Below are 72,089 nucleotides of genomic sequence, written 5' to 3'. Positions count from 1 at the left end.
TGGTTCACGTGGAGAAGAGCTGCCATATTGACATAAACATACATTATATCTGTATTGCTGCATTAAAAATGTCATAGAATCTCTAGGATATTCTGAGTTGGAAGGGACCCACAAGGATCATCATCCTTCACAGGACACCCCAGCAACCCCCCAGGGAGTGTCTGAGAGCTTCCTGAGCTCTGTCAGGCTGCTGTGCCCACTGCCCTGGGGAGCCTGTTCAGTGCCCAGCCACCCTCTGGTGAGGAACCTTTTCCTGATCTCCCAGCTAAACCTTCCCTGACTCAGCTCCAGCCATTCCCTTTAGTCCTGTCACTGGTCACCAGAGTGAGGAGATCTGGTGCTGCCCCTTGTGAGGATGTTGTAGATCCCAATGAGGTCTCTCCTCATTTTCCTCTGCTCTGGGCTTAACAAGCCACCTCACCTCAGCCATTCCTCACATGGCTTCCCTGCCAAATCCTTCACCATCTTCCTGTGCCTCCTTTGGATACTTTCTAATGGTTTTTTTCTTTCTTTTGTTGTGATGCCCAAAACTACACACAGGACTGGAAAGCCACATCAGGTGGAATAAAACACATTTGCTGATAACCCAGGGCATTGTTGCAAGGTGTGGTTGGAATATGCACATTAGGCCCGTGTAGGCTCTGAAGTGGCCTTTTCCAGCAGTCACCTGTAGTGTGGTGAGGCTTTGGGAGCCTAAGCAGCTTTCTTTAGTCCTTTGTAGGTTGTGTTCTTTGCTCTAGAAACTGGTCAAGGCAAATTTCCTAACCTCTGCAGGCAAGCAGTGTTACCACTTACAACCATTGGATTGTGATGGTGAACTTAAAACCTCTCTTGAAATCAATTAGGTAAAAAAAAAGTGCAATTGTGCCTCTGAGTTTTCAGAGCTACCTTTTACAGACCTCTCAGTGCCACCCCATATGAAATAGTGGGTGATGATAACCTTTTTAAAATGCACCTTCTATTAAATGGTCTGTCACTGACTAAGAGTTCCCTGCATTCCCTGCATGGAGACTGCTGAGACTGACATTAAATAATCACCCAATCAATAAAACATAAATCTAAAAACAGAAGCTGAAGAACTTTAGGTTCTGCAGTTCAAAGATGTACCATATGATGGGGTGTATCTTTGTAGGCCAAATCTATATGTAGATTAATTTTCCCTGATACATTGCAAGAACAGGTGATATTATAGTTGTCTCTACAGCATGAGCAGCAAATTCAGCTGAAATCTGGTTTGGCTTCTTTCATAACAACATACACTGGGAGACAGGGGACTTGATTGCATCTGAATTTTAGATGTTGAGCATAATAGATAAGTGCTTTACTAAAGCAGATTCAGAATTAACTGGTCTCATCAAATTTGCCTTATTACTGTTAAATTAAAACCTGTGCATCTTTTTTTGCTTGTGTTTTGTTTTTCTTTTTTTTTTTTTGTTCAATGAATGCCTTTAGGTACTGTTGCTGAGCATATTGAAAGAATCTACAGACGAGCTGGCAGCAGAAAGCTCTGGTTTGTATACAAATATCGTGTTCCTTCTGGCTTACACCAGTTTTGTTTTCCTAATGTGTTTATAGAAAGTAAGGCTGGATTCTCACACACTTAAAGGGGGGAAAATGGCAACTTTCCTGACAGTTGTATTGGTGCATGGCAGCTGAAAGTCTGGTTTAATAGGCTTTAAAAAATTAAGAAGCAATTTCTTACTGTTATCTTTTCAAATACAAAAGCAAAAGGCTGTTTTTGCACTGAGTGCTATTGCCAGTACACAGGCCTCATTAAATTGAAATAATGTGAGAAGAATGTTAATATTCCTATTTCTTACAGGCCATGATATAATACTGTCAGTAGCTTTATGTAGGAAGGCTGGTGTTCAGATATAAATCATTTAAGCTGATGCACTAACTCAGATTCATTGCCCTGAAGTAATTTGCTTTAAGCCTGACTTTGACACAATAACTTGAAAGGGTTTCAGCAAGTAGGTTGATATTTACATGTTGTTTATTAATTATTTTGCCCTGAAGCTCAGTAGAAGTTTAATTTCCTTTTACCAAAGTCAAGCCTGTCCTGAACTCTGTTCTCTCACTCTGTAACTATTCGTGACAGGTCAGTAAATATATGTTTTTCATTTTTGTCTCTACATACAGTTAAATGAGCCTTTGCCAATAATGAGGTAGAACCAAAATACCTTGATGGCATTTTTTGTAATTAATAAAAATAAAACTGTTTTTCATTTCTTTTCCATGATTGCCATGTGACACACATATAGGTTGGTGTTGCGCTACAGTGCTGCATTTGCACAGAAATTTTCTTCTTCTATAACCCCACATATTACTACTTTACTGGTACATGGGAAACAGGTAAAGTGCCCAGAGATCTGGAGTGCAGCTCTGTGAGATTTTTTTTTTTTTTGCTTATTTGCATTTTGATAGTATCAGCTTATGCATTTTTGAAATGCTTTGCTCTTGATCTTAAGGAGTGTGTAGCAGTTTTCACAGGAATCAACATCAACTGTTTGAGTTTTTTACTAACACCATAGAATATTACAGCTTATTCCTCATCTCTGTGAACAAATGATTCTTAGTAGCCTCAAAGTCTGGGCTAGAAAAGCTCAATTACAGGTCTGTTAGGTTTGTGTTTTGTCAGGAAATTATTATTATATGTATTCATATCTTTAACCATCTACTGCATATATGGAAAAATGAGGTTCTTAGAAGTTATAGCTTGTTTTTAACCTGGCAGGTGACACAAGTCTCTTCATGCTGCACATGCAAAATACTACCTCAGCATGGAACACTCAGCAAGGCTTTGGTGTTATGTGTTATACTTTCTCTTGCAAAATCTTTCTGCCTCTTCCTTAAATAGATTTCAAAATTACCAAAGTTCTCTTGCAAATGGTGAAAATGCCGTAAAAGAGGAGCAGGCATTTCTTACCTGCCTTTGTTTAAGATGGTGTTGAGAAGAGAACTAGAAGCTTTTTATGGAACTGGTAGTTTAATGAGTTCTAACTAAATATATTTTTGATCCATTAACCTATATCTGAACTAAAAAATTAAAACCTACAGAAGACTGCATAAAATCTGATCCAAATTCCACTTTGTAAATAATGTATGTATTCACTGAGTTAATTTTGAGCTCTCTGCTGTGGCAGACTTCAGATTGCTATCTGAATTCATTAAACTAGCATGTGATATGTAGTGGGATTGCTCTGTTTTCTGCCCTCAGGTCTGTTGTGCGCTTCGCAGCAAGTCTTTTAGGTAAACTAGTGGACAGCCTTGCACCATCTATTACTAATGTTTTAGTTCAGGGCAAGCAGGTAAGTCTTTGCTCCTCAGAACTGCATTAAGGAATGATAACAGAAACTAAACAAATGGCTTGTTCATTTTGAAGGCCTCTGATGCTTCTTCTAAAAGTATGCAATGGCTTAAAAAAAACCTTACCAAAGAAGAGAAATCCAGAGAAAATAAAGACATGTTTAATAATTGTATTTGGAACTGAATAATAATTTTAGTTACTGGAAAAATAAGACTGAAAAGACAGTTTAGCATTTAGGGAAGGCAGGAAGTGGCATGATTTATGTAACTCTTTGGGTCTCCAGCGAGACCTTGGAAACTTCTCAGTGCCTAAAGGGGCTCCAGTAGAGCTGGAGGGGAACTTTTGACAAGGATGTGTAGAGATAGGAAAGAGGGAATTGCTTTAAAATGAAATAGGGCAGGTTTAGATTAGATCTTAGGAAGAAGCTCTTCCCTGTGAGAGTGAAACCTGGCACAGGTTGCCCAGAGGAGCTGTGGCTGCCCCATCCCTGGGAGTGTTCAGGTTGGACAGGATTTGTAGCAGTAATATTGGAATGAGATGATCTTTAAGGTCCCTTCCCACCCAAACCTTCCTGTGATTTTATCTATATGCCCTCTTACTTGACAAAAGTAGATGGAGTGAAGTATTAAGGCATCTTTTAAAAGGAAGACTTCTTTAATGAAAATGTAACCACTGTCTGATTGAGCATGAGACAACATGTGGGTGGCAGCTGAGCAAAAGGTCTTTTTCAGAGTTTTCTGTTTCAAAGAAAGTTTAATCATCAGTGTTTTTTCCTTTCCTAAGGAGAGCATCACTTTTCTTCCCCAGCACAATAATTTTGATTAAATTTATGAATAGCTGCTTCTAAAGAATAAAAATTGTATATTTCTGTATTTTAGTAGTAAAGATATGTATGTGTATGTGCAGTGTTGTTGTCTTACTCCAGACTGAGGTCTGGGTTTGTGCTTCTGGCACTACTCAGCTATTGAGATTCCACCTGCATGCAGCATAATTTTAACAGCAGTGTTTTAACCTAACTTCTCTTCCTTGATCACATTGTAGCAATGATCTTTATCATAGCAGAAAAACTGTTGTTGCTGTCTTACTGACAGTAGATTAAAAACAAAACAGAATTTTAATTATTTTTTTTTGTGGTTAAACAATTCAGTACTGCCTATATGTTTTCTTAAAATTAAGGCTGTAACTTTTAGCATGCTAGTAGAAATAAGAAAACAAAACTGTAAGTTTAATTCTGAACTTTAATTTAGTTCCACAGCTGAAATGTATGAAATTATATAACTGTCTAAACCTAATGTACAATCCTGTATAAGACCACCAAAGCAGTGGTCTTGTTTTTTTATTTTAGTTTGGAAAAATATATTCCATATTCACTATGGTCATTAGTGAAGTTTATTACTTCAATAACATGCAATTAACAGTATTAACAAGCATCAGCCATTGACATAAAATTACCCTTGTATTGTGAAATTTTTAACAAGCAGAGTTGATGCTTTCTGAAGAGTTCAGTTTCTGAATTGCTTTGCAGTGCTTTTCTTCCTGTCCCTGTCCTCTGAATTGTTTTCCCTGTACTGCAGGTGACACTGGGACCTTTTGGCCAAGAGGAAGCAGTTATTTCTAACCCCTTATCACCAGCAGTGATTAAGAACATGATCTATGAAAAATGCCAATTACAAGATGAAAGAGAAGCCGTGGTGCAGCAGGAACTTGTCATCCATATTGGCTGGATCATCTCCAATTCCCCAGAACTGTTCAGTGGAATGCTGAAGATACGAATTGGGTCAGTAAAGTACCTGTTCTTTATTATCTCAGGGATTGCAGGGACTACAGACTTCAGAGAACCACCAGCTTGAATCAAGGTTAAAACATCATTTACCTCCCACCTTTTCTCTTTATGTCTTTGACAAGGTGACCTACAAATAGGCTGTGCTGGAGTGTTGTCACATTCCATGGTATCTGCATTTACTTTGCTACCCTCAGAAGTTAATTAATTTTTCATATTTAGGAAGAGACATGCATTTGAATAAGCACTTCTGTGAAGAGGCCAGGTGCTAGTGACTGAGATTTACAGAATCAGAACTTAAGTGTTTCATCTTCCATATTTTTTTCCATAGAGAAAAATACAGTGTTTCAGCATTGGAGGTAGATACCAGCAGCCTTTTTTCTAGCATACAAGATTCATATTTCTTTAGCAGTACATTCCAGTCATCATAAAACCAAAAATTGCCTGTGTTGCATTTAACTGGAAGTATCCTTTTGTACTTAAATGCTTTTCTGTCCCCTCTACAGATCCATGTTACTCTTCTTTCCTCCCCTTCCTTATTCTCTGTAGCTAATCCTTTTTGCAGTTTTTTTTTCTTTCTCCCAAGGTTAATGCTAGAGATTCAATTTCCTTTATTTCAGTGTTATCACCCACTCCAGTGAGCAAAATTAACCTTCTCACAGAAATGCCGTTCCAGTTTGATAATGATTTGATTTAGTGTCTTGTTATTGATTTGTTTTCAGGGTTTCATGTTGAAATAGATCAAGTTTCTGACAGCCCTATTACTGTAAAAACTCCCAGACAACTGACTTGAATTCACCTCTTATCAGAGAATAGCTCAGCAGAAGGTCCACTCTTGACTTTGGTGTGGCTTGTAGGCCACTGCAAAGAGAAAATACCAGCGAGGGACTCACACACAGACACATTTGAGTCATGAGTGGGGAAAGAATTCCTGAGCCACTTGTGTTGTTAATTGTAGTAACAAGAGAAAGACATTCATCACCTGCTAAATTAAATGAAAGCAGCATGTTCTGCATAATGTAATGGGCCCTAATACTCCCTGGTATCTTGCACCTCGGGTGCATGGTCCTGGAAACCTCAGATGTAAAGCAGCACTGAATCAACTGGCCAGGCATCTCCAAATTCTGTGTAGTTACTGAGAACTCCCTAGAAAAGAATGTGACTTGACTTAAATAAGCAAAAACATTCTGCACCTTGTTAGCTAAATAGTTAAATGCCCATGGATGTGGCTACAGAGATGATAGCCTAAATCTCTCACTGCATTTTCTGATAAACACAGAAAGGCTCTGACGTACCCAAGCCTTGATCAGGTGTTATGGACTATTGAAGAAAAACTAGTTCAGTTTCCTTTTTTTAGTAGTGCCTACTTGAACTGAACCAGTGTAGAGGGCAGGAGGCTGAGTTCTGCGCTTATCTGGCTTCTGATGTACCTGCACCTTATTTCATCTTTGATATTGCATCAGAGGCTGGAGCACTGGTTTTACATAATGTGCACAATAAAACTTGGCATTTTCCTTCAACGCTTTGCCAAGTTCTGCGTCTCTGGTACCTCAGGCTAAAAATCTTCACTGTTGCTATATTTTTATTGAATCAAATTTTTTTCAAAAAGGAGCAGAAAAAGAAAGTGTGATAGACTGCAAAAAGGAATTTCAAAGGCTAAAACAAGAAATAAGCCCTGAAGTCTTCGTAAAGTATTGTAAATTTTATGGCTTTTTAAAACTCATCAGCGAAATGCACATATAGTCAGAGCAGAATTCTGAGTAGGAATTTTAACATCAAAAGGCAGGTAAATGTTGGTCTTAATGAACGTGGAATATAGGGAATGTAGTCCAATCCATTTTCTCTATGGAAAACACGCTTAACAAGACATTTCTTAAAACCTGTGCATTATCCCTTTCAGCTTGTATCATGTTGCAGTCAAACAGGAAGAGTAGGAGAGTATTTGTCTGATATTTTATGCACATCCTGACAGCCAAATAGCAGGATTGTGTGGAATTCTTATGAGCTGTTTTATTAGACTAATTTTTCCTATTTGGAAACTTTGTATTTAATGAATAAATATATTCCTCCCCTTATGTAGATGGATTATCCATGCTATGGAGTATGAACTGAAAATCCGTGCTGGGGATATGCCAGCCAAGGACTTGTACCAGATGTCTCCCAGTGAGGTGAAGCAGCTTCTACTGGATATTCTGCAGCCTCAGCAGCCGGGCAGGTAATGAGGTGTGGGGCTGTGGATCCTGATTTCATTCAGAAACTTCTCTTCAAGTACATTTCATTTCTGAACTGCTTTGTTGTGTGCACCTGAAATCACCAGGCATCTGTAATCAGTTATGTAATTTTTAAGGGAAAGTAGCAAAAATGCACTTTTTCATTCTTTCACATGGGCCCAGGTTCTAGAAATGTTTCTCTTCTATTGCATATTCCCTTTTCAGCTTTATCTTTGTGGAAATCTCTTTACTGCCACAGAAAAGAGATCTGTCTGCTATAATGTGAACTGTTACACTCTTTGATGTGGGGAAAGGAGCCAAAAATTACCCAATACCTCCACTTAAGTAAGTCTTAAAAACAGTTGTTTGATGTTCTGTGCCTACTTTCTTCTAAATTATTATATGAGTAAGAGCAGATGTTCTCTAGAATTCTTAAAAGATAGTGGTACTGTATGAAACTTGGAATCCTTTCTCCAAGCTGTAACCAGCTGCCAAGAGGAACATTCATTGTGATACCAAGTATGCAAGACAAAAGTTAAAATTGCAATATTTCCACTTTACTTTATTGATAAGAGTGAAGTCAAAACTCTTCCTCTTGGTTTTACTTATAGTTAAGTTAAACTTTGGCACATAATATTGCTGATAATTTCCATAGTCCTTGACTGAATGGATGATAGGTTTTTCCTCTCAACAAAGAGGAATTACACCACACATCCTGCTGTTTATGTTCCTGCTTCATTCAAAACACACCTGTGTTTTTCCCCAATCTATAATCCCTGAGAAACGAGCTCCTTCAATCACTGCCTCATCTCTCGCTCCCACTGCCTCTGTTCTGTATCTCCCAGATGCTTTTCAGAGTCTTGGCTGTGCTTACCAGTTCTTGCTGTTCAGTTGCTGTCTCTGCTCGTGTTGGTGCTGACATTGTCCTGTAAAACCCTAGCAGAACAACCCCTTTGAGCATTTCCCATTAAGTATTAATGCTGTTTAGGAGCATTTGGTCAATCTCAGTAAGCAATTCAAGCACCACCTTTTGTCAGAGATCTTCCCTGTGCTGCCACAGCAGCTGCTGCTTTTGATTCCTGTAACACACGATGGGTAGGTCACTGAAGGGCACTTGCGTTGAGTTTCTGAGGATGAGGATTCCTTTTTTGGGTTATCTGAGTACAAAAGCTCACCAGCATATCCTTCAAAACTTTCAATCTTATAACTTCTTTTCTAGCTTCTTCCTGTGCAGTATTGCTAACTCGTTTTTCCTTGCCCATTAGTGACTTGTTTTTATAAGTTCTCTTCCTGACAGGAAATACAGAATACTCTTTTTATTATTTTCCTCCTCCTTTTCTGTTTCTTTTTTTTCTTCTTGAGAAGCTTTTCCTAGTCTTGCAATGTTTGTAGAAAAAAAATCTCTGCTAATGTGAAACTCTATCTCACTGCCAATTAATTTATCCAACAGGAAGGGCTAATGGTCTATTTACCTCCCTAACAGTCTCTCTGACAGTCTCACAACTAACCTCTCTCCAAGTTTTCACAGAGGGTAACATTTTTGCAAGCACAGACTCCACAGATAACACTTTTTAATCTAGTTATGTAGGTCAGAAGATTGCAAGAAACTCTTTTTAAATGGAACATTGTTCTTTTAATGGTCCAAGTAGTTCTAAAACTCACTTTGCTTATTCAGTTTGCAGGACTCTCCTCCCAACCCTATTAATGTAGGTTGGTCAGAGCATTTTTGACATCTTCAAATACCTCTCTTTTTGTATTAAGAAAACAACTGGTTATTTTTACCACACCACTGATCTTCTTACTTTTATGGAAGTTTTCTTATCCTAATCCAAGGACAGAGCTGTACAGAGAATAAGATGAAACTGTCATAGTAGACATGACATGCTTTTAAAACAAAAAACCCAAACCCACCCTCTGTTTGCTTTGTCTTCTGGAGTAGCTGGGAGTGAGCTACACTAAAAACTTAAGTGCAAAACCACGCATGGGGTTGTCAGAATTAGTGTTCTCTTCACTGATTGTATTTCAGAAGGAATTCTCACAATTTCTCTAGTATTTAAGAGTAAGGGTTTTTAAATGCGTGCTATTTTAGTGATTTCATCAAACACACTGGTGTCTGCAGGAACAGGTGATTTTACAGACAAGTGATTTTATTCTAAGCATGTCATGATAATCTACCAATGCAAATGGAGCAAAAACTAAAACCCCAGACTTATTAGTGCTGAATTAATTTGAACTAGGCTATGAAAGTTCTGCAAAACAATATTGGTAAATGGAATTACCCTATTTTTTTCCTTTTTTTCTATTCTTTTTCTTTTCAAGCAGCCTACCAGAATCCAGTCTTAGAAATAAACACATGAGGCACGTTGCAATGCAGTAATTTAATTGTAGTTTTTCTAAAAAACAGTGTGTGTTGCTTTTTCTACTTAAAATTCAAAAAGCAGCTAAGGACTAATTAACTTGAAGTCTTCTCTGTCAAATACATTCAGGACAGCCACACAAGCCTTAAATCTGTCTTGTGAATCCACCAATTAATTCATACCCATGGATGCCACTTCTTCAAGTTCCATTGCTGGTGTGTTAACCATTTTGGCTAAAGCCTCATTCCTATAGTAACACTGAGAAGAAAAAGTAGGAAAATTAAATTCCAGACTTGATGGATTTAAGTAAAAAAGAAAAAAGCTGAAACGCTTCTGAAAGCAAACAAGATTTGTGATTCATGTGGAATGTCACTCAGTTTGCTCAAAGCCTTAGTTTTACACAACCATTCTGTTGAATTTTCTAAATTTGCAGGCCAGATGTTTTCTACAGACCATCAGGAAAAACCCCTGCCTTCAACAATTCTGCTGAAACTTTGCTTATATGATTAGACCTGATGAATTTGACCTGCTACCCTTGCTGGCCTGCACTGGGTGGATTTCACAGTTGCTGCTTTTTCTGCATTTCCTTAAAGCACAGCCAGTCCCGAGGGTGACACTGCGATCTCTGCACGCTGAGCCCCTGGCTTTGTTTCAGGTGCCGCTCAGCAGAGAGCACAGCCTGTCCTGTGTGCACCAGGGGTGGCTTTGGGCTCGCTGCTCACCTGCCTGGCTGTGCAGTGCCAGGTTTGCTGAGGCTGGTGCTGTGTGCCCACAGGAGCTGGCTGAACAGGAGGCAGCTGGATGGCTCCCTGAACAGAACTCCTTCGGGTTTCTACGACCGCGTGTGGCAGATCCTGGAGAGAACCCCCAATGGCTTGATCGTGGCAGGGAGATTCTTGCCCCAGGTAACCCTGCAGAGAGGCTCAGGTTCTGCTGCTCCACCTGACTAGTAGTGGTGAAATACCTTATCATTAATGGTTCATTTATGCCATCATGTTTTACCTTGAGTAACTTGTTAATTGAGGGGAAAAAAAATCAAGTTTTCTATTTTACTTGGAGTAAAATACAATTAGAGTGGAATGAAAGCAAATTATTTCTATTAAACCACATTTATAAAACCATAAGTGTTGAAGTTTCTTTCCAAGTTACGGACTCTGAAATCTGCTCCCTTTTTGATCCTACAGTGGTTATCATATCTTAGTTGAATATTATTTGTTCAACAAGCAAGTAGGCTCTCCCTGGGGGTGGTTTTGATTTAATGCATGTGGTCTTTGAATAAAAGTATGATTTGTTTTTCAGCAACCAACCTTATCGGATATGACGATGTATGAAATGAATTTTTCCCTCCTAGTTGAAGATATGCTGCAAAACATCGACCAGCCACAATACAGGCAGATCATCGTGGAGGTCTGTGGCAATAATATCATGCCATTTTATAGTGTGCATTAACATGTTACAGCCTAGATGAAAATGAAAAAAAAAACCTAGACTGAAATATTTGAAGAAATAGTGAACACTTGCTTCAGTGGTTTCTTCATAGATTTTTATGATTATGAACAGGTTCCTGTTACATGTTCAGAACAGAGCGAGTTCACGATGTTCTTCCCCTTCAGCAAATATTAATAACAGTACCAATACAATTTGGTCAGAAGAGGCAAAAATCCAATAATTCCAGTGTAGCTTTCCTTCAAGTCCTTAGCCCATGCCTTTTCCTAACCATTTCCTAGATCTAAGGAAAACTGCTCTAAAATAACCAGCTTGCCCTCTGAAGGATTCTTCTTTCCCTTTTTGCTGAGGCTGTCTAGTTAGTAGCTTTACACTACTGAATCAGCCACCTTCCCATTTCCCACTTTACCATTGTGTTCCTCATCCTAACAGGAAAGCAAGAGGCTGTTTAAATCCTTCCCCCACTGCACAAGTTTGCTTGCAGCTGTGCTGTTGGTACCTGGCATCTGTGCTGTCAGCAGCATTCACTGTTAGCCCCTGGTGCTTGTGTGAGTGCTCCTCCCTAGGAACATCCAACCCCTCTCAGTTCTGGCTCACAGCTCGTGGTCAGGCTGGTTACTGGATCACCCCCAGCTTTTGCTAAGAGTTTGCTAAATTACCAAACCTGAGGTGACCAGTGCAGGCTCCACTGCCTACTTATAGATACTGCAACAGGACTCTCATCATGTTCACCTTCCTACTTTAAACCCTTTTCAGTTGTAAGTAACATAAATTCTGATGAACTGAGGCTTTACTGCTGACTGCTGTTTTTGGTTTTTATAAACTTTGTCATAACAGAATTTTACCATCTGTGATTATGCCTCAGAACACCAAATGCTGAGGTTCAGTGTTTGCTGCTTTTCACTCTCTCCACAGCATTTATGCAGCCACACAGTAAACTGAATAAAATGGAAAAAACTTCCCTGGCTCCCAGCCAAGTTAGATGTTAATGTCAATCATTTACACACTGCCCTTACCTAGGCAGTCACCAGCAATTGTAACCTTTCATAAAAGCCTGCTTTTCCAGTGATTCTTTTATCAAAGTCAGAATTCTATTATCTGTGCACTATTACCTGTGCCATTTTTAAATGGCTTCCTGCTTGAAAGAGGTATATGCAATTACTAGCAGTGCTATTATGTAACCTGAATTTTAAAAAATGAAATTTAAAGTCTTACAATCTTTTTCTGCCTTCTAGTTGCTGATGGTTATATCTGTTATTTTGGAGAGAAATCCTGAGCTAGAGTTCCAGGACAAAGTGGACTTGGACAAGGTGGTACAAGAAGCATTTCATGACTTTCAGAAAGATCATAGCAGTCCAAAGGGAGCTGCAAATCAAGTGAGTAAAATATTGCTGTTTTACAGAATTTACCATTCTCATTGAAGTTAGTTCTAAATGTTAATTCCGTGCAGTTCAGAGTAAAAAGCAATTGATAGAAGTTCAGAACAGAACACAAATAAGAAATTAATATACCCAAGTGATGCCTAGGTCTGCAAAGAGCCTCTAAGCAGAGATGAAAGAGGTGCACTTTATTGCTGAGTTGTAAATTCAAAATGTTATGGTAAGGAGAATACAGCATTCCATGGCTCTGAAATGGGACTCTCAGTAAGCTGGAAGAGTTATCCTCAAAGGGGAAAGAATTCATTAGGAGGGATACTAGAACTGAGAAGAGTTAAAAAAATAAAAGAAAAAAAACCTAAAGCTCAGCGAGGAAGTGTGAACTTAGGATCTTATGTACACAGAGACTAAGAAAACTTTAATAACCAAAGAATTTACATTGACAATATTAAAGTAAGAACTTGAGATACAGAACTGTTCCTAGTTACTGATTTTTCTGCTAGAGTTGCCTTCATGAACTGGAAAACTTTTGGCTAAAACTCAAATAAAAGCATAAATGCTTTTAATATTTACTTCACTAGAATTATGGGTTTTATGCTTTAAAGATCTCTCGATGTTCTCACTACAAGTTTTGGTGCCTTAAAGCTCTGAAATTCTGTAATAAAGCCAGGTTTACTGGCCTGGTTAAAGGAGGAGGTAAGAGTAAAGCAGGGGGACAAGTCCCAGAGCTACTGAGGATGATCTTCCTTGCACCAGCTGGCATTTCAGTTGTGGACAGTATATTTGAAGTTATCTGTGCTAGCTCTGAAGAATCTATTGATTTGTAACATTGACATTTGCAGCAGCCCTTCCTCCTGCTGAATTGAGCTCCTTTGAAAGATGAGGAAGGATGTGCTGCGCAGGAACTCATTCAAATGTTTCAGTGTTCACTTTTTTGCCACTGATTTTTTGTACTAAGATTTGAAAGCAAGCCAGATCCCCACACTGCCCCAGCAGTGTGTCAATTTCCACAATACCTTTGTTTAGAAAAGAACACAAGTTCCTGGAAATGATGACCCTTTTGGTTTGTATTTGGAGGGTAGTGATTCTGTGGCCATAGCAAAACCACCCATCATCCACACAAACAGCTCTCAAGTTCCAGCTTCACACAGCATCTGGAATTTGCTACTGACTTATGTGACAAGCTGCAAATCCCCAATGGCCACAAACAGAAAGGAAAAGTCCATGCAAACCCCATTTTTTACTGGTGCTGCCCTAGCCTGTTGAAGTGATGGCTTTTTTTCCTCCAAGCCCAGACCTACTTAAAATAATGCCTTTTTGTCTCCTAGAAGGAGCCCCTGATTTACGGTTGTAAATAGTATTTAAGATTGCTGTTGGAAATTCGGCTCCTTGCATTAAAATTTTCTAGCACCTGTCTCTCCCATATTCCCAGGTGGATGGATGCCTGCTGGCAGTTAACTGTAACCCTGTCTGGGATTGTTCTTAGGGTGTTCTGTCTCAAGGTTTCCTCACACTGCTAAAAGCTCCTGATTTGTCTGAACTATGGCCTTCCGTTAAATGTACTTGCAGATCTTTTGAGCTTTATTAATTCCCTGTTACCATGTAATAAATATCAAAATTATTTATTGTAGTAAGTTCAGACACACCCTAAAGCTACAGAAGTCTTAATATTTTCTCCACACAATCTCTGCCCTTGATTTACTAAAAGTAACCAATTTCCTGAATTAAAGCATTAAACCTTTTTTAGAGCTCCTAATACCTAATTTGAGAGTAAGCAGGTGTTTTAATGTCACTAACTGTGAAAAACAGGTGTTCAGTGAAGGACACCTATTTTGGTGATCTGATTAATGAATGAGTTCATGTGCTACCTGTGGTTTGGATCTTGGATTTTTTCCTTTTGAATAAATCTTCAGTCAGTTTACACTTCATGTACACCCAAGGCCCTGGCTCACCATTCTACCACCCAGGCATCACGCAGCTGCATGTTTTAGGAGAGCAGTTGTTCTCTGACAGCTATGACATTTTAAAAAATGTTAAGAAGGTGGTATCTTTGCAGTCCTGGAAAACTCAGTGAGGAAATAGATGCAGGTAAGTACATATGGGAGATTTCTGAAAACTGAGCAGAATTATTTTCTAGTTTTAGAGTCCAAAAAACACATTTGCATTTTTAACATATCTGATGTTGTTCTTATTTCCCTATGTGTGGCTGCTTTCCACATTCACACTAATGGCAGCCTCTGTTCCCTCTCTGCAGAGTGACATGACTGCATTCTACAACACCCACCCACTTGGAAAAAAGGGAACGTGCAGCTACTTGAGCAAGGCTGTGATCACTTTGCTGCTGGAAGGGGAAATGAAACCAAGCAACGATGATCCTTGCACCATTAGCTAAAGCTTGGCACACAGCATGGGAATTGTTGCTTTACTTAGTGTTCTGTGTATTTTTCAAGCCTATTTTAAGGGACTGTTTTGAAGGGTAACCCTGGCTAGTGACACAAATGCATCCTGTCCTTTGCTGAAAGAAGTGCCATTAAAGATACCAAGTGCCACCAGATTTTTTCCTTTCTCAACTATGCAGCATGAAACGAAGCACATGAAGTTAGTCCTGTGGTATTTGATTAAGCTGAATGGGAATGTATTTATGATCTTAAAAGATGCATTTACCGTAGCTGGCAAATTCAAGGGAACGGCAGTGTGAGATTTTGTCTTTATACCTCTATTTATTTATAATTGCAAACAAATAGAAGATAAATTAATATGCATACCAATCAGTGTGGAAATATAAAATACTGGATTATTTTCTTACTATTCTTCAAACAAATCGGAGGTGAAGTATTTGTTATTCTCTTACGGTTTTCTTCCTCTGTTCAAGTGACAGCATTCATTTAATGTATTGGGTTTTTTAATTTACAGGTTGGTAACATGATATACAGGTTTCATCCCAATGGAGCAACTTTTTATCTCTAGCATTACACATCACTGTATTTTCCCAGTTGTTATTTAAACATCTGTAAGTTAACAAGGGAAATGTATGGTAACACAATAAAATTTGTTTTTAAAAAAGGCAAACAAGCTGTATTTAAATTAAAATCAATGAAGAAATAACTTTGTATTACGTATTAAAGAATTTGAGATACACTTACTTATCTCCTAAATGTGTGAAAACACTGTATGCTATATGCTTTATTTTGGTGAAAATAATAAAAAGCAAATGCTTGTAAAAACAAAACCCCTGTCAAAAATACTTTAAGTGCCATGCAAAGAGCCTCCTGCTGACTGTAGTGGCAACCTTTGACCTGCTGCTGGAACCACCTTGCAGCACTGAAGTGCCACTTTTAGCAGCACAAAAGACACTTAAGCTCTAGAACAGATCCTCAAACATTTTGCTAATTAAACTGAGAGTGAGGAGCTGCAGCTCAGCTGTGAATGAGTTGTTGCCACACTGATGTCCAAGGCAGGTGCTCTCAGGGCAAAGCCTTGCTGTAACACATTTCTCTGTGCAAGCAGAGTGGGGTGGCAGGGGCCAGGGAAGCAGATCCAGAGGCCATCCCCAAGGCTCAGGCGGGCCCAGCCTGTGGAGAGTCTGTCCCTGGAGCAGCCTGTGCTGGCTGCAGGGCTGCAGCACTGCCCTGCAGGGTGTGGGCACAGTCCAGCAGCAGCAGCCTCAGCTGGCAGCAGTGCTGAACGCTGCCTGAGCCACTCCTTCCAACAATACTCCGTGACCTGGGATTATTTACTGCTTTACTGCCCTAGGAGTTGCCAACTGCAATGGATTCCACTTGTCCTTTTTGTTAAATGCTGCCTGCAGCCCTGCAGCTGGCCATGGCTCAGTGAGTACATGAGTAGCAAGATCTCTGTTTCTAGTGGATTTTAACAATAGTATTTCAAATGGACAGATCTCTTGCCATACATTACAGAACATAACTCTTGTCTACAAACTGTAAATCCTATTGAAAGGAAACAATCCTTTACATACAGACCCTACACATTACTCCAGGAGCACTGGCAGTTTCTTAGACAGTAGGTTGGATTTTGGTTTTGCAATTGCATATGATTTAAACTGCAACTCACTTTAATTCTTACCCCTACTTTCTCCTCTCTTGCTCCATTAGCACCTCAAGCCTCAGGTTTGCTGACCTTGGTCTGAACTTTGGAACTGCAAATGAATGAAAATGCCAATGACCATCTACCCTTATACAAACCTGGAATGAAAATCCATGCAAACTGTTCCTGTTTTCCTTTATAGCCTTGAACATGTGGTTTATGAAATTATGATTGGGACAATTTTTCAGCTGCTACAAAATAAGGATAAATGATTTTTAAATAAATCCAGCAGACTCCACATTCTCTGAAAAACGTTTTTCAATCTGAAGGGACACTACCATTAATTTTTCTCTTGGTGAAGTAGGAACAAGACACAGGAGCTTGACACAACTGGCTCTCACAAATCTTGCCTGTTAAATAATAGCTTTATAAGATAGCACAATATCATTGGAATAAAAACTAAAATATTCAATATTTTTCTGCACTATAAAACAGGATAGCAGAAAATAAAGGGCAAACCAGACGGTTTTTAAACAGCCATCTCTCAAGTGATGTGTGGTTACTAATTTCTTACAAAACATTCTTCCTCAAAAGGACAAGGAGGGAAAATCAGTAACTGCAGGTGCAACAGTCACTACAGTGCCCTGTGTACTTGCAAGACCTACTGGCAACACAGTTGCTCCTCTTGAAGAACTAAGTCCCAAAGGGTTCACACCATTCAGTTGTCTTATTATACACCTTCCCAATGCTTCAAAACCTGAAAAACCATTCTGCTTACAGGGGGAGCTAAGATCCATTAAAGCAATGGGAAGACAACAGCTGCAAAAGTTTAAAGTTCAGCTATGGAGTAAACCACTTTTTTTTCCAGATTCCTCTATCAGATACTCTTGAGAAGACCAGATTATTGTTAAGCGAACCATAGGAAAAAAAAAAATTCCTCTGCTATTAGAAAAAGGGGAAATACCAATTTCCAGTATCAATTCCTGATGGAAACACACATAACACCACCCCACCCTCCACCCCCAAACACAGTCACCTTCACTTTTACCAAAACCAATCTTCCCACTGGATTCCTGTGCCATTTAATAGGTGTCACATTCCCAATGCATCAGACATTTCAGACTGCACAGGTCCTCAGGAGAATTTGGGAGGGAAGAAGTTGACACAGGCAGTCCAAGGCTTTCTTGGCATTTTTGCTGTTGGCTTTGTTGCTTTTCTCCACATGAATTTTCAGCCTTATCTTCTTACAAATCAGTCTGCTCAACTGATACAGAACAGATGCAGAAAAAGATACACAACCAGGTTAATAATAAATCAGTCTCTGAGAAATCTTCTTCATTACTTTCTAATCCACCACAGCTGAAAATGTTGTAAGAGATGCAGATCTGAACAGGCTTTTTTTGGCTCAGTCCTGGAGCAGGGAATGTGATGGTATCACAACACCGATGGGGCGTTTTTCCAAGCAACGTTTTCTCATCAAGGTCTACATCAGCAAGCAGTGTCTGGTAACAGCAGCTTTAGCATTACTGTCATAACACCATTCTGCTTTTGTAATATAGGTCTCATATTTTTTTGTTTTCATTGCTATTTAAAATACTTCCTTAAGCCTTATACATTGAGTTCATGTCATGAAAATAAATTCCTTAAGAAATGGTCATCAGTCACAATCAGTGTTATTTTATGTTCATGTACCTTCTGCAGTTTTCAAGACAGTCTACTTGCTTGGCCAAGGCATTTTTATGACTGAAAATTATCCTTCTATAAAAATTCCTTTCAGCTACATGTGTGTAACATTAGGAATATCACTGAAAGGGGAAGACATATTTAATAAAAAAAAAAAAATGCAGTCTGAGCATTTACCTAGAAGAGACTTTGTTGGTAAAAGGAAAAAATAAATATACCAAAGAAAGTGGAAGTAAGGCAATCTGATGATTTACATAAATTTAAAAAAATACTAAGATGCAATTAATTCCACTGAAGCCTATATATCTCATCCCAAAAATCAATCAAAAAAATGGCTTGATTGAATTTTTATATAATTACTACCCACAAACCTCCTGCCAAATATATTCTGTTCTCCAGAAGCGTAACAGTCTTTTAAGCTAATGAACTCAGCCTTGCAGCATGGGAAGAGAAAATTAAATGAGGAAGAAAATCTTTGCGGTGCTATAAACACAAAATGCAACAGTGTTGGAAAACACAGCTGAGAGCCCAGAGGAAATGAGCAGGGTTACATCCACTGTACATACCTACCTCTGCTTCTTTCACACTCAGTTCAAATCATGGGCTGTGTGTGTGAATATGGGGAGAAGGTAAGAAGGAAACTCAGCTTGGGTCCTTGATGAAGAGAAGTTAAGGATTTCCCCCAAGGGGTTTTGGGAGTGGAATAAGGAATGTGCATTCTTTTCATTTACCCCTGTAGCACTCTGACTTTATGAGCTATCAATGGCATTTTCTCCATCTGAACATGCTTTTCCTTTTGCACACTGACAGGAGCTGGAACAAAAACATATATAAAACAAAATAAATAGGAAAAACAGGTGTAAGGAATTTAAAAGTCTACATCTGGTAAACAGAATCAGATTCTCCTAAAAGGCTTGCAGGGGTTCCTTCTGTAGCCTTCCACAACCGTGCATGTTTCTGACAAGGGGAGGGAGACAGGAACTAAACAACTTCTCTTCACCTAAATACGTACAGGATAATTGCTACTTTTTGTCAGATCAGGTCAAAAATTAAGTTTCTTATTTCATAAAAATCAGCCTTTTGAGAGAAAAGGGATGCTCTTTGGAACAGAGCTAGCACCCGACTGAGAACTGAAGTCACCTCAGCCTTGTCCTTTTGGGCAAGTGGCAGGAAACTCAGAAAGCCCATAAAGAATGCCACAGTTGATGTTTTTAGGAAATTTGAGGCCAGACAGAGGCAGGGAAAGGGTGACATCATGCATAGGGAAAAAAGGTTATGTAGGAACTATTTCTTACTTAACTTTCACACTAGTGAAACAAAAGAAAGAAGTTTCTGTGCATTGCTACATCAGGAAATCCACTCAGGTGCAAGGGCTTGTATGAGGACAGGGCATCATGCTGGTTTGTGTCTGTACCACAGACCTAAACCTTGCATACCACTCTTCTGGTAGGAAACACAATTTACTAAAAAATAACTTGCAGGTAAATAACACCTCCTAAACCCACCCCATCACTGAAGAATAATGTATGGATGTCCCCCTGGGTCATGTTCCAAAAACTAAAACATATAATTTCTCTTTGAATAGGACTGGGATTATTTATTCAAGTGTATATTTTTTGATGTTGTTGCCTACAAGCATCTCAGGCTCCTGCTTTGCTTGTTGAAGGCTCCTGTATCAGAGGTCCCTGCAGCAGGGCTGCCAGCTGTGCCAGCCAAGCTGGAATTCCTGGTGCTGCTCGTGGAGGAGTCACCTGGCTGCATTCAGACCCCCACAGGAGGTGACAAATCTGAGCTGTGGGCAAGTAAACCCAACAGATTTCTGGGTTCCAGTGATGAGCTACATGTATTCAGTGTGTGCTACATACAGAGGCCTGCTGCACAGCTGGACTTGCATTGCCTGAAGAGAAATTATGCTGCAACATTTCTAAAGGAAACATTAAACATGTGCTTAGAGAAGATTGTAGCACATTCTGTTAACCTGCAGTGTTTGTGCATCCGCTCTGTAATTGATGATAAATAATAAAAAAAAACCAATAGAAAATGTTAACAAGATTCTCATACTTGGAAGGTGTTTAACATTTCTGGCTAGGACACAAAAGCATTGCAAGAAAAAAGAAAACTGCCTTTAAGAAAACAAAAATGAATCCCTACAGTTTCATGCCAGTCTCTCCAGACTGAGCTAGGTAACTAAATCCAAAATGCTTTTCTTTGTGAACAAATACCCTTCCCCACAATGTTTTCTCTGCAGTGCTAGGGACCTCAGAGGCTTAAATACAAAAGAAGTGATTTAAGTACTTGCTGTGATTTGGTCTTACTTTTGGCGATTTTCTCTTCTCCAAGGATGCAGAAGACCCAGGTATAAAATTAGAAAAAAAGAGATGGATAGAGAGCCAGGCAAAGGAACTCAAGAAAGGTGTTTGGTCATGTAGCTGAGCATGGCTGCTGTAAACCCGGCACAGGCACAGGGAAATCAATTTTCAAACCTGCTTCCTGGCCATCTCAGAGCACATCTGGAAGATATGATAGTGAAAATACTGATGAACAGTCCCACCTGATCCTCAGCTGTGTGTGTTGCCACCATTGTTACCAGCTGACAAGCCCCATACCCCAGTGGTCCCTCCTGTTGGCTGGGAGGCCAAAAGATTTTGGGCAGGACCAGAGGATACTTCATAAGCTGTTCCTGGACACACAGACAGCAGAGCCTACAGCTAATCAGCCTCATTCCAGCCTTGTTCCTGTGCTTGATTTTACTCCAGTCAAAGCAGTAACATCAAAAATATCCCCAAAGACTGTACACACCTCACTGGTGTGCTGCTGGAAACAGTAAATTATTGTATTCACAAGATTGCTTCAAAATGAGAAGTCTAGGTTGGCAGTCTGATTTTTTATCTCTGCTGGAGAAAACCTGATGTATGGTTAGAAATTTTTATTCTCCCACCCAACCGACAGGTAACTGCCCTCACAGCACCCAGTCAAATATCTTTTGTTTCTAGCTGCAATAAATGCTCTCTCTCTCTTCAAAGCACAGATGTTTTACAGAAAAGATGCAAGAAACTTTTGCTCCAGAGCCCAGGCAGGTTCCTGTGCCTCTCCTTTATGAGTAGGAAGGCATCTGCTTAAGTACCATGCTACAGTCCCTCCTTCTGTATATTTTCCACCAACATCTTTTATGCCACATAAGAACAAAAATTTAATATATGTTTTAAGAATGCAAATACCTTGAGAGACCTTAGCCTTGAATGCTTATTTTTGTCAGATGTATTAAAAACATTTTATAGCGAAATATGAGAACATGAAAACAAGCAATAGTATTTGTATCTCATTTATCTTTGAAGTTGTTTCCAAAATCCTCTTACCATGCAGAAATTGTAATGTCCTTCCTGTCCTTTGAGGCATTGGCCACGACAGGGAAAGCTCACCAATTCTTCTCAAATTAATCTTTCTTCACAATGCAGGTTTTCAGATTTAGTGCTGTCAGCCTGTTTCAGTTCCATGATTCACACAAGCTTTGGATCAAGTCTCAAGTGACAAAATGAATTTACTGCTTCTGGATATTTATTTTTTTTACCTTAACGCTCTCTGCCTCCCAGTGCCAGAGTATTCATTACCTTAGATCAGGTTAATCGTGTGCTTATGAGAACTCATTGGTATCTTGAAGCCTTATATTAAATATCTCATTGCCTCAACTGGCTAAAAATTCCTTTACCCAATTACAGTATCAAATCTTGTACTGGACCTGACTCTGGTTTGCTTTAAATGCTTTTGCTTCAGGACACCTTACTTGCCATTCAAAAATAAAAAAAAAATGTACAAAAATTGTACATTTTGGGATATAAATAACAGAGGTTAAGAGACAGCTGGAGTGGATGTTCTGTGGTCATTGACATCTCCCCTCTCACACAGATTGCAGTGGCACTGCCCTAACAACACTGCAATTTACATATAGAAAAGGAGAAACCTTCAAAGACAGAAGCAGTTCATTAATTTTAATGCAACCCACCCAAAAAAAGCATAAAGCAGAGGTAAATATTTGTCCATGTGCTGTCTCCTATCTCTTTTAGTCCATCATGATACATTATTATTTCCTCTGTACCTAAATGACCTGTCAGACTGGAATGCTGTTCTGCACCAAGCTTCAGTTATAGAAATTACTGCTTCAAAAAATATTCTGCAGTTCATTGCAAAGCAAGGACTCGAGATGGAAGACATTATGTAAGAGAGAAGGTGGAGGACAAGGACAAATAAAGAACTGGTTACATGTCCATACTATTGCACAGGCAATAGCAGCTCATTCTTTCATTTTAAGATTTTTATTATTTTTATTATTGCTTTTGAATAGAATATATACCTCAACTGACAACCAAACAATTACTATGTAATTGAAATCAATATCAAGAGACTAAAAAGCAGCACAGAAGACTTAAATTCAGATCATTTCAAAAAACAGAAAACACCAGTTCTGCATTCCTGCATGCCTTTAAGCTGAGTTTTAGTTCTACACATACAGTTTTTGGGCTTGAAAATTCCATACATACAATTTTTGCATGCAAATCCTTAAAGCTAAAACATTTGGCTTTAACAAAAGACAGGAGCAGACACAACCAAAATGCCTTTGTAGCATTTTCTGCCAGCGGCCCCCCTGTTTATATGACCATTCTGGCCTGAGCTGGCACAAACCTTTGTGCAGCCCACCCTCAAAACAGTTCCTTTATTATCCTGTGTTTTTTCAGCAGATTGTTACATGGCACTGCAGACTACAGCCAGTAGTTCCAGCATTAATGCTTTGTAATGACTGCTGATGCACTCAGAAGATGGAATGACACCTCCACGATGAAAAAATACCACTTTGGCGTAATGTAAAGCAATATTTCCATTTTCACTGCACTCATAAGCAAGTTACACTGTAGATAACCCATAGGGGAGACTTGGTCTGTTTTGCAAACCCTGTTTAAGCTTCACCCCAAAGCCAGAGCTCCATCCCCAGCCTTCTTCTGAAAAGAGCTTTTGCAAAGGATTGTGTCATCAGTAGAAAGGCCTCCACAGAAAATAGACTCAGTGTAAGACAGGGAAGCAAAAAAACACAAAAAGGCATCATTGCAGGACTTGAATCTTTTTCCATTTGTTGTTCAAACCTGAGTGAATGTGTAGGAAGTTATTTGTATTCTATTCATATACAACTTTCATAGGTGCAGAATCAGAACTTCAAATTCTACTGGACTTTTAGAAAAACAATTCCTGTGTTCATTCCGCTGACAAGATGTGGAATATTTCATTTGTATCTCAGTCAGGGATCTATTAAGGTGTTAAGATTAATTTACTCAGAGCTTCCTACCAGATGAACTTGAATCAATTTTAGATTGCTGAAAAACAGATCTTGCACTGAAAGGTGACTCCAATACAATCTCACTGACAAATCACTTTCAATGTAAAATTTCAATACAAAACACACTTCAGTATTCACAACTTCCTCTGAAATCTACAGCAGTTTTGATCAAAGAGTCAAGTAAAAACTGATCCAAGCCTTACAAAGTCTGGCCCCCAGAACCAGAATAGCTTTGGGATTGAAAAAGATCAAAGCAGCAGAGCTTTATTTTAGCTCCTTTCTTGAAGGAGCCCTGGTAACAGAGTCAGTTAGGACAGCTCATGAATAAAGCCACAGCTATATTAAAGTACTAGCTAGACCCAGAGTTTCCTAGAACAACAGCTCTTTAATGCAGAAATCCACTACAGACTATTCATGGCAATATTTCAAGACACCGCATTTTACGTATTTCTGGTAAGAAACTTATGCCATGAAGTTACAATAAATTCATGAGCTTTACTACAGCAGTACTAAACTACTTTTTTTTTAAATGCACCCTGGCACCATGCCAGCAAGTGGGGCTATTTTTAGACAGGATTTTCAAATACATTCACTTGAACTGTGGGATGCTGCTCTCTGCTATACCAATGGTAACATTTCCATTAGTGTCTGAGTGAATAATGAACAATTCCCCAAGTGTTACCCGTATTTTCTTCTCCCCAAGCCTACACTGACTTCTCCTGTGGCTCCAGTCACTCCTCTCTGCTCCTTGCTCCATCCAGCTGTTCCAATGTTTACAGCATTGTGTGTTGAAGGCTGTCAGCTCAAATTTTCAATTTGTTAAATAACAGTCTACAGGGGGCTATGAAACAAAAAGTTACTTTAAATTTTCACCATGCCTTTTATAGAATCTTTCAGAAAATCTCCAATATCCAAACCTGCAGACTAGGAAGTGACCCATGAAGTTCTGTACTGATAAACTTCAATAACATTTTAGAAGAGAACTCGGCAGCTGTCTGGCATTAGCCCTCCAGTTTCCATGGATACAACAATTAGATCAGCACAAACAAAGCAGCTGAAAATTTCAAATGAGTAGTATTTTAAATCACCCTCTCACACAAAAATCCTGGTGACAATAAACATGTTAAAAATGCTGAAATTATTTTGTTGAAAGCCCACGCACAGTTAACCCACTGTTAAAACAAAGGTTGCACAAGAGAAGAAAATAAATCCAACATTTTACCTTCTCATTTTAGATAAGGAAGACTACATGGAGAAGGAAAGGTTATTATTAATATTTACTGGAAAATTATTTCCAGTTACAGAGGGTTGTTTGCAATACCAACAAAATTTAGAAAGAAATGCACCTTCCTTTCTAGAGGGGAAAAAAAATCAAATCAAACCAACAACATCACCAGAGAAGCTATATGTGCTTTTAGGAGAACTGCACCAGGAGCTTTGCAAATACATCCAACTTGTTTGCGCTGATCCCAAAATATGATACTCACAGACACAAACTCTGAGCCAAGCAAAAAAAAGAAATTATTAAACTCACTGGAAATACTTAATACACTGAAGCCAATAATAGGAATATGCAATGACTGCAAACACATAACTCGTAAAGGTAGAAAACTGAATGAAAATCTCAAAACAAGAATAATCTTGGGTAATTGAGAGTTAGTCACAAGCTTTGCTACCCTTGGTGTGTCTAAGAGGTCTCATTTTAGACATCCCACTGTGCTTTCTGTGTCACTGTGTAACAAATATAATGCCTTCTGTTACTAGTGAGGAAGCCAGCTAAAAAGCTCAACCTTCTCGAAGATGCAGGAAAACATGACTAAATACAAGGAAGGAAAGTTTGGATTCCCTTCTCATCAGGCACTGTTTTTACAGACATAAATATATACACAGAGATTGCCAGGAGAGATTTCTCTGTTGATTTCTTCTATAATTTATTTTGAATCACAAACAACTTCCTCTTACAGATTTTATATTAATTATTGAATTCTCTGAGAAGAGCTGTTTTGCTAAGATCCTTTATGAGTGTTATTAATTCTTTCATGATTTAAAAACATTCATAACTCAGAAATTCAAAGCCTATATCCATTAACCAGCCAAAAACAAGGTTGTAATGATCTATTTAAATTGAGAGTGTAATATATCATAAATATTAATTACATTTTGTTGTTATTACATCCAATAACTTGTTTATGTTAGTTGTTTCAGATTTCTCTAAGTTTTCTCAATTGAAGGGCTAGTAACACTTAAACTGAACTCCCTTTCAGCATGTTCTACCCTCAGACACTTTGTACAAATTCCAGAAAGCACTCTCTGGATTCTCTGACGGGTGAACAGGCAGCATGTACACCAGAGAGCACACAGTCAACTGACAGTGGCACAACTGGGGTTTTAGTGATTCTCACAGCATGCAAATTTAAAGACTGAATGTCTCATACTAAATTAAGAGACAAATTAGATTTATAAGTTATTCTAGACTCAGATATCAGAGAGTGGTAGGTGAATGTTGATGCAAACCCAGCCTTTCTAATTGTTATTCTGAGTCACCAGAGAGAGCAGTGGCAGAGCTGGCAGCGCTCCCCTCCTGTGCCAGCCTCCAGCCCTGCACATGCACCAGTCCAGAGCACACAGCCCGCCCTGGAGAGAGCGGGAGGAGGGAGCAGATGAAACATCCTGCACCTGGTTATGAAACATCCTGCACCTGGTTTACTTTTCCTCTGGGGTGGTAGAACTAAGAAGGCAGCTGCACTCAACAGCTCCAGCTCAGAAGATTTTTGTGCCTCCTCAGAGCTCAAGGTACAGTTAGTTACTCTTGCTATTTACAATTGCAAACCCGGTGCTTGAGCATATTTTTTTGTTCCCACCACCCCATTCAATAAAGATTTCCACTCAAATCTCTGCTGTCTGACTGCACCAAAATTTTCTAGTAGGAATGAACAGAAAAGTTGAAATAATCCCCCTGCTCTACACTTCATAGGGAACCACAAAAATAGTTAGAACAACTGATATAACATAATGATTAGGACAGAAGAAGGGAAACACGAAATCCTAATTCTGGAATGACAAAATGGTTCAAACATGATTTGTTTTTAGAGAAAAAGGACTGTTCAGGTTTGCCTCTAAAATAGCTTTCCCTATATTCACTATTAATGAGTCAGCAAGGACCAGCAGAAGGAAAACAGGCACAGAGGACTATGGGAAAATGGAAAAAAAGGAAAAATCCACCCAAGAATGGCATGGCTCCACTGGCACTGCTGTATTTTCTTTTCCTGTCTCTACAGTTTAACCAAGAAAGTTTAAATCTCTCCTTTCTTTTTATAAAAGAGGAGAGAGCTAGGCCTCTCCTAGGCTCCTCATTGGAAGAGGACCAATCTGTATTATGTGCTACAAAAGTTAGTTTAATAACAGATTAAAGAAAGCATTGAAAATTAAGTAAAGATTACTGCACGTGTTTTAGTGTCTAACTCCATAACCAGAGGAAGGGATATATATACATATTCATCAGAGGTCTACATGGCAAGGTTTAAAAAAAACCAAGACATAAATGTGGAGACTGTCAACAATTCAAGACAGGAACTATTTAAATGAAATGATTTAAAGACTGAAATAGCATCAGCTATTCTGGGGAAGCAGAATTTATTTCTGTAACCCAGATAGCTTTACCTGTATAATCCTGCCACAAACTACATTCCTAGCTTGCTGTCACTATAAAGCTTGCTATTACAGATTTCTGGGGATACCTAGAAGCACATAAGGATAATTTGTCTCTCATGGAATGCTATATCAGTAAATATCCAGGCTATATCAGTTAGATAAATGGGAGATTCAAAGCTTAACTCATGAAAATTTTGATTGTTTACTACTTCTTCCAGCAAGCTTTTTAATGTAGTGTAACATAAAATGTTATGGGAATAAGAGGAAAGCTAGGCATCAACTGCACTTCTGCCAGGCAATGCAACCCAGAAGTGAAGAGGGTTTGCACTACTTCCAAAATTTAGTTTGATGGCATATATTGCATCGGTTCATTTTTCCAGTACCTAAACAGGCAAGAATTGTTTTCAAATCCTCTGAGTCACATTAATTGTTTTATGGTTTCCATATAAAGTACAAACGTTTTTGACACTAAAAATTGTAAGTTGTAAGTGAAAAGAGGCCAGGTTTAACCTGCATTATGAAATCATATATGTTATTCAAAAGTAGACCAAACATATTATTTCAGATTCATTGTTCATCGATGGCACCCCACTTTCATACAGACATTTACAAGACACAGCAAAAGAAAAGCCTTTCAAATCCAACAAGAAAGTTTAATTTATCTACATCTTGACCTGGACACTTCACATCCTTCCACAATCACAGGATTTATTTAAACATGAGAGCCAAGTCGATGCCTGATTTCCACAAATCATGTCTCAGATCCTGCAGAAAGAGGAAAAATGCTGAGGAATTTGGTGTTCTAAAGCATGAATTGCAAAAGCACATCCTCCCCCTCAGGCTTCATGTCCCTGTGCTGTCCTCCACACATGTGTGTATATCTGTACACAGCTGTACACAAATTTATGTGTGCACAGGGTTAAACAGGCCTCTGTCTTCTGCCATGTCCATGAAACAGCCTCTGCTGTAGTCTCTGTGTGCTTTTTGGTCTGCAGAACCCATTTTCCTGAAAGCAAACTGCACAATATGAATTTAAGGGATGTAAGTACTATACCCAGATTTCTGACTAACTCTGTAAAGCTGTGCTCAATCCATTTGCCTTCTCTGTAACTCTGTTCAGGCCTCTGGAAACTACAGAAAACAGCTTCTGTTTCCCCAGTGTGGATACTATGGGAGTGCTAGAAAGTAATTAAAGAAGCTTCCACAAGATCCAACCAGAAAGCCCCAGTAATTTCTCCTTCCCTCACAGTGAGTCAGCAGAAGTCAGATCTCTTCCCCAAAAGCAGCTGGCCTCTCCAGCATGGATTTACCCCTTTCTTTCCTAAGCTCAGGCAATCACAGCTTTTCCTGCTTCAGCAAAATAAACTCTGCATCCTCAGCCTCAAATGTGGCACATTCTATATCTAAAAATACCTCAGCTACCCTTGGAGGTTTCCATTATACCTTATACAGGATAATGAACTCATGGATTTTGTAATTCCCTGATAATGGGAACAATTTTAAGGTAATTAGTAAGGCATTAAGGTTCTCTGTATTTTTTTTTTTTATTCATTGCTTTACAATATCTGAGGCAAACTTTCAGCCTCACTCTACAACTTGGGGGCTAATGTTTTATGAAAATCACATTAAATATTTTTGTGCACAAGAAAAGGTGAGGTGCAATTATCCTGAAAATATTATCCTGATCCAAGATACTTAAGGAATTTGAGTCCATATATTACCAAAGCCTGCCTTACTCAGACCTTCTCCTTATGTCAAAATGTTGCTCTGAGATCTACATTACAAGAGAATAATTTGCAGAGACATACACTTCCAAAGGCTTTATTGTACCCTGTTCCCAAAGCACAAACTTTGGAAACTTGCTGGCAAACCCTTGAGACTTCACAAGGCAAAATATGACATTGATACAAAAATCATATGACAACCTTAATGGTCTTCTGCCCTTTAGCAACAAGAGTAAACCCTCAAGTCCACTGTGTCCTGGAACATAAAACCCATTAAAGCTGGAAAATTAATTTCTCAGACTAAGTCAACAGTATATAATATTCAATGAAAGTGCACTAATCTGGGGTCATGTCCATCTCAGTTATACTTTTCCATTACATTACAATAATTTCTCTTGAATTGGAATGCTAAGGTCCTTAATGCATTAATGCAGGTTTTTCAGCAACCATTAGATTTGTGTTCTATGGAGTTTTGTGAGATAACATTTACATTTTGTTATTTTTATTCTCCTTCTCAAATTTGACTTATAATAATCCTACAGTACAATTATTTTAATGTAAAAAAAATAGTTAATTTCATGCATATTTTCAAAGAATTCCACTGAGAATCGATGTGGTGTTACCGCAAAAATATCATTTGTTATATTTGTAGCTTTCAGTGGAAACAGAGTCAGGTATCCAATAAATACATCTGGAAAAATCTGCTAGGAAAACCTAGGCCAGCATATTTCATAGGCAAATTAAAAAGAATTTAGGGGGGAAAAAAAAAGCCACTTTTAATAGCTTTCATATATGAAATGTATCTTGTGACAATGAGCTAAAGAGCATAAATACTTTTTTTTTTTATACAGAGACAAAAGAGGCTTTACCAATGTGTAGTTTTCACCAACATCAGTTAACAATGCAAATATTAAGTAGCTTGGGTGAGTTCTTTGGTTGCTTATTGATTTATCCATTCTTCTGTGTGGGATGGTAAATGATTTAAAAGTAAGAGATCTGAAACCAGAGAATGGAAATGCAACAGGGTTTGGTTCATTAATTGTCTCAATAGATTTAGAATTGAGAACACAAGGAATAATACAATAAGATTTAAGAAGTTCACATTAAATTAAAGCATCAACATTTCAAAAATCAGTATTGGACAAAAAATAGGAAATTGGTATTTGACATGCTGTAGGTTCTGAACATATGCAGAAACAAAAAAGAAATTAGATATTAAAGGACAAAGAGCAAAATGAGCAATCAAGTTGTTTCTATGGCGGCAGTTGCTAGTATAAAACTACCTCAGAAAGAATCTTCAACAAGAAAATAGAAGCAGGCCAGGAGAACAATCTAAGTGCAAAATATTTGTTTTTTAATTCTAAACTAGGAAGAGTTAAATGTTTATTGAAAGAACTGCTTTAAAGACACAAATAAAAGGCAAACCAAAACTCTCGTTAGCACCACTGGAGCAGAATTATTTGCATGGAGCAGTACTTGGTGTTCAGAGCAGAGAACCAGTTTCAAGACATCAGCAGAGTTATTTCTGCTTAAGAGCCCTCTCTGTGTCAAGAAGAGCACCAAAATGCTTCATGAGAATTTGCATTCATTCTATTCCAGGTTTGAGGAAACTAGATTTTATTTCCCATCCACAGCATACTGTCAGTTTTTATCACTCATACCCCTGTTATGTAACAGAGTGGGGCTGACACAATTCCTCCTGACTTAACAGAACCAGAGCCGTCATCTGTAAAATCTGAAAAAGCACTTCTCTAATGCTGCAGTGACATGAAACATATTTTATTTTTAACATCAGCTTATCTTTTAATACCTGAGGCAAAAAACACTATCAAATAAAATACTTCATTGACACCTGCATACTCTAAACAGTGCAACTGCATTACCATCATGGCCATTCTCCCACACAGGGGTACATTAATTCCATACCAGTTCAGCTGACATTTTTGTTCTATGCATTAGTTCATGCATAATCCAGGGCCAACTATCTATGAATACACATCAACAACAGCATCAATCACATGGAAAGCTCAGTTAGAAACAGATTTCCACCCCTTTTACTCTATTGTGACCAAGTACTTAGATACCATCAAGATCATATTGAACACAATTTTTAAGTTTCTTAACTTAATGACTATCATAAAACGCACATATATATGAAACTAAAACCTTAATATACAAAAGAGCTCATGCAGCATTTTGACACACATTTCAATCTGTACAGATTCCCAGAATGCCCTTATTCTGCCACCTACTACCCTTGGTGATGGTGAAGTTAATAACATCAGTCAATTGACATGAACCAGTGTTGGTGCTGAAGACACAGTACTATGAGACCCCATTATAAGGAAAAAGCAAAAAAAAATTCCATTCCACAAGACACTTCTTCATGGGCTCATTATATTTCCCTAAGATTCTCATGAGCAACTTTAATGAGCCAATTTGGCTCCTAATTACAGCCACTAAAGTCAATCCATGTGAGAGGTGGTTCTGGTCTCCCTGGTATAAAACCACTGCATCAGTTCAGATATTATTGACACTTCACCCAAAAGCAGGAGGCTCCAGCAGAAGAGTCAGCAAGGAGCACAACAGCTTCTGAGCCCCAAAATGGCTCTGTTCTACTCTGCTCTTCTGCCTGGTGTTCAGTCACAGCACTCCCAACTCTCCACACAATTTAATTCACACAAAATAATCTGTAACTATTGACTCTATTGACACTCTCCAGCAGGTGAGATCAAGTGAGCAGAGGAGCCCAGTGTCCCCTGCCCCTCTTGTAGCAAGGCCCCAACCTGATCCCGATGTGGAAGTGGCACCTTGGCTGTCCCCTCAGGCTGCTGCCTGATTTAATCCTCTGCCTCGCTCACACACATCTCTGCCAGCACAGCTGAAAAAACATAGCAGGGAAGGGAAAAGAAAGATGTTTCTGGATGGCAACACAGTCCTATAAACCACTGCTTTAAAAGTAGACTGGTATGAAAATCAATCACTCAAGATAATCCTAAAGAAAAATTAAGAGAAAATACGAAAAGAGATAAAACCAGCACTAAATGGAAAAAATGTGGTAGAAAATAAATGATGTACAGACACTTGGATTGCACAAATTTTTTTTTAAAAAAAGGAGAAACTGAAGTAGAAAGTAACATTTCAAGCCTGAAGTTATTTGCAGACATGCTGTTTTTTAAAAATAGCAAGTGAGCATCTTTCTCAGCAATTCTCAGATACACTGATGTAAATCCATTTTATTTAAAACTATGTTGGACATTGTGAATGTATCAATGCAAGTGCATGCTGTAGGACTCACAGAGAAAAGCAAAATGAAAAGCAATACTACTTTTAACTTCACACACATGAAAAAAGCTCAATAGCCCCTATTACTTTACGATACAGCTCACTGAGAGGTCTTGGTATGTTCCATTTCAAAGCAGTCAGACCAGACAACAGCTTTTCATGTTCAGTTTCTGCCATGTTTTTCTATTAATGAGATGAACCATAAACCCATATATAAACCTATATCTAGCTTCTATTTCATGACATCAAAAAGTAATCTTTGATCTTATTCCCGTGGGCCCCTATTGCTACTGAAATATTTGTTGTTAACATACTTGTTTATATGGCAGTGTTCTCCAAAATTCCCCTTGAACACACAAAAGCATGAAACAAGTTGAGTGTTTTCGCAGAATATTCTGCTAGAGGACCTGAACAAACTGTTAAACTCAGATCTGCTTCTCATGGATGTGACAATACTTGGTTGGCAAAGATGTTTTGATATCAATATCTAAAGCCCAGTAACCCAGGGATCTTTTGTCAGATCACTGTTTCCATAACCAGGAAAATGTTGCTGGCATCCTCATTTGGATATGCAGCTGTTCCTGGCAAGCTGCTTCCATGTGTGGCCACAAGTTATTTGCTACCCAGGACCTGAAAGAAAAATCTTTGAGTTCACCTTGCACTAGTTTTACTTTAGGTTTCATCACAACGCTTCAGTAAACTGCATGAAGCAACCAAACAGAACGGCTGGTGTGGCAATGGCAATACAAAGGAGAAAAACCCCAAGGCAACAAGCCCAACCCTCAAATACAAGCCAGCCTTCAGTTCTAAACCAGAAAAGAATAGCTGGGATGACAGGGTACTATAAACTTTGAAAGTTAGCTAGGAAAAAATCCAGTTGCGATTATGCATAGAAAAATAATTTCCAATAGCAATGCAGACTTCTCTTACCCTGTTCCTTACAGACACATCTCCCACATGGGTAGATTTGGGAATTTTTCTGTGGTACCACGTTCTGCTTCCCCTGAAAGTGTGCTATTGACAGAGGGTGGAAACACATGGCAAGAAAAGACAAGTTAGTGAAGGCTGGCATTAGGGTCTCTCTAACCTAAAGAAATCAGATCCTTGCATTATGCAGACAACAAGCCAATCGGAATTGAGAGTATTTGAGTTTATTATACAGGTATAACTTGTACTACACACATTAGGATAACCTGTTACCTTGAAATATCACTTCAGCTACTCTCTGCTACCATTAGCATGAAATCTGACGTATGTTATATACATAATGGGTTTATCAGCAAACTTTGGAGTTAATAGGAGGGATTTTTCTGACCAAAACTGGCTTTGAGTTGCAATACTACTTCTCAGGAGCTGTTGTAGATGCATAATGCCTGATTGTAGACATCTTGGAGGGGTTAGTTGAAAAGAAGTTTCTCCTGCAAACTTCTCTCAATATAAAAATTTTTTAATATGCTGCTTTATTTCCTCCCTTAGTTTTTGCAACTTAGAAAGGTAGAACAGACAATTAGCCTCCTAGATGAATGGAGATACCCTGGCTGGAATCCAAATATCAGTAACATCCCTTCAATTGAAAAAAAGAATTTTCAAGGATTAATTTGATCTTCATTTTTCTGAACCACACTGGTTCTTCATTTGGCAAAGTTCTTAAGTTGGGATATTTATTACCACGTAATATCCTTACAACAACTAATTTTCCTTCCTATGCACAAGTGTGTTCATGGAAAAATGGACATTTCCTGCCCACACTGTGGAAGCTCTGGATTTTATTTAAGTAAAAAAGAAGCTCCTAAAACTGGTACACAAATTCAAAGTCCATGTGAAGGGAAGGGTACCACCTTTAATACACTTCTAGTCAGCCAAAGCGATAGATAGATAGATAGATAGATAGATAGATAGATAGATAGATAGATAGATAGATAGAGTTAATGTAGGTTTATTCCCTTATAGAAAGCTTAAATTATTCAAAGCAAAAAAAATCCAGGGTTTTTTTTTGGGTTGGTTTTGGAAGTACAATACATAAGACTTAACATTATGTATAATGTTTAGCAAACTGCTTAGCAGCTTATTGATTGCCAATAGTTCATACAGAGACATTTTTGCTATAACAGTTCCCAGAAAATGTAAAGCTTCATGGATTATGCACATGAAAAAGGAGTTCAAAAGCACACCGGGTAGATTTTGAAAGCTTTATCTAGAATATTAAAGGACCAAAAGTCTTTGACAAAAAGAGTGGGAAGAGCTATCAGTGAGACTGGCACATAGTTTTTCATTAAAAACAGGCAGCTCATTATTAGCCATTAGGTTCTCATAACTCTGATATTACATAGCCAGAGGAGAGACAAGTTTGGAAATTGCTTCTTATGCAGTTCTCTGGCTAACAACTGTTCCAACTGTGACTGGGCAGAAGCATTATTTCTATTTCTGGAGTAGAAAAACTTTAGGTTATATCAACATCAGAAGGGCAACTCCAGCCTGTAGGCATTGTAACTGAAGGTAAGAGGATATAGAGTCTGAACAAACACGGATCACTTGGATCTCTGCTTGGAGTACAGGCAAAACAATGAGTGACAGCATGCAAAGAAACAGGGCTCAGGAATGCAAAACTCCACTAAAATCACTGCAGTCATTTCAGGCAGATGCATTTTGCCATAAATTTAGACCTGGGATTTTGAAAGGGAAGAGGAAGTTATCTTCTGTCAGAAAAATCCTTCAACTATTTGACTTCCCAACAGCAAAGATGCTGTAAAACTGTGTACTGACATTTACAGCTAGCACAAGATTAATTAAAGCATCAGGAAATAAAACTCCATAATTAGTCCTGGAAAAGCCGCAGGTGCCAAACTGCTATTTACAGACTGAGGGGATGTAATATTTTAAAATTAAAAATTGTTATGCATCAACTACAAGGAGTCAGAAGGAGAAATGCATAGCTAGCTCAAAGAAAATAACACTCAAGTATCAGAAAAAAAGATAGCTAAAACTTTGATTATGATAGTTTTGTTAACCTTTTCCTGGTATTTTGATAAAGAAAACCCACCACTTCTAGAGGGCTAGAAGTTTTCTGAGGTTATGAGCTCCCCCCTCACATCTTATTTTCCTAATTTTGTCTGCAAACATTACTCCTAGCCACTTCTTAAATATCTGTGCAGTGTTCTAGAATATTTCCACCACTATCAGTCAGAGGGATGGCAGAAATATCACCCATAGAAACACCTACAGCAGTTTATTTTCTTTCTTTCCCCTCTCTGCACTTGGTGCAATCTTACATAAACCAAAAATTCCCTTAAGAGTTAGATATTTGTGGCTTTGTGGCTCTTGGGGTTTGACTTTGTTTTTATTTTGGTTGTTGTTTATTTTTGGGTTTGTTTTAATTTTGAAACTAGAACTTCCTTAGAGCCATCTGAGTCACTAAACTTAAAAATTCACCTGATAGTGGAGGTCTAATCTTTTTGTCTTCTACACAGATTTAATATAAGATGCGTTATTCTTTGAATAAGAATACTTCTGGGTTTTGTGCACCAACCATTCCTGCTGGCCCATCTTCAATGTGCTTTTCAACACTTACTGATCTTATATGTTGGATTTAGGCAGAAAAATGGCTACTTTAGGATATTTATCAGGCTTAGGAGTGAGATAAGCAGCAAATGGTCCTTAATGCCAAGCACAGCTCTACACATGCACAGAAGCAGAGCTTTGAGTTGTACATCCAACTTCATACCTGCTCTTAAACTTCAGTGCTTTCATTCTGCTAAAGTTCACTTTCTACCTGCATCTATTCCTTGTTAAAAATGTGCTCACAACAGAAATATAGATAAGAACAATTGAAGTAAGAGAAATGAGAGAAGCATTCTGTCTTGGAGAAGGAACAATATGGAATGAGTGCTGTGGATGGATTTGAAAGAAAATTATGGTAATTAAAAAAATTGTATTAACTTGCTGTGTTCTACATAATGGTTCTACAGCCATTACTGCTTTGTTTAGAGCTTCATTTTCTTCTTTTCTATCCATGTTACTCATTATTTGTGCTATTTACACAATGTATAATGTCAGCCACTCTAATATAGATAAACATCTTGACTAACAAGATGTGAAAGAAGGGTAGGGGAATGTAATATCCCTATGAAGGAAAATTCTTAAGGTGTCAGCAAGGACAACAATCATTTATTTAGGACAAAGCCCACATTCTGGACAAAATGTTACTATTTTCTTTTCAGGTCATATTTAAGTTCCATGACTAATTCCTAAAGCCAGTTACTCCATTAGCATTGCTTAAGATTAATCTGTTTACAAGGAAATAAAACGCCCTCACACTTCTGTTAGTTCACAGGTGGGCTCACTGTGCACAAGTATTTTGCATTGGCACACTTACCTTATTCCTTTTTGGTGTTTTATAGAGAATGTTCATTTTTTATTTTCAGTTCCAATAGCTGTATTACCCATTTCTACATCTGACTACCAAATATGAAATCTGACAGTTCAGAAATCCTAAACATTTCGCTCAGTCTCTTCAAAACACTTTTTCAAAATGTCATACAAATGAGTTCTTCCAGGCTATTTGGTGAACACTGTCAAATAATACTAAAATATCAAATACTATAGTAATACTCAAATAAGTTATTTTTTGTTTAGCTATTCACAAATTCTTGATGTTAGAATTGTGTGAACTTTATAGACTAAAACAACTTCTACAGCTTTGAATTACTAATTATTTAAATGGAATTGCCTGGAACAAGTTGGTTTCATTACTTTGAGATATGGATCACAGTCTCTGAATAGGAGGTCTTGAATTCAAAACTTTTCAAAGTGAAGAGTTCTTCTGCTGTAATCTAAAGCACAGCAGGTATACTTTTTATCCAAATTACTTGAATCACCACGGGAAAATTTAATGAGGGTTTGTCACATGAATTAGATATTTTAAGTTTAGCAATTCCAGAACATTCACACCTCACTCTTGCAGCTTTGAGAGTCAGTAGCATTCTCCACTACTACAACTGCTCACCTAAGCAAAAACAAGATTCACAACCCACACTTTTGACCATTCAATTCCTGTCTGGCCAAAAGTAGCAATCTAATTATTGTCAGAAGGAAACATTTTACACCTTTTTAAAATACACAATTCAGAAAAAAAAATATCCCCCAACCAACTAAAAACTCCCTAAAGACCCCCAAAACTCAAAAGTACAGAAGACAAGGAGTCCAAAATAGCAACTTGGAAATAATAAATCAAATTGAAAGGACAAGGTAAGCACCTGCCAATGGAAGAGAGAGAAGACACTCAGGAACCTGAAAGTATGCTGGACAAAGAAATAAATTACTAATAGTAAAGAATGAAAATTTATTTACTTTGAATAATTATTTTTTTCAAGGTCTGTATCTTTTCAGCAATTAATTAAGGTATCTACTTACTTATACCATTTCCATAGCCCCCATTTATTTCTGATAAATTAAAGAGAGTGGTTGAAGCAATGTCCATTCTATTCTTACACAATGTTTACATTAAAGATTCTGTCAGGGCAGAATTTTTGCACAACATATAAAATGGGAAAAAAACAAGATATTTATCTGTTGAGATTTTTGTTGCCAGAACCGCTAACCAAACTAGCGGCAATAGTTACTGCAGTGCAAAAAAGCCCCCACCCCAAACCAAAAAAACCCATCCAGCCAACCAACCAACCAACCCCACACATCTTTATTCCCTCTACTAGCCACAATAATTTTCTTCCTACTGCACCTGAAATATTTCTACCAACACATAGGTTGCATAAGGTGATGTATAGAAAGCTCTCTATCTACTGAGATTTACAGATTTATACATCTAAAAACCAACCAGCTTGCCAGGACAGTAAAACACCATGTATATACAGAGTAAGAAAAATACAAGAACTGTACCTAGGACATTTCCTCAATGCTGCTCTTTCCAGGGTCATTGGAGAAGCTCCACGTGGACAAGCAGGAACAGCAGCCCCTGTGGGATGGAGGAGAGGAGCTGCACACCTGCCCGAAGTCATCCTGTCAAACACAGAGCTGACACCACCGGGGAAAGGCAAAGTCCCCCCAGACCCGCTGCACGGCTGGTTTCTCACAGGATTAAATGGCAAAATGGGGCCCTCAAAGGAAGGGGCCGCTAAAGGGAGATGGGTTTTCCTCCCCCAGCACCCTCCCGGGTCCTGCCCGGCACGGGAAGGTGTGAGAGGCCGCTGGGGCTCGGAGTCGGGGAACTGAGGGAAGTACCTGGAAGTGGGAATTTCCTCCGGGGCTGCAGGGCTCCCAGCAGCTCTCTAGGAAAGCCCTGAGCAGGGAGGGAACAGCTGCCCCTGCTGTGCCCGGGGTGAGCTCTCGGCTGAGGGGGCTGGCGGGGCCCGCCCCACGCTCGGCACAGATGAGGGCAGCGATGGTGCCCCAGAGGAGGAGGAAAGCTCATGTCCCTCTTCGTGTCGGCTGCCATGTATCCTCTCTTCTCTTTGGGGATGTGGTCCCTTCTTAGGCGGTGCTTTGGGAAGAGCCCGAGAGAACGTCCTTAGCTGGGACTCTGTGGTGAGGGAGCAGAGCACGCCTGCCCTGGCGGGTGGCCTTCAGCCTTCTCCTGCCAAACTCCCGGTCTCCAGGAGGGTGAGGAGTCCCTGAAGGTGTGAGGAGGAATTCCCGGTTTTCCCGGCTCAGCTGAGGAAGCTCCTTGAGGAGAGGGAAGCCACAGGATGGAGGTGGGTGTCAAGCAGGTGAGGAAAGGGGTTCCCAGCAGTGGTGGTGGCCCTGCTCAGGATGGAGGAGGGATAAAGCACCACAGGTCTGTAAGGCCCCACAGGACCTTTCTCAGGAGCGTAGGGATTAGGGAAACTACAAATTAAAAAAGATTAAATACATGTGTATGGTTTATGTAGAGAAAAACAAGTAGAATAAAATGTAGGAGCACTGATGCTTTAAGACAAATGCTCTAAAATACTGTAATTCCCCCAAAAAGTTAATATTTCTGCTTTTTACTTTGTATGCTCCAGGAAAAAAAAGCACTTAACATATTTAATTTAAAGGATATAAGCATATAACTAAGAGTATTTGATTTATTTAACTTAAATATCAGTTTCAATGTTCATCAGCATAACTTTTTTTCAAAATCAGTTATTACACCTTCAAACTGTATTATCAGATTGCTATTGCCAGAGCTTTTTGTGAATGCCTACAGCAGATTTTACTGAACTAAAAATGTTTATACTGTTCTTCATTATCAGCTGCCATGTGTATAACATTTGTGGTTGCAACAGATATTATAATGTGGAGATTACAAAACTGAAGGGAGTAGAACAGAGCAAATTGTAAACAATTGGAGAAAAATTACATCAGATTATTTGGGTCTGTATTCAAACCAAAGTAAGGGTGACTCTGATATGTAATTTTGGATCAAGAATGGGCTAGCATGGTCTTTTTAATAGTCTTAATGATCTATAAAAGTCTATAATTTCAACTATTTAAATTGACTTGAGTGTGTTATCATTCAACAACAGAGAATTTATGCTAATAGGATTATTATTATATTTAAAAATTGTGCAAATTTGAGACTTTAAGAATACAGTTGTACAGCTCAAATGTTGTGTTCTTGTTAGCCATGCAGTAGAACGTGACATAAAGTAGGTATTTTGTCATTGTCAGAAACAAAATGGCTTTAGTGAACAATAGATTGCACATCTTTTCATTAGGGGAGGGACCATATGTGTCAGCAAAATAAAGTGACTCAGAAAACATTAGTGGATAAAAGTAATAAGGGAGAGCTGTTGCCAGTGGAAGGAAAAGGGGGGGAAATGTGATTTTCAGCTGTGGTGTTATTTGCTGAAACTAAAGCTGTAAAGCTACCTCACATATATTAAAAAAAAATAAATCTAATTTTAATGGGTTGCTTCCACCAGCACAGAAAAAATGCAAGTAAACTATTTGTCTTGTCAAAGGCTGATTGATTGATTTCCAACTCACAAAAAGAAAGATTGTGTCTGAAGGCATAAGAAGGAAACTGCAGCCAGGTCTGTAGTGATAAAGGTGCTGGAGATCTGCTTCAGAAATCAGCAGTTTTAAATGCCACAACCACATTTGTTTACTGATACCTGGAAAATAGCTTATTCTTTCAGGGGTCATTTAAAAATGTATTTTGCTTTGTGGGGAATATTTTAATATCGAGAAATGAGCCAGAAAGTAATATTCATTTTGTTCTCATCAGTATTCTAGCAGAACCTTTCATGAATCTGTTTTAATTTATAAAGCAGTAGAACAGTTTGAGAAAAGTGTATGCAGTAAATATTTTCACAAAATTGCAATGATGCTAGGGCAGTTCTGCTTTAGTTCTGTTCCAGGCTACTGATACTTAGTGCTTCTCCTTGGATAAGTGACCTGTTTTAATGAGCTCTCACTGCAGCAAAATTCACACTGTTTTTCAAGAATGAGTAGAAGGGTGTGCTCATGTAGCCACTCCATCCTGTCCTCAGCTGTTCCATCCCTAGGGAAGCTGAGGATCAGGGTATCCATATGTGTCACTTGGAGCCTCAGGTTTTAACACTTTTAACACTGGATAGTTGTCTTTTAGGAAATAAATGAAAATATCCTTTAATCCTGGATGAGTTGTCTGTTTAAGTTTCATTAGCATCTTGATACTCTTGTTTCAATAAAACCTTTTTCCTCATGATGAGGTTTCACATGCACAAATACCACTTTTACAGCCATGGGATGAACATAGTGCAGCCCATGGATTATACTGGTCAATTTGTGCTGTGAATGTCTGACAGCCACAGGGCATGAAGATAGTGCAAAAGCTGAAGAGTTAATAAACCCACAATTATTCTTTATTAATTTATCAGAAATAGTTTTACATTATTGCGAAATCCTGTTTGCTGTCCACTAAAGAAAAAAGGTTTTAGACTGTAATCCCAAATTATGCTAAGATGTGACACTTTTGGCTCCAGGAAACTTTTTTTATTCAGGATTTCCAGAGGATAATTTATTTTGCATAGTAAAAATTAAATCTGGGCATCCTGTTTTGCCATGGGATTGGGAATAAGTCAAACAGTTACCCCACTGATAAACAATTTTCTGTCTGATGGATGAGCTGTCTTTAGGTAAGGGAACTGTGGGATTCCATTCTTTCACACTCCATGCTGGAGTTCAGCAAAATGAAAAGATGCTTTCTTGTGAATTTTTTTGTATAGAAATTCTATTAATTGAATGAATGCTTTGATACTTTATCTGTTTGAAGTAATAGTCTTGCTCTCTGAATTTATCATGACTTGTGCCAGTTTCATATTTACCAGTTTAATCAATAAAGCCATGCAGCACTTTGATGTAAACAAGATGACCTCACTATTCAATATTTCAGTATTTTCCCAGCCTTTTGACAAATGCAAGACATATTTATATTGATTTTCTTTTTACACAAGCATATTCTTTCCTACCATTTCTCTTTAGCTCTAGACATTCAGCAGCTAAGTCAGACATTTAGAACTGTAAAACCAAGGCTTGAGCCTGCAGTGTCTAACCTCACCTGGCTTTTCCCTGCTTTAGTTCCCTCACTTTGATGCAAGGAATGCTGTAAAATAACTTCAATCCTGATCCAAGTTATTTTTCTTAACTTCCTTTTATCAATATAGTGGAACGATGCAAACAACTGAGAGAAACCATGAGAAGTTTCAGTCCTTTTTTTTTTTTTAACATCAAAATACTTTCTCTGCCTAAATATTTAATGGCTATTACATAGAACTGAGAATCTTCTGATTTTTCCCTCCAAGATTTTTATTTGTCTTCTGAAAAATGTGTCTAATTAATACATCACAAATAGATAAATACAATGGAATACTCCATCTTGACTAAAACTTATTGCTTGCTTCAGTCTTCAGTGGCTTTAAATATATTTGGAAAAATCTAGGTGTAACCAAGCTGCTGAAAAATGTCAGTTCTTCCTGGAAAAAACCCAGTTGTTGTTATAGATTTTTAAAATTGCTTCACTCAGAGTAGCAATGTCTACTTTGCCAAATTCTAAGGACACCATTCAGTCCTCTGCAGTGAGTGGGGTACCTGATAAGAAGGAGGAATACATGCATGAGATGCAACAGTGATAATGAAGTCATAGCAAACATCTGCATGAAATCAGGATTTATCTGTTGGTAGTGCAGAAGGTTATTTTGGATACTCTGAAAGGAAAAACAATTTCACTGTGACATCTTAAGTGTCACAGGAGCCACTACTGATTGATATAATTTCAAGTCCGTCTCAAAGCGTGAGGACTCCGAACCAGGTTGTTCTCAGTTCCTATTGAATCCCATGATGCAGCTTCAGTCTTCAGACTTGACAGGCTCTGAAACCAGAGGCATCTAGGGTGGATAGAATGAATTGGAAATATCAACCTTAATTAGGAATTGTCTTGCTTTTGTGACTATTGTTTTTGTTTAAAGAGATCACTGCTACTCTTACATCTGTAATGATAACTATTGATTAGAGATACAAGTACTGAGGAAAAGGACATTTAGCACAGTTCATAATTGTCTTATTCAAGTTCTTTTTTGAAGGGACTTTGTCAGAACAGCTAGAAAGCTGAACAAAGAATGCATCTGAGCTGAATTGATGTAGTGCACATTGATTACAATTAGAAAACTTGGTGGCTAGCATATATTAGTTGGAACTTCTGCTGAAAATGATTTAATGTGAATCATTTGTCAGTATATTTGAATTCTGTTGAACAATTTTCTTGATGTACAAAGATTGGCATCCTTAACGTTTTAGCCATATGGAGCACATTATCCTGAGAGAACGATGTACTTTTTGTTTGTTAGTATGTATGGTTTGTATCGGTTTTTTCCAAGTTGTTTTTGTTTTGTATTTTTTGGTGGTTGGATTTTTAATTTGTTTTGTTGTTTGTTTGGTTTTTTTGGTGGAAGTAGACTACCTGATCACTTTGTTGCAAGTACTTCTACATTTGAGGACTTGCACAGGGAGTTAATGAAATAAGATATTTAATGCCTGGCAGTAAAGCCAAAGTCAGAATTGTCAAAGATGAAGCTTTAACTATCAGGGTAACTGCCAAAATAGGATTGCTGAGAAGCTGGATGGTCTGGCTTGGTGTCCAAACCACGCTTCTACAAACACGACTATGGCAACTGAGGGATAATTTGTGCCTAACATAATTGTGCTGACAAAAGCTGCTTGCTCTACAGTACCAAAAATAGGGTTGTGATGAAGCTGCTAATTACAGCCCTCTTGTATCTGTGCTAAGTGATCCTCATACATATCAAAATGAGACATTACAATGTGAGCAAGGCCCAAGACTTTGAATAGCAGAAATCATGGTACTAAAGGTCTTATGTTAGTAGCTTTGAAGTGTATTCTTAGGATTTTTATACCTCACCTGCATACAACTAAATATACTGTTAAAACAATTAAAAAGGCTGAAGAAAATTGTAGATGGGCCCAGCTTTCCTCTATTTTGGCTTGATGTGCATCACTGCCAGTGACACAAGCTCTGTGTAGCTCCTGTGATGCTCTGTAAAGCCAGTCAGATGATGTGATGGTTCCCATTCCATCCTCTATTCCAGCTGCTTATACTGCCAGTGTTGGAGCAGGTAAGATCCTGGTTCTTGCCATATTGTGGTGTCTGAGCCTTTGAGATTCCACATTGAAGAGGAGACGTTTATAATTTATTATTGCTTATTACCCACATCCTCTCACTTCCATGACAGTGATAGAGTAATAACAATAAAGAGCCCTGTCTTACTGAGTTATAATATTTCACCATTGTCATTATCATCTCTAAAATGTTATATTTTACAGAAAATTACGCTGTTTCTTAAAAAGAAGGAAAAAGCTTCAGCAACTCAAACAGGCTTTTTTAAGAGTGATAATGTTTTTGGTTTCCATCCCATTAGATATTCTAATGTGGCTAGAAATGCAGTTGGAAAAAAAAAATACCCCAAATGGTATCGAACCCTACAATTCAGAATCTGTCTGAAAAGATGGAAGAGAAATTGGTAGGACTAGAAGAAAAAATAAGAGGGGAAGAAAGCCTTTCAAGCTATTTAATGATAGAATACTTGGAATAAAGACAATAATAGAAAAAAGTTCCTTTTATCAGTAGCTGTGTTCTAAAACTCTAATTGCACTGCTTAGCTGGGGAGTGAAGGAAGTGAACTGAATTCATTGTCTTAATGATACACTTAGCAGATGGGCAAAATGAATACATAATAAATTGTGCTTCATTTCTTACACAGACAGCAGTTTCATGAAATATAACAATGTTCTGCATTTTCTCCATCTGTTTCTACAAAAATGAATTTATTTCTTCTGTTTTCCTTGCTCCCCCTTCAAAACATTATTTGATTTGAATATCATCTAAACTTGAAGGAAATGATCCTTGCCATAAGAGGTCTCAATCAAAGCCTTGTCATTAAAGGAAAGATGTGTCACTATGGAATTGTACCCCAGGACTGAATACAGATGTAGATGCAGAATTTGGGCTTTTTGAAAATATGTCTGGAAGAACTGGGAAATACTGTAAAATCTAGCTGGTGTTTAGCCATGCAGATAATTAATTTAATGCAAAACCTTTTACAGTACCTCTTAACCTTTATGTGAGTGCTCTATACTCTGTTCTAACAGATGTAGAAATTTTTTTCATCAGTTTCATACCTATTCTTAAAAAAAAATTTACTCCTGGTAGTTCTGTGAATCTGTACGTATCTTAACATTTTATGGATATGATTGTATTCCGTAACTACTGTAGAGGTCTTCTCCCCCTATTCTTTTTTTCTTTAATATATCAAGATTTAAGATGAAATCTAGAAACAGATGTTTGCTTCTGATGCTCTGCAGTAAAATGCAGTTTTATTTCAGCTATGGCCCCATCTGTGAAGTGTTAAGCACCCGAGAGCTCAGAGTTTCTCTGAGGGGTTTTTTTCCTACATATTTGGGACTTTTGAATTGTCAGTGCAGCATTGGGAAAGATCTTTGAACAGCACTGGAGTTTTGAGAAAATGACCATGAAGGCCAGATTCACAAATGCCTTCTTTTGTATCTAAGTGATATTATATTGGGTGCTGTTATAAGAAAAGGTTTTATAATTCTAAGTACAGTTTCTTATGCTTAAAAAATAAAAAAAAGGCCTTTGCTGATTTTCAGATCAGTTTTGTGGTTACTAGCCTTAATTTCTTGCTGTACTTGATAAATCTAAGTCCTTTGTTTTCTCCCTTTTAATTTTTAATTTATTGTGAATGAGAATAATGCAATCCAGTAGTCAAAAGGCATACTACACAAAATATCGATTAAGAACCATATTGTACTGTCTAAAAGCGATTCTGAATTGTTTTGTGCTTAACTACATCCAGTCTTCAATAAAGAATCCTAAACACCATATATTTAGCCTTACAATTTAAAAGGCTCACAAAAACATACACAAAGGAACAAAGACAATGTATTCAATGGAGTGTTCCCCTTTGTTGCTATGCTAATAAAAAATAAGTCTTACTGAAATATTAGTTGTCTTTGTCCTTTTTATTTGTGTTAATTCAGCTTTAAAATGAATGCTTCTGTTCCTGTGAGTGATTTGAAGACATTGAAAACTGCTAATAACCATATGCATTAGAATATATGCAAAGTATTTAACTCCTTGTCAATAACAATGCTTTACAGCTTTCAACAATGTGACTTTTCAAGGGAACTTGTGTAACATTTGTGTTCTAGAAGTGGCACTCCTATGGCCTACACTTGTTCCCTAAGGGCCTCTATTCAGGTGAATAACACCCCTCTATGAAAGGAAATACCATTATCTCTTTTTTATTGGGAACAAAGCAGATAATAATTTACCCAAAGTTATTCAGGGATGCTTTCACAAGGTTTAGAATAGTGCTCTTTCTACCAGGTTACTTTGATAATTATTTAATCACACTGGAGAGAGGTTTCTCAAATTACACAAAGTGTTTAGCTTCTGAATTTGAGATTCAGTGGCACCTGTTACTGGGAGAAAACACCATATTTCTATAAATGTCTGCAAAGTGGGGCCTAATACTATACTAAGACATACTAGCAATTTCTGTAGGACTTGGCAAGTGTTAGTTAAAAAAAAACCCCTCTTTTGGAAAGGAAAAAAAAGCTGTAAAAGGTCTCTTGACAAAAGTTTTCCTTTTAAAGACATCGAAGACTGAATAATTTAAACTAGAAAATAAATGGAGGTGTGCTAAGAATGTATTTATAACAGAAAAACAGACTTTTTAAAAATTTTTTCCAGAATTAAATGAAAATTTTCTTGTTGTCTTTCTCCAGTTTTTCTGTTCACTTGAGTGAATTTGTTCTGAGGTCAGAGGCTTGGCTGGTGCTTTATTTAGCAAATTACATGGCCCTGAAAATGGAATTCAAAAACTATAAAAAATTTGTATAGTAAGTCTATTAAATTTTTTGGTAATACGGCCATAAGGAATGCAGAACTAAAATCAGACCTCACATTTTGATTAATTGTGTGGTAAATCAAAGGAGAAAGTGAAAAATGACCTTCACTGAGTATGCTTTGCTTCCCCTGTGGGAAAGAGAAGAATCAAATGATGACTTGTTTTTGATTCTCCCTCTAACTGGAAAGAAGAACTTTCATACAGAGATGAGGGGTTTTTTTTGTAGCATGTGAGAAGTAATTTTGTTTTCTTGTAGAACACTTTAGATTGGAATGGTTTATATTAGACAAGAGGCATTTTTTTCGAGATTGAGTAGATTTGGATAGAAGATGATGATCACCTAACTACGGGGTAACCAGTTTGGTTGGTTTCCCTGAATACTCAAAAATGGTCGTTGTGTCATCACAGCTCATGTTGAGAAGGAAGAGGGAAAGGAACAAGGAAAGGGGAAGAACAGAACTATGATATTCATATTTTTGTCATTGATCTGGGGAGCAAAACTGGCTGTCCATGTGATGATCACATACCATAGTTGTTTATTCAGTGATTCAGTATTCATCTTGAACTGATAAATATATTGATAGCCTGAAAAATGAAAAAGTTTACTTGACTCTATTCAGTTTTAATTCTTAAAATTCATATTTGGTGCAACTGTATTTATAGGAGCTATAGAAGTAACTTACAAAACAAGGAAATGGTGCTTCAAAGGTGACCATAATGATTATAGCCACAAGCTGCTGTGGTCACTTACCGTCCAAGTCAGACTCACAAAACAGGGAAGAATATTCCATAAAAGAGCAAGACTAGTTATGGTCCCGATTCTCACTATTTCATGTGGCATTACTCAGGTTCCAGAAGTCTTATTACAGGATTTTGATGATCCAAACAAGAGCCTGCCTGTGGGACTACAGAGGTTCTTAGGACTTCAAGAAAAAGTGGAGCAACAGTGAGAAGGATTTGGCACTGGAACTTAATTTCCTTTGGTTTTATTTGATTTATAGTGTCTTAGACATAGCTGTGTATCTCAGTTTTCAGCTGAACATTGCTTGTCACGCGGTCCTAGAGAGAGCAGCTGTGAGCTGGGCTGTCTGCTCGGGATGGTCCTCTGGGAAGTGTGCTTAGAAAGGCATCTCCACTGAACTGCTCTCAAACATCATTTTTGAAGTCTCATAGGCCTGGGATTGGGACACAGGCACTGCTGGCTGTGCATACACAAGTGAAGACAAAGCTTTGAAATGGTAATTGGTATCTTAAAAAGTCCCTGTCCACTGCTTTATCCACAAGACAGAACTTTGTTATTCCAAAAGAGAAATTTTTGATGCCAAATAATAAAAGCTTACAGAAAAAAAAGTGAAATATCCTAAAGATATTATTTTCTTCAGAAAAAGTACAATGGGAATGTATATTATCTCTTCTTTTTTAAAAATATACAGAAATAAAGAAGAAATTTGAAACTAGAAATTTAAAAGACCAATTAATTTTTTCTAATCTGCTCTACTAGTGAATAATTGTCTATGTTGCCATGTATTGTCTATTGATCTGATGTTTATTAAGAAATCATGCATGCAACATTGCTCTCTAGAAAGCTTTTGTATAAGTTGGCATGAATCAGGTTATTAGAAATATCTTGATTCATTCCAGCTGTATCAAATTGTTTATTCTGAGAAGTACTGGGTGTTTTATTGGAAAAATGTGAATAAAGATGAACTCCTAAGTACTTACTAGTTCCAGAGAAGCTAATAAAAATGAAATTACCTTATCATCAGAAAACAAGGCTTCCTTTTATTAGAAAGGAAATATTGCATATATGTGTGTTGAGTGCAAGAGAAATGTTATACAATGTTTTTTTTTTCAGAGATAACCAGTGGAATACTTTTCCATACCTCTGCAGAAAGAAACATAATCAACTATCCCAGAACACTGTTAACAAGTCTATTGAGGAAGTATTTATGTCTTCTCATCGGTTCTATTTGCATGAGTTTGTACATACCTGAACAATTTTAAGAAATGATCAACCTGTACTTTATAAATGAAACATCTTAGATTTTACAGTATTTCCTTAGTCAAAAAGGCAATGTTATAATGTGCCCAGAATGAACCTTGTCATGCGCAGAATATCTCTCACTGAACAACTCCCAAAGACATATCTTGTTCTACATTTTTCATGTTGAAAATGAACATTTTCATTTTAGTACATGTGACTATCAGAAATTACAATGTTGTTCACTAGGTACTTATTTTTTTTAACTTTATTGTTTTCTCCCAGACTGTATAGTATTATTTCAATGAAAAATTCAAGATGTGATGGCACAAAACAAATTCCACTTGTGCAGCTGATGTCATATGTAAGAGGTAACTGAAACAAATTCCTTCAAGCTGAATTATAACTTGCCTTCTCGTTCCAAAGAGCAAAGTGTACTGTAAGAGTCAGGTTTTGTTGCTTCAATCTCTCTTGATAATGATTCTAATTAGTGTTGTGATAATTAGTTACAGATGGTTTGCAGGTGGGGAGTGCCAGGCTTCATTTTTTCTAAATTGCTCAATGTGTCACCTGTTTGACAAAATAAAGAAGCTATGGGGCCTGTTGGTGTAACTGAAAGACTCCACATAAATTCCACTGGTTTTTGGTCTTAACAGCTACTTTGCAGAACAACTTGTGTAGTAGTGGATATATCCAGAACCATGTGCAAACATCATCTTCAGGAGAAATGTCTGTCTAGACAAGTTAGTTTATGTGATTGTACTCTGATGATACCATTTCTTTTCTGCCCCTCAGTCCTGGGGAAAACCCTTCCTCATGTTCATCCTCCTCTTTATAAATCACTTGGTCACAAATGCACAAGGGATACATGAAAATCCTCTTCAGCAGGGCTTCTCATTGAAATAGTTGGGCGTTCTATGTACCTTTTAGATCATTAAATCAGTGACTTCATTTTGATTTGGATATTCTATATAACAGTGGTTATAGAATTCCAATGAGATTTCCACTGTCTCTGGAGGCAGGGGGAGGAAGAAGACTGAAAGCTGTTGTATCTAAGTCCCCACTTCATTTCCCAAGACAAAACAATTTCCATTTTAGTTGTGTTTCATGCAAAGGAAATGTGTTTAGACATGTTGCTTATCAGATGTGAATTTATAAACAAGATAAAGTGGGAGAAAGGAATTGCTATCCTGAGTTGGCTGCAATTCTTGAAAAGTTGTCAGTGATCTAGAAAGTTTAAACCCAGTCCTTGTGTACTTCCAGCCTTCTATTCAGGGCACTTCTCAGATTTCCGAGAAAAGGTTTCCTGTTGTATAATGGCATTAAAAAAGTTAATTTCATTTTCTAAAGAGTAACCTGATTAAGGCTTGCAATATTGATTTATATTGTTTGCTTTGTAACCTTTTTTGTATCCAGAATTGCCACTGCCTGGAAGACCACACTTCACAGAATTCATTGGTGTGTGATTCAGCATGGCCTTTAAACCTCAGCATTGCATTGTTCCTTGTTAGTGTGGGCTGGCAGGATCCAGCTCTTTGGCAATGAAATGACTCCTTGTTAACAGCAAAGAACACTTGAAAAGGAGAAAAAAAAATCTTTAAATGACTGTTAAATCCCTATGGCATGATTATTAAGTGCTTGCAGTATCCTATAAAGACAGACATGGAGTATTGAAATCTCCTGGATTTTTCACTTAGGAACCAAGCCATCTACAACCATCCCTACTGGTATCTGAATGCTGAAAATGCTCCTCAAGAAATGGATTTCAGTACCCTACTGCGGCTGGATACATCTATCTCTGCTAGCACACTGAGATTTGTTGAGTAATATTTTTCTCTGCTAAGCTCTTTGTCTTTCCATATTCTAAGATGAGTTTGTCTGAACTGAAACTGCCTTGGTTGTGATGCTTTGGACTTTTTCTATTGCAAAGCCCTTTTTCCTTGTTTGTTGTTTCATATAGGAGATAATTCTGCCTTGATTACCCACTTGATATGGCAAAACATTCTTGTCACAGGGTAGTCAAATCCAAGGAGGGTCTTGACCCAAGATAGTATTTCTGCCACAGGGCAATATTTTAACACATGGACTTCTCATTAGATATTCATGTCACATCCACCAGGGCTGTCTCCTTTGGATCAAGAATGAAATTCACTTCTGGCTGCAGATAATTACTTCCTTACCAGGCAGAACTGAGAGATCAAAGATCAGAAGTCAAAACTTGTCAGATACTTTTCTTTCTGTATTATTCCTTTTTCCCTCGTCTGTTGCAAATACCAAGAAATTATGCAAAGTGAGCTGCATTTACACAAATTTATATAAATCAAGCATATTAAACATTTCAGAAGTTTAGATAATGCCTGGTATTAACATAATTTAAATAAGAGAACTATTAAGAAACCTTTATATTCTTCTTTGCTTTACCAAGAATTTGCATTCACTTCTATGAGACTTTCTCTTGTTTTTCATCCTGTCATTATATAAATTTTTCATGCCAGGACTCTCTTACCTGGATGTCTGTGATGGGGACATTGCTGTGACATAGCTCTTCCAAGTCCAGGCACTTTGTGGGTGTGTGTCCTGTTTATCTGTCCATCTGTCTGTCTCACAGGGAGTATTGCAGCCAGAAACTCACTGTGAGTTCTTTGGGTATTTATTCAGCTCCTTCAGAGGTTTTGCAGCTTGCACTGAGAGGACTGATCCTGTAGCTACTTTGCTGCTGGTGCTAAGCAGCCCATTTAAAACTAACTGCACAATTTCATTTAACAAAGCTCTCAACTTATCAGTGTATGAAGTCCAGACCTTGCTTATTGTTGTGTACTTTATAAAGAGGAGTTATATTCCAGGCTTAGGAGGATGGAAAGTTTGGGTTTTTATTGCAGATTCAGTAGTCCCTCTTGCAGAGTAAATGTCAAGTCATATTGTGGATTTCTCTGCAACATCTATGAAACCACAGCTTTTTCAGTCCTTGAAACAGAAAAAACTGATATGAGTCCCTACTTGGGGATGTATTTATTATTTGAAATAAAAATATTGTTTGTTTTTCTATGCATTTTATGAATAGGGTTTTATGAAGGGTTTTTTTTTAATGTCCATTTATATTATCAGAAATACTTTTCCATTTACTCTCCCTTTACAATACTGAGAATATCTTATTCCCCCAACATAGAGGTTTTTCCAAGGTTAAAGAAAAAGTTTAAAATAACTGTCTTTAAAGCATTCTCTATTATGGTGCAAGGTGGTCCAGGAAGACACCATTATCCTTGGAAAATGTACAAGCTTAAAAATAAGCATTGATTTGGCAGGAGTTATAACCTAATTTATTTTATCCTGTACGAAATTTCATTGTGCAGCTGGCTGATCAGCTGTGGCCTGATGATGCCTGAGAGGCACAGTGCTGTACGACGGACCATATTTTCATCTTTTCCTTGACTCCTCTCATTCTCTTTTAGAATTCTCTTTTAGCTCCTGAGGGACAGAGAAATGGCTATTCTTTTGTTATGAATGTGCCTCTCCTCGGACTCCCACACAGGAACTAGACATTAGGGGATCTAACATAGTGATGTCAAAAAACCTGTAAACCTCCTAATTAGACATGTCTTAAGTGTGAAACAATCAAACTTGGGGTTCTGCCCACCTCCCGGGAGCAGGCAGAGAGAGAAGCTGCTGTTTCACCACTTCATTATCACCCAGTGCACTGAATAGAAAAACTCTGATGTCACCCAGTTGCTATAGCAACACCATCCTTGCTTATCTCTGTTTCTCTGGCAACAATCCCTTACTTTCTGCTATATTCACACTCTCTTTGTTACTATAAAATTCCTTCATCGTGGTTTATACATTCACTGACATCAGGTCATCCCTTAGACTGTGACTTACTTGTACAGAGGATTCCTGGACTTTTATCATTTCACATTAATTTTGGTAGGTTTTGAAACTGGAAAGAAAAACTAAGCCATAGCTATAGAGAGGTGTGGTAAATTCAGTTTAATTTTATAGTCTGTAGGATTCATTTCAGGGTCTGTGTTTCATTTGGGAATTACCCTAGTTTGAAGTTAGAGACCTGGGAGTCCTTGGGATAGTTTAATGTCTGTGTTCCAATTGACTGTTCTCCCTCAGAAGTGGATAAAATGCACAATCTGAAATCACAAGGTACTTGAGGAAAGCAGCCAGAAGTGATACTTACGGATTGGGATTCTGTGAAGGGTTCCAATGTGTGTAGAATCAATTACAAGATAAGAATCTTTATACAGGAGTCTGGATGTGTAACATTTTAAGTTAGAAGAGACCTCCAGAGTTCCCCATCTGTTCTAACCCCTTGCTCAAAGCAGATTGAGTTAGATCAGGCTGCTCAGAAAATTTTTTCAGCTCGGTTTTGAGTACCTTCAAGGATGGAGATTTCATAAACTCTCAGTGTGACTGTCCTAGAATTTGACCTCTCTTATTTTTTAAAAAAAAAAAAATTAAAAAGGTATTTCCACTCTTCCAACTTGTCAGTTGCTTTGCACCTCTTGTCTTACTGTTATTGTGCACCTCCAGGAAGTCTCTGTCTTCTGTGCATCCTCCTATCAGGTCCTTGTGTCCCTGACATTTACAATGACCCTCTACTGAGCACACTCTGTTACGTCTGGTCCTGCAAAGCCAGAGCTGGACACAGAACTCCAGATTCAGACATAAGCATCAATGAGAGAGGGAGGGGAAACCTTCCCTGGACCTTCCATCTGCCCTCAGCCTGGGCTGCAGCAGGCTTGTTTTCTTCTGCAAGGGTGTGTTCCTCACTCATGATCATCTTTGCATCCACCAGGACCCCCAGCTTTCTTCTGCAGAGCTGCTTCCTGCTCAGTCCCCAGCTGTATTGTTCATGGATTTACTGCATCCCACATGGGCCATTCTTCACTGTGAGGGCAATGAGGCACTGGAACACATTTTCCAGTGAAGCTGTGGGTGCTCCATCCTTAGAGGTGTTCAAGGCTGTGTTGGATGATCTTTGAGCAACCTGATGGTTGATCACTTAGTGGAAGGTGTCCCTGCACATGGAACAGGTTGGAACTACAACCAACAACAAAATCGGACCTTTAAGGTCCCTTTCAACCCACACCATTCCATTGTTTTATGGAAAAAAAATTGCACTTGATTTTTATTTTTCCATCCTCCCCAGGTTGCCCTCAGAGGCAGCCCTGCACTCCAGGGTACTGACCCTTGTTTGTGCTTACCCAGACACTTGCTGAGAATGCCTTCTGTACAGTCATCCAGGTTGTTAATGAAGATGTTCCACAGATCCCTGGGGATCTGTTGCTGTTTGTGACTGGCTGCCAGCTGGACTTTGTGCCTGACACTCGGACTGTACAATTTTCAATGCTCATTGCTGTCCACTGACCCAGCTGGCAAGTCACTAATTGATGATAAGGAGCCTGTCAGACCTTGATAAAGTGGAGATTTACAACATCCGCTGCCCTTGTTCACAGTACCTGTCACCCCATCATCCTGACTTGAACAGGCATGCTTAGCCTGCTTAAAGGCTGTAGCTACTAGGGACAAACTGTGTGACTCAGAATCAGAAGATGAAAAAACTAGGAAAGGGTTACTTATATCTCTCCCCCTCTATTTTCTTTTTAGTTTACAGTGGAGGATCTTCAAGCAGTGAGGGAAACCAGAGAGGAGGAAAGAAAGAGGGTGGGAAAATTAATACAAAGAATTTTCAGAACGAGTTCCATATTTTTTCTTTTATGGATAGTATGTTGATAACCATGGTCCATAACTGAATATTAACATTCATGATGAACTATTGAAAATTAATTGTTTTGGTAGCTGAAGAGATGGTAAAGAATCTTGATATTGTTGGTAGCATCAGCTTTGGTCATCCATTCCCAAAGGTTCATTTGAACAGAGTTACAGAAAAAATAACTTTGCCAACATTTTTTTGAGTCTTTCATGTAAGTATTCCTATTCATTTCTTTGAAAATTTATCAGTTGGTATTCTACAAGCAGACTTGCAACTTGCATTGCATTGTGTTTCCATGGAGACAGACATGTTTATGTTCATGTAATACATGGCAATATTAATCACTGGAGACATGAACTGACTATTCCTAAAGTTGTTATCCACAGCTTTTACATTAGCTCTTTCAGATTTATGGATTGATGGATACTGCATATTTATGTTGTGTCAGCACTGGAGCAGTTTATCTTTTAACACTTATCTCACTGAAGAGTAATTTGTTCTCTCCATATTAGGCAATTTTTGAAACACTTGTATATAATAAAATCCATTCTCTATAAATTTATAAAGACAAATTTGAAAGAGCTTCAAAACTGATTACTTCCTTTTAGGCAGAGTAACTACTTTGTCATTTCTATTATTATTGCTCTCTGATGTTTCAGTATTCTGACATTGTGTGATCACTGCAGCCTCATGATGGTGTAGAGGAGATACAGAATCACAAAATCATTTAAATCAGCAGTGCCAAGGCCACAACTAAACCATGGTTCTGAGTGCTACATCTACGTTAAATACTGCTGAGGATGGTGATTCCACCACTTCTCTGGGCAGCCTGTTCCAATGCTTGATAACCCTTTCCCCAATATCCAGTCTAAATAATTTTTCCCTAATAGCCAATCTAAACCTTCTCTACAACTTGAGGCCGTTTCCTCTTGTCCTGTTGCTTGTTACCTGGGAGAAGAGGCCAACCCTCACATCACCAAAAACACCTGTCAGGGAGTTTTAGAGAGCAATAAGGGCCTCCTGGGCCTCCTTTTCTCCAGAGTAAACACACCCAACTCCTCCAGCTGCTCATCAGACTTTTGCTCCAGCCCCTTCTCCAGCTTTGTTGCCCTTCTCTGAACATGCTCCAGCCCTCTCAATGCCTTTTGCAGAGCAGGGCCAAAAATGAACCCAGTGTTTGAGGTGTGGCCTCACCACTACCCAGCACAGGGGGACAGTCACTGCCTTGGTCCTGCTGGCCACACTACTGCTGATACAAGACTTGATAAAGCACAGTTTCATTTCTTGAACAGAATAGATGCTTGCTATCAGTGTGTTTCTAAGTGAATTGTGTCAGGGAATTTAACTCCACCAGAATTCCTTTAAGTAGCTAAGGAGTGGTTAAGGTTCCATGTAAATGGAACACACAGAACCAAAAAGGAAACAAAAAGAATCTACATGATATTGTTGACACTCTGTCTATCTAGTCATAATGAGCATTTGAAGTCATTCAGTTACTAATTGGACAAATTAATATCATCCTTCCTTTAAGTTCCTCTCCATGTCACAAACTATTTTTCCAACTTTCATTATGGAAATAGAGATTTTCAAGTAGCTGAGTATGGGATGGATTTTCTTGCTGATAAGCTAGTGCCTTTTTTTTTCTTTTTTTCTTTTTTTCTTTTTTTATAGATATTCCTGTGTTCATGCCAGTTTCTCTTAGTGGTTTCTCAACACTGATACTGGTTGAGATGTTAAGGATGTGTTTGTATCCAATTGCAAGAGCTATTAAATATAATATTTCAGTGACTACTCCAGAGCCTGTCTCAGGGCAACTTTTATTGTACTTTAATCTTGTTGTGTTCAGGAAAGGCACTTAGCACTGCACCAAAGGATTGTTAGTGAGAGAGCATGGGGACTGTCATCCAAGTATCATCCTACACCTCTTTACCCAGTGAGCCTCACCCTGCTGTACCCACAGGATTTAACAGAGGAGGCAGAGTGACTGAAGCATATCAAGTTGAGCATTCAAAGTTGAGTTTGTACCAAAGAAAATAAGCTGCCGTCTATGTGACAAGGAGCCTGGAGAGGAACAGGGGAGATATTGTCTAGTCTGAGACATTAATTGAACACTTGCTTTGGAAAAAAAAAAAAAAAAAAAAAAAAAAAAAAAAAAAAAAAAAAAAGAGATTAATCCAGGGAGAATTGTCTCCGACATCCAGGGCTTGGCTTTTTAAAAATAATTACAAAAAGGAAATAAATCTAATTTTTGCCTATTGCATTTTATGACCCTTATGTGTTAGTCATTGTTCTTGAGTTGGGAACAGAAATAATAGTTGAGAAGCAAGCAGAATTTATAGTTCTGAGCAGCAGTCTTGACAGTTTCTCAATAAAAAGTAATTCTGCAAATTGCCAACACTTTTCCTGATCAGAGTACATAATGCAACAGTTAAGTGACATCAGGCTCAGCAGGCAAGTAATCAGCATCCAGCACATAATGATCTCTGAAATTTGGTGTGTCTGCTCTGTCACATGGGCGATTGGTGTCATCCCGTGTCACTTTGGTTCCTTGCCCTGCAGCAAGACTTTTGAACATAAAGAACATCTTACAGGAAAAATAAATGAACCAATCACTATTCAACCACCTCCATTCTTGCCACGTGTGATTAAAAGAAGGACTTGAGAATTTAAAATACAGCTTAAAACTTATATTTGTACTTCCATGAGTTACATTTCTTATCAGAAACTTCTGAAGTATTTATTCAGTCTATGAATTTTGTGTTTTGCTACTCTGAGTAGTCAGAAAAGAGTACATTCTGGTTAATTGAACTTCCTCACTTGTTTTTCCCCTCTTTTTCTCATGTATAAAAGATGTTCAAGCAATTTAGCACTGTCTTAGCAAGATTTTACTTTGTGGTAAGTGTGATATATTTCAGATTGGTTTTGCTTTGGTTTGGATTCTTGGGTCTTTTTTTTCAAAGGTCAATTACCATGACAGTGGAATCTTTTCATCCTGGAGGAGCATTTAACAGAGATCATGAAATATGCTGTAGATTGGTGGATTAATTAATTATAACAACAGAAATAATACTATTTCAGTACAGCTGCATTTCTATAGCTATACATAAATTATAGAGCATTACTTAATTATTGCAGTGTTATGCTGCTTTTAATTTCTTGGTGTATTGGGACACCAAATACAAGGTGTTCAGGATGTGTCTTGATTTCTAATATGAAAGCAAATTCCTCATCACATTTGTGTGTCTTCAGTTGTTTTGTTCTTCAGTATTCCTGCTGTGTTTTGCAGAGCATCTGAGCAGATCTTCAAGCACTGTCTTTCTGTGGCCATAATTAAATCCTATTGCTTGAAATGGTGGTTGCTCCTTATGTGTCTTGGGTGGATGTTTTGGAAAGTTTTTCTGCTGTTCGGTTTTGAGTTAGCCAGGTAGCTTTCATGGACTTGCTTTATAGCCAGCATAGAAGACAGAGAGGATCTGAATGGTGATTAAGAGCCTTATGCAGGCTTCCTCTCTAGATGATCCTCTTTTTCCATGAATGCTGCAGGAGTCTGGGGAGATTGGCAAGCCAAATGAAGAGCCAAAATAGCATTGTGAGAGTCTTTTCCTCTTTTACTGCGTATTAGACCTGAAAGCATCTTCAGTTCTCTCTTTGGCTGTACAGATGGTCTCGGAGCTGCATATCAGCTCCCTCTGGTGAAAGGAAAGAGGTGTGAAACATGAGGGTTGGCTGGGGAAATAGCTGGTGGTGAATAATTTATAGGACTCTCCCTTGTTTTTCTTGACATAATTATGACTGCTCTTCTGAATTCGTATTCAGGTTGTCTGACTGGAGGATTGTGTTCCTCAGTGCTGAGGAGTTGCATTCTACAGTTGCTTACTCATGTCTTCCATGTGTTTTTCAAGCTGTTGGCTTGATACAGGTGAATTTTTAGTTACTCTTTATGTATATAAACCCAAATGTCTGAAAATGCTGTAGTAAATCATCAAGGTAGCATTTTATAGCTACTGTATATTTTAGACCACATCATGCTATTCCTGTTTTCTCAGCCTGTAGTTTAAAAAGCAAGATGACAGTGTAACTGTTGAGAGAAAACGTGTTATGTAATGCCACTTTTGTTTGGCAGCATGGGAAGCCAAGACAATTAACTTCTGGCACCTCCTTTACAGAGTTTGTTTAACTGCATTTTTAAAATGTTTGGGTAAGACTAGGTATATAAAGCATTTTTTAATATGCTTCAATCTTAAAAAAAAGGAAATTTAAAAAGAAGAAAAACCAAAGTTACTGTTGATAAATTGATAGAGATGGCTGGATGTATTAAATGAATAAAATTTGCTGATAAAAATATGTGGTCATTTAGATAGTAAAAACAACTAGAATGTGATCTATTTAGAGGAGGAAAGAAAGAAAAGATAGGAAGTAGGAAATCCTACTGTTGATTCAGCACATGGCACTCAAATGTGACAAATTTACTGTGAATTTTCACTTTCTAGGTCAAACCGAATCACTTGGCTGGGTTTTGTTTGCACATCTCGTTGGTGACCTGCTGCTTCCATTTAACACTTACTCTAGAATGCACTTTAAAAAATATAACAGTTTTCCATCTGCTGTTCACACAGCAGACTTTATAGCCCTGTCATCTACTTGCATCTTCTAGAGAAAAGCAGTTGCCTAGAAAAGGTTTTTTCTATGTGTCAGTGCTGTCAGAAGTATCTGCTTGGGTCTCTTCTTCTCTCCCATAAAACTTAGGCAACACAGGCATCCTGGAATCATCTCCCCTTTTGTGGCTTTTAGGATTTTTAAGGCCTATTTACCAATCAAGTAAAAGCAATGTTAAATGTTTTTATTACTAAATAAATCTGATAGTGATTCCTGTTGTGGAAAAATCATCACATGCTTAAGCATAGAATGCTTTTGTGAGGGAACAGGTGCCCACAGTTTGTTGGCATGCAGAACACGTGAATGCCTTTGCATGCTCATTTTAGCATCTTTTGCTGCTTTGTCCCTGTTTAGGCAATGCTGATGCATAACACCCATTTTATATTATTCCAATGTTTTTTATCAGTTTCTCCATAATCTTTTAATGATGTTGACTTATAAAAATGTCAATCATATATTCTTAGTAACACAACAAATGTTAAACATTCAATTTCAACTTCTTCACTAGGCTCTTTTCTGAAGAATTATTATAACCTACTTGTTTAGAAAATAAATTTTTATTTTAAGTAGCTTGACAAACTTGGTAGTAATCTCTTGTGGTTCAGTGTAACGGCAGCCATATGGAACTATAATTTCCAAGTCCCACAGATCTAATTTAGTTTTATGCTATGTTGGATTACATGTCAAAATTATCTTCATGCCATCTGTAAGACTTCTTACATCCTGAATTGTTTTATTGTAGTTCTACTGTAGTGCTTGCTATCTAGAGATTCATTCTTTACATCAGTTACTGATGTTTGATTTCTTAAAGGTCCAGGACAGCTTAATTTTTCCCATATTGTGTCTTGTAGGTCAGCCTCTAGGAATCTCCTGACAAAAACAAAGTGATGTTAGAGATGAGTTAATGTGCATGTAGGTGAATGTGGTAAACCCCAGGAACTTACTTGGTTTAGCTTCATGACTTGAGAGTGCTATTTTGCTTTGTTTGTACTTGTAATACACCAAGATCTTTTCCCTTTCACATGTAATTGCTTGGCCTTTCCCACTGAAAATGCCTCCTGAGAACCCTTACACATACTGACATGATGGACTTGCTGAATGGGAAGAAATGTGAAGATAAAGAGGAAAAAAAACAAATAACCGTTAAAACAAATAAAAATTTAGCTACTTTAAATGTTATTTTTGGGTACTAAAAGATGAAGCTTTTCAAAGCCATATAGGTGTCAGGTATGGTTTTTGTAGCCTTCAGTTTTGCCTTATTTGCACAGTCTTTTCTTCTTTTACACCCTTGCTTCCCCACTGGAGTTTATCACCGACTTTGCACCCTGCCCCAGTTTGTGTGTGAAGAGTTGTTTTGTGGTCAGGGGCTTGCCAGGAGGTTTCAGTGTTCCCTCTGGAAGTGCTGCAGGCTGTGCCATCACCTCAGAACACATTGGAAGGGGAAGAGTGGAAAAATCAGAACAGCATCTCAAGTAGCACTTTGGCAGTGGCTTAATTCTGTGTTCATGGTCAAGCTTTTTTGTCCATCAAATCACTGTCTTGTGTTTTCTTTCCATTTCAGCATGCTCCATTGAAAATATGAAGTGCATCAGCGTACTGAGCAGTGACCTGCAGCACTAACATGGCAATTGGAAACCTTCTACCCCTTTAGCTTATGTTAGTCTTTTCTTTTTTCTTTTCCTTTTTATACCTCTGTTTTCCATGTGGACTAGTAAGCAAATTCAGAAAGGGGGTACATCTTGCTATGTGCTTTTACAGCATTTGATACTGTGGGTCACATGTCAATTACTGGTCTTGGAAGCAGTTACAGCATGAAAAAATAAAACCTAACATTTGTCCTGCGTGGTATTTACATTTTTTGGATGATTTTCTTTTTTTTTTTTTCTGAGAAAGCAGTAAGGAGCTGAAGTCAAAGATATATTACCTCTCTGAGGTATGTGGTTTGGTAATATTTTCATAGTACTTCACTTTGCCAGATCTACAGACATCTTTATTCCATCAGATCTTGACAGTGCTGTTAATGCCATCACTCCCAGTGTTCATATTTTGGGGGTTTGTTTTCTGTGTTGTTTTTTTTTTTTATTAAAATATATGCTATCACTTCAAAATTTTGCTTTATCTATTTATCTTTTGGTAAATCTTTTGGGGTGGATTTTTTTTGCTTCCACTTAGTGGATCATTTAGGCAGAGGAAGATCTTGGTGCTGTCTCAGATTTATATGATTTATAAAAGCTATATGTGTACAGGGATATTTAAATGCAGATTAGGTACAAAACAAGCTTTGAAAGAACAAGAGAAGACAATGAATACATAAGTGTGGATTTGACAAAGTACTCTCCATTCTTGCTTAACAAGACAGGGCTGAGAAATAATCCACCAGCAATATTTTGTTAAGAAAATTATGAAGACTGCAGTCTTGGTGGTTTTAGTGCCCCAATAGGAATTTACTGACTTTCAGAGAACAGCTGAAGATATTTAGAGTTGCAGAAGCCAGACACTTGCTAGGGATATATCTTTACACAAATATGTGTAAAGAGCAGAATAAAAGCCTATACTCTTCAGCTCTTGCTGACTATTAATCAATACAAACTTGCCCAATACTTTGTATGAGCTATCAAGGTTTCATCCAAATTTTTTTAAGGCAGGAAAATTCTTGGGCGTTTCAAGACAGTAAAGAGAACCAGTGTTTCAGAAAGTGTGTGTTTTAGGTTTTTGACTAAATAACATGCTTTCTGCTCATTTTGAGAACCTTGTTGATGTTTCCCTTTTGCTGGCCTAGGATCCGATAGCTGTTTCCAAGATCTCGGAGCTATTGATTAAAAATGCCTTCCCTGCATGTGCCCGCATTACCCTTGTGGCTAAAGGCATTACTGACTCACAGCTGTCATCACTGCTCACTCTCATTTCCTCCTGCCATTCACACAGTTCCCATGGCTCTCTTATAATGTGTGACCTCAGGGGTTCCTGGCATTTCTGCATTTCATAAGGCTTCCTTCCATTTCTGTATGTATTTTCTTTGCTCTAAAATCTATATTCACGGTATCTCTAAATCTCTTTTTGCTTCTTTTTAGAACATTATTATTGCTGTGGCTGTCTAAAGTCTTACCTCAAGCTGTACTTTTATATCTGTTTACTAAGCTCTTGTAAAACTTCCTCTCTGAACATTCCCCACTGACTGTTTTTCCCCTCTGAACAAACACTTTATGCTCATTTCAGAACCAAGGAGCTAACCCATACATTGATCAATTTAAAAAACAGATGTCTGAGGCAGTGCAGAGGTATTTCATGAGACTGAAAGCCAGTTGCACTAAGGAGTTTGATGAGAGTTTACTGTGTAATATTTCTGCACCATGACACAGTGCAAATGATATTATTAGTTTATCTGAATTCTATATATTATGCTTATTTTATATATACTTATATATACTATCATCACTTATATGTGTGTATTTTCACAGACTGTTTAGAGATGTGATTGTCACAATGAGCATGAAACATGAAAAAAAACAAACATTCAGATATGTAATGCAGCAAATTACAGGTTGGTTAGTGTGTTTCTAGGTAACAAAATGTTTTTTGACATTTCTAGAACAGCAGAAATTGCAGACCAGCATTCCTCTCATGTGATATACAGAAGCGTCTAATATATTGAAAAGACACAGGTCTAATTGGATATTATTTAAATCAGGGGTTTCCCCACATTTAATTACCTTACAAGCTAACAAAAAAAAAAAAAAAAATCCTAGATACTGCTCTAGAGAGAGATTTTCTGAGGTGTGTTAGGAAGTGATTCTGCTCATGGTCCAGAAGAGAAGACTTATAACCCTGGAAAACACATTATTTGATTCGTGACATCATCATCATCATCATTATTATTATTATTATTATCGTAATTATTACTAGTTGTAGTAGCTCAGCAGGTCTAGTGATCTTGGAGGTGATTAATGGCCAAGGTGTTCTGTCTGTGTCTACTCACAGGTGGATTCTGCATCTTCCCAAAAAATCCAGTTCCAGGAAAAAGTTGTTGGAGCTCTGTCAGAAGTCTGTTGTGGTTCTGTTAAAGGTTCAAAGAAATTGAGATACTTCAAGGGAACCTGCTGTGATGGCAGTCAAGGAAAGTTTCTCATCAAACCTGGTTTGCTGAAATGTTTCATACTGGGGAATTTCACTTGTATGGAGTCTGTTATTGTACATGTTTAATGTGCCATCTTTTAGGGCACAAGAACCCTTCAGATACATTATTTTTTTGCATAATGGTGTCAGTTCTTCATGACATAATATAATAACAGAAACAATGAAGAGTGGTATGAGAAACAGGAGGGAAAAGTGCTATACATGCTATTACAGATGTGACTCAAAACTCTGTGAAATTTAAATGTTTCCCATGTTACTCAGCTACTGTTTTGTAGGTCTATGTGGCTATTGCTTCCCTATGGATTTGTTGAGGCACTTGAAAAAACTCAGCACAATTCTCAGCACTGCTGGGGCTGGTTTAAGTTAATACCAACTCATGTAGGATGTTTTTGCTAGTTAAAAGCAAGCATGTGTTGCGTGATTGTCTCCATGAAAACTCCTAGAACTTACTAAGTGCCACATCTCCTGAACTTCAGCCGAGGCTTCAGTGCAAGAAACAAAAGGGTTGTAGGTTGCCATTTGCCTACAGCATGAAAATCCCCTCCTGCCAAGCCATTGTGCTTAGTTATATAAAAAACATTGTTCCTGCTGTGTGGTTTTATGCCAAATGTTCCCTGTGGTTGGGTATACAGGCTCTATCTTCTCACAATTGCATCAGAGCAAATGAGCTATGACACTGCTTGCCTATTTTTAAGTAAGTTCAATGTTGTCCATCTAATGAAATGCTAAAGCTTACTCTGCCTGTGGGAAATGCAGGCTTTGCATGGAAGAGCAGTTAGGGAGACGCTTTGTATGTTTTATAGTTAAAACAAAACTGAAGCCCCACCAAATATGTGTTCTGAATGTTACAATAAACAGCCACTGTTTAAGTCAAGTAAATCCAGAGGTGCTGATTTTTAGTCAGCACTGATAATCTTAAGCAGTTATGTATTGACTGTGAAAAGTATTTAGAGGGCAGCTCTGGAATTGTAAGCATGGAAGTTCTTGCACATGAATTTAACTCTGCCTTTGTTATGGGAGTGTATGGCTTTTCTGTGGATGATGCAGATTAATGTCTGTAGATTGTATAGGTTGATATTAATGTCTGTAGATTAATGACTTTATGAAGATTGGAAGATCATCACTGTTTAATGTTAAGCCATGTGATCCCAATATTTTGGCCTTCTATACTAAGGTCTTGGGTTTGGCCACTTAAGACCACCTCCTTATTATTTTGAAGTTTTAGCATCTGCTTATTCTAGTTTTATATTTTTCCATTAATATTTTATGTGAAAGTCTACTGATAATCTGTCACAAAGTATGAGTTTATTTCTCTCACTGACTACAGGACTGCACTGATCAGACTCACATTTTTGCTGTGACTAACAAGCATGAGATCAGTTTGTAAAAGCATCATAGAGAGGGTTTTCAGGGCAATTCACAGAAGGTCATACAATCATCATAATTATGTGCCAGTTCTATTTGGGCTAGTTATATATCTTGTTTTAGGATATTGTCTCAATTGATATCTGTAGAGAAATAAAGATGTCACACTAATGTTGGATCAGTAACTGTCCTTAAATTTTATGTTAGTAAAAAACAGCAAGGAAAATAAAGTTTAGTTAAAAAAAAAGTTTTGATCTAATAGGTTGCTGTTTTAGAGATTTACTGATAGAAATTACTAGAGCAGTAATAGATTCTGACATGCATGAATATTTAAGCATACTACATTATTTTATTTTTATTTTATGTGAATAAGTTAAAGTACATATAAAATAAATGACTGCAAGTGTCACAAAATGTCAGGTCAGACCTAGTAATAGAAAGTGTTTCTCCCATGTACTCATTGTAAGAAAAGTTTTGTAGAATATCACAGTCTTCCAGTTACAAAGGAGGAATAAGTGATATGGGAAAACAGAGGTCTTTTCATGGGACACCATAGGCTACTTCATGACTAGGAATTATTATTAACAGAATAAGAAGTTGAATACTACAGACCCAATAAAGTGATCAGCACTGGAGTTTTGGGATAAATTGTTTAAGGTGTCCTTGCTCCTGGCAGGGGGACTGGAATTAGATGACCTTTAAGGTTCTTTCCAACCCAAATAAGTCTGTGATAATCATCTAAAATAATCTGGCTATGAGCGGGCTGAAACTGAATGCAGACAAGAAGGCGCTGCATGCCAAAGAACGTGTTCTGGAATTCAGCCATGGCGAGAATGTGACAAGCAGAGCGAGAACAATCAAGTCAAGAGTAGCAGCCTGTTCTCATTGATCATTTGATGATTAGAGAAAAATTTCCAGAAAGTTTCAGATTTTCAGCTGGGTACATTCATATTGTTGTATTGAGAGTAAGTAAAGCTGTGGTTTGACAGCTGTACAATCAAGGGAAGGTTTTTATATGTTCTGCATATAACACCTGATTTTAAAATTGTTAGGCTTGCAGTCCTGTCTCATTTGTATGCATTATGGTAGTTCCTGGGAAGGCTTTGGCTTGGGAAAATTAGACATGCATTTTAAAAATCAGACTCTCGATGTGCACTGTGCTTCTCTGTGTGTGCCACTGCTCTTACAGCCAGAGAGAAACTTCATTGATAAAGCTTTGTGTAATCAAAGCAAAGGATGAACAGCTCAAGTGCAAGAGGCTGGGCCTGAGATGATGATTGCACTTCTCATCTCATTAGCACCTTTAATCTAAAAGGCACAGAGCATTTTAAACTTCATTTTTATAATAGCCATGTGAGCTGTGAGTGCAGGACTGCCTCTGCATTTTGTAGGGAAGAAACCAAAGGAGAAAAAGGTTAAAAAAGTAACCAAGCAAACTGCTGACCAAGGTAGGAGCACTTTTTACCGCACCTGTTCTTTAAGAGCTAGGAGATTTCAGCATGTGTTTAGAGACCCTTAGAAGAAGGGGTGTTCATGCTCTGTTTCAAAATGTGGCAAAACATATTCCCCTCAGTCTTTGTTTCACTTGCTAGGACCCAGCTTTCTCTCAGTAAATACTTAGGGGTCTGCACACTGCAAAGAATTGAATAACAGTGAAGAAAGTTATCTCCAAAAATATACTGGGTAAACCAACCAGTGTGGATGGAAGAAGGTAGAGATCTGTGAAAACAAGGGGTGAAACTAGGAGGAGAAGCAGGAGATACAGCACACAGCAAATCTGGGAGGGCATGTGAATATGGAGAACAGTGCAGCACTCTCTTGAAGAGCTGAGTTCTTGGAAAAAGGTGGGAATTTATAATGAGAACATCTGTGGAGACCCCCAGCTATGTCTTTATTAACATCTGGAAGTGCTTTTCTCTTGAGTGCTCCTGGCCAAACCTCCAGACATTGGTAATTCTTGGATTTGGGAAAATCAGACAATATTAGAAAACTAAAGAAATGAAATAATTAAATTGAGGAAAGTGGCTGGTTTAGGAAGCTAAGATATATGCTTTTTTTTTTCCTCTTAAGACAATTCCTTTGGCTGTAGGAAGGAAGGACAAGAAAGAAGCAAGTATAGACACCTTGGTTGGTTTGTTTGCTCAAAGACCCACTTTAAAGCATTCTCTGTGTGCTTTGGAGATGAAAATGTGACATTTGAATGGATCAAGTACATTGGAACAAGGACAAAGGAGAGTTTGAGGTGACTGGGCAGAATCTCAGTAGGCTTTTCTGTAAAGTAAAGAAAAAGATTAAAAAAGGTAATTACTGACCTGCTTGTTGGTTTTGAAATTTGCCACTCTGAAGGTGAAAATGCAGTTATATTATTGGCAAAACTGAAAAAGAACAGAATAGCAAAGTAGCTCTTTTTCCTTCTACGAACAGCTGCTCTATTCCTCTGTAATCAAAAGCTAACACCAGCTTGAGGTTTTTTCTAGCTGTGGGGTATTCTTAATGGATTTTTTCATGATAAATTGTAGATGTGATTTCTTATGCCAGAATAAAGGATGTGTATTCCTATTTAGTTAGTCTGGTGAGACTCTGTTTCCTTCTCTTGTACTCTTTTAAGGGTTATCGAATATAAACCTTATTTTTAAGTCCCATGATAATGAATCAGGCATGTCCTATTCCAGCCTACAGCAAACTGCTAAGAAATCAGTGTGTGTGGGAGGGGGGTTGCTAATTGGAAGAGCAAACACTTTGTAGGTAACCTTATTTTGAACTTAAATCTTTTATCTAATTTAGTCTGGTTCTGCAATAGCTGTTTTCCCACAAAGACAATCACTATAATATAAAGCATTCAATATTAACAGGCCTGACTATTATTAAAAGTCTAGTGGAATTTTGTCCTAGGCCACACTAGAGTTAAGGATAGACTTTGGCTATCAACTTATTCTAGTTTGATGGCAGACCTAACCATGATGAGTTATTTTAACCAAAGTGTATGTGTATGTGGTATTTGAAGGCAGATGCTGGTTGCTCTGTCTGACTTTCAAGCTGCATCCAAATGCAAACTGGAACTATGCAGCAATTCCTAAGATTTTGCTGGTCCTGAGTTTCATATGAAGCCTTGCTGAGCTGGAGCTTACGACTTGGCTGAACTGGAAACAGCATTTCTGCATTTTGTTCTCTTACTCTGCTCTCACAGTGGTGGCCTTGATTATCCATAGACTTGGGTCCTTCTGCTGTCTTCCAAATAATTAATTTTCCTGTGAATTCATAAATATTTAAAGTTTTGTTGTGAGCCCATACATGCTGGACCTATTGACAGTTTGACCTTCTCCTACTTCCCTGCCTTGTATCTGAAACAGTTCACTATTACAAAGGTAATTCATGTGTTTAACTGCCATATAAAATTTCATTATTTGCTCTCAATTTTGTTCTGATTTATATATGATTGACTTGACTTTCATGGGGCTCTTTTTCCCTGAGCATGAACAGAAACATGAATTCGGTGAAAGCTGTTTTGTTTGTTTATTGCCTTTTTTTTTTTATTCTAACTTGCTCTTTGCATTTTAAATTATAGTGACTGGAAAACTGGCAGAATATTGTTGTGTAATTGCAGTGTTTTATTCAAATAGGTGTTATTTATGGTTGGTTCTTAAAATAGCACATCACATTTTGAAAAATCTCATCCTCAGAATTTATCTGCAGTCTAAATTGATGGAAATTGTGTACTCTATAAGGTAAAATCAAGTGCAATAGATGTTCCATAAATTTCCATTGTGGGCTACAAATGTTGCTGCTGGCTGACAAAATATTTCCTAGTTTTGCATTTTTTGTTGCTTTTGAAATGTACAGTTTTCTTTGACTAATATTTCCTTTATTGCAAAGTAATTAATGCACACTCAGAGTTTTTATTTGACCTCAGCTACCCTTAAGGGGAAAATCACAGCTCTTGTGACTTCAGCATTTTGTGTGTTCATCTGTTATTCTGTTGTCCAGCTTGACAACAGCTGCAAAAGGAATTCACCAGGTGGTAGGATTTCATCAGGTGTTGAAATGTACTTAGACAAGTGAAACAGTAAGGTACTTCCTTAGCATCTTATTTATCTTGGCATCTTACTTAGGATTTCTGTTACCACACTAAATATTAGTTTTGCACTTGAAAAATTATTAGATCTCTCCTGCCATGTCCTATTAAATCAAGAGTCCTTGATTGGTTTTAAGTATTGGTTTACTTATTCATAGGATGGTGGGAAGGGACTTTTAAAGATCACCTAATTCCAACCCCATTGCAGTGGACAAGGTCATGATCAGTCCCATCATGAAGCAAAAAATATCAAAGCTTCTAATAATATTCATTCTTTAAAAATATTTAAAAGTGAAATAAATGTGCATGTGAAACAATGCTTGAGAGCAAGATCTTCTGAATTTTAAATTTTTTTCTGATGCACTGTTTTTCATAAAGGCAAAGTGGGTAGCTGTCAAAGGGAGATATTTCAAGAAATAGTAAAAATCTTGGAGATGAAAGATTCATTCACAAAATTCTAGTTTTAAATATGTCTAATAGTCAAACCCAGATGCTTTACAGTAAAATCATCCTCTTCAAAAGATGCATGAATATACTTTGGACTTTTAGAAATCTAAGTTGTTAAAATCAAAAAGGGATTACATTATCCTCAACTCACATTGCTTAAAATGTAGAAAACATTCTCCTTTCTACTGTAAAGGAACCATATGGATTGATTTTTTTTTTTCATTTTGACTGCCTGAATTAAGACATATGCAGTACATTTTTTTCTTTATCTGCCACAAGAGAGAAGTGCCTCATATATTTGGGCCAAAATATAATTTCTGTTGTGATCAGCAGCAGAGTTGCTGCACTGTGCACCACACAAGAACTGTATCAATATTGGGGGGAAAGATAAACTGAAAGAAGATGAAGGTGGTAACATGAGGAATGGGCAGAAAGCACAGAGAATAAACAGGCAATGCTTAAAAACACCTGCAAATGCAAAGAAAAGGAAGAAAAATGAGCAATAAAGAGCAATATAGGCAAAAATACAAGGGATGAAACAAATTTTGAGTTAAGATCACTTATTGAGTTGATGTTTGATGTCAAACATTTCAATAAAAAGATAAGAAATGTTATGCAATTTCCTTGCTGATGTTAAGTGCATCAGGAAAAAGAACTGTACTGGTCCTTTTGAATTTTAGATCACTCTGATGTTTTAGAGCAGAACATATTATTTCCATAAGTAAAATGTGTTTTCCAATTCTGACCCTGCAACCTTAATTCCTACATGAAACTTAAGAGATGTCAGTTTTGCATGATTGAATCTAAGAACAGCTGTTTTTATTGATACAATCAGTAAAACCTGTCATGTATTTTCCAGAAGTGACTGACTGGTGGGTGTTAAATGTAAATGATGGGATATTTCCATTGTTTATTAAGATGTAGATGTTGAACTCCAGTCTTCCTCATGTACAACATACTGTTGAATATTCAATTTTATTGCCAAGTGGTGTCCTGCAAGAGAGGTAATTTTGAGAGTTGGGGATGACACTAAAGAAATTAACTACTTTATCAATGACTTTTTAATAATTCTAATTCAATGGAATAATTTCATTAGAATGGAAAAATCCAGATCATGAACAAATTCTTCAGTTGTTAACACTCATCCATTGTTAGTGATCTACTTTGAGAAGTTCCCCGAAAATTAACTTTTTTCCTTCTTTTTGCTTTGAAAGTTTTTTTGTGCTTAAGATAACTTTTTATAATTCATCTTAAGCTTTTCAGAAATATGATTGAACATAATATTGTGAATCCACCTACAGCTCCTATTATCTTCAGTATTTCTAAAAAGCTAATTTTTTTACAAAAGTCTATTTCCTGGAACTGTATTTTAAATTAAGTTACATGTGCCTCCCTGTTAACTTCTCATTTATGCTGGCTTTGCAGTGGGTATGTAGAAGAAATTGTTAATGGTTTCACTGCTTTCATGCCTCTCCTTTTCAAGAACACAGCTAAAAACTCTTTGACTGTCACTATAGGATCCTATTTCATGATTGTGATTCATCCTTTCCCTCCTTTTTCTTCATGTGGGGACCACATTTTATTTTCAGAGTACATCTGACATTCTTCTTTTTGAACACAGAACAGAAGAAATAGTTATTTATAAGCCAATGTGTTAAAATACACACATGCAAATGTGTCAATTTTTTATTTTCTTTTTTTTTACAAATAACCAGAAAATCCAATCAGGCCTTTGTTTAGCAAACAAACTTGGATTCAGTTTTGTCCTTCAGTAGTAGCTTATGTATTGGCCCTCATTTCTCCTCCACCTACCCCCAAAACATTTCAAAGTGAAAACTAATGGCAAAGATTTCTCCACCAATCTGCTCTCCATGTTCTTTATCTGACCAGCTCTTCACATTATTTCAATTGTCCAGCCTTTTTCTATGGCCTGAAGAGACTGTACAGTTTTCAGAGCACACACCATTGACTTTTCTGTTCCTTGTATTTTTGTGTTGCTGCACTGAGGCTGTAGGGCTCCTTGCTGAGGGACAAGACAGGGATAGAGGAGGAAGACAGAAATTTCTGGCACAGGAACTGGCAGATAAGGTGGTGGAAATGAAATGGGTACAATCTACTCCTGGCTCTCTATTTTTAGAGCCACAGAAGGCCTCTCCTGATAATACAACATATCTAAATGCAAGGAACTCAGTCCCAGATTTTTTCATTCACTCTCCAGAATGTCTGTGGACGTGTGCAAATGCAGGTTGAAACAGTGGTGTTGTTTGGGTTTTTTAAAATTTGCTCTATGTTATTATGCAGTGACTCTGGATGTGAGGACACTGCACCAAAGACAGTGATTGGTGTTCCCTGGGTAGGAGCTCTGGGATTCTGCCAATTAAGACAATGCTTCAGTGATATAAAATGGAATATGAATTCTTAATTATAATTTCTCTTAGTAGTTTCTGCTTGCTTGCATCTAACTTTTAATGGCTTTGTAGGAAGTTTGTGCACACCCTCCAAGGCAAAATCTGGACTTATGTTTTTCTCATTTCTCTGGTGTGTTTCAGGAATGTTGCCAATGAATGGCTCCGTTGTGGGCTGTGTTGTTTTTACCTCTTGGATTTGTGTTCCCTGAAGACCAAAGAAAGCTGTTCAAGCAGTGTATGAGGTATGTAAATGGCAGCCTGATGCAAATTAAAGCAAATGAGTATTTATGATGTATTTTAGACTATTTCTGTCAGGTAGTTGCTTTTACGAGACTAATTTGGGACCTGCATTGAAGAAAGAACAAAAACAGAGGCCTAGTTCTACAAAGCCTGGACTCTGGTACCACCTACCATTCCAGCTACTGAAGGATGTGGAAGTTGAGTAGAAAATAGGGATTTCAGATGGTTGTTGTAGGTATCAGACATTTCTACAGCTGCAGGTTAGTCCAGCTGCGCTTGTAGGGGGCTTTGAGGGGGATCATTAATTGTACCATTACACTGCGTGTGAATTTCCTTGTGCTGGGCTGGTGCAGTCTACATAAATAATCCTGGAAAAACATCCTTTATTCCTTTACTGTAATGCTTAGCCTGTTTTGATGTTAAATCCAGCAGGAAACACAGACACACATGCTCAATGAAGCGTTTTGAATATTTTT

At 37.8% G+C, this 72,089-nt stretch overlaps 1 protein-coding gene and 1 long non-coding RNA gene across 9 annotated transcripts in view; one reads left to right on the top strand and one right to left on the bottom strand.

Annotated features, from left to right (window-relative positions):
* Positions 1-15,708, top strand: part of PHKB (phosphorylase kinase regulatory subunit beta) — a 69,923-nt gene extending 54,215 nt beyond the window's left edge. For 6 of the 8 annotated variants that reach the window (XM_015639907.1, XM_015639902.2, XM_015639910.2 and 3 more), the window contains 8 exons: positions 1,453-1,510; positions 3,221-3,311; positions 4,885-5,087; positions 7,171-7,305; positions 10,433-10,562; positions 10,957-11,064; positions 12,339-12,479; positions 14,734-15,708. In XM_015639907.1, the coding sequence (XP_015495393.1) occupies positions 1,453-1,510; positions 3,221-3,311; positions 4,885-5,087; positions 7,171-7,305; positions 10,433-10,562; positions 10,957-11,064; positions 12,339-12,479; positions 14,734-14,871 (1,004 nt within the window). In that variant the 3' untranslated portion in view covers positions 14,872-15,708. Of the gene's footprint in view, positions 1-1,452; positions 1,511-2,264; positions 2,356-3,220; positions 3,312-4,884; positions 5,088-7,170; positions 7,306-10,432; positions 10,563-10,956; positions 11,065-12,338; positions 12,480-14,733 lie in introns of all 8 variants that reach the window. The other 2 variants (XM_015639908.1, XM_015639906.2) reach the window with 1 other exon arrangement.
* A 16,454-nt stretch (positions 15,709-32,162) lies between these two features.
* LOC107209816 lies at positions 32,163-38,162 on the bottom strand. The gene is made up of 3 exons (XR_004499123.1): positions 38,082-38,162; positions 33,120-33,203; positions 32,163-32,819 (listed from the first exon to the last, which is right to left on the bottom strand). It is a non-coding gene; the product is annotated as an uncharacterized LOC107209816 (long non-coding RNA).
* Between the last annotated feature and the right edge of the window lie 33,927 nt (positions 38,163-72,089).

The sequence above is a fragment of the Parus major genome, chromosome 11, assembly GCF_001522545.3.
Source record: "Parus major isolate Abel chromosome 11, Parus_major1.1, whole genome shotgun sequence".
In the NCBI taxonomy this organism is placed as follows: domain Eukaryota; kingdom Metazoa; phylum Chordata; class Aves; order Passeriformes; family Paridae; genus Parus; species Parus major.
Note: the sequence above shows the minus strand (reverse complement) of the source record. Positions and strands in the feature narration are given on the sequence as shown.